Source organism: Uranotaenia lowii, chromosome 2 (genome assembly GCF_029784155.1).
Source record: "Uranotaenia lowii strain MFRU-FL chromosome 2, ASM2978415v1, whole genome shotgun sequence".
NCBI lineage: Eukaryota > Metazoa > Arthropoda > Insecta > Diptera > Culicidae > Uranotaenia > Uranotaenia lowii.
Window position 1 is genome coordinate 419732598 of NC_073692.1, and position 72089 is coordinate 419804686.

Sequence of the window (72089 nt, forward strand, 5' to 3'; positions counted from 1 at the left end):
TCGCCCGCAAGTACATGATTTGGCAGGGGATATGCAGTTGTGGACAGAAAACAAAAGTCTTTCTCACTGACAAGACAATGACATCAGAAGTCTACAAAAAAGAGTGCCTACAGAAACGGATTCTGCCGTTTATTCGTGCCCACGACCGTCCAGTAATGTTTTGGCCGGACCTCGCAAGCTGCCATTACAGCAAAACGGTTATGGAATGGTACGCAACGAACGGGGTCAGCGTAATACCGAAGGACCTCAACCCCCCAAACTGCCCCCAGTTCCGGCCGATAGAGAAATACTGGGCAATCACAAAGCGGAGGCTTAAGGCAAAGGGAGAACTTGTTAGGAACATGACTCAAATGAAGAACTGGTGGAATCAAATCGGCAAAACGGTGGACGAAAAGGGTGTGCGCCGCCTAATGTGCCGTATTACGGGAAAAGTACGAGAATTTCTTCGAAACAGCAATGAATAATTTTTTTTAATTTTTTTTTATGAAAGAGTAAAGAAAATGCTACATTTGTATGAAAAACAAATTATGAATTCGTTAATAAATGACTGAACTACACCCAATTGTTTGTGTTCCAATATTAAATGAAGCAGACTTTATTCATAAATAAATTTAAAAAAGCATTATAATCTTTCTGTGGAATATGATCAAGCCATTCAATCAAAAACATCCTATTCACGCCACTCAATTTGACTTTTGATAAGCTGTTGAAGGATGCATGAAGTACTTATCTGCAACACGTTGATAATACATTGGATTCCCTTACATTTGAATAATCGAAAATCAGAAGAAAGAAAGAAATTCCGTTAAAACCATCAATCAAGTGGTAATGGAAACAATCACACTTTGATAATGTCCCCTTCACAGTGCTGTCAGCTTTTAAGGCCAATTCAAAATGTTTTAAGATTGCCATTTTTCGAATGGATTTTGGCGTATAACTTTTCTGCGAGAACAATGCTATCATGTTTGTTGAGGAAAAAATCGAAGCCAAACCATCAAAACAACACAGTGTTTTTTTTCCTTCTGTGGGCTCATTCCCACAGAATTTTATCATCGGTAGTCTTATCACCATCAATCACTTTCGGTATTCTTTTATTTGATTCTGCTTTTTTTCGTGTCTTTGTTGGCTTGGCGAGTTGCAGAAGAAGAAGCTAATGCGATGTCGTCGAATTTCCGGACAGAATGCTCGGTGCGAGAAAAGTCGGAAAAAATATCGTAAGGATCTGCTGCCAAATAAACGATACATCATAAGCGATGTGATTCATTTCAGAGGCTCTTCTCGGTAAAACGCCCGCACTTTCTTCCAGTATCAGCAATAATATCAACACCAACAGCAGTAACAACAACAGGATATCCCTTCTGACTGACAGCGACAGGAAAGCTGAATGAGAAAATCTTCCGGCATTTTTTTTTTGTTACCTCTAATATTACGTTTATCGAGAGGAAATGCCATCAAAGCTGTTGTTAAGCAATGTTGCTTACCCATTTCTGGGTAATGCTTCTTGGCTGACAGCCAAGCAGCGGAATGAAAATGTCCAGGATTTTAAGAGGAGATTTGGACGGTGTTTGCTTTTGTACTTTTTTTTTGCTATCGCTTGTTCGGCTCAAAGGCTGAGCTTTACAAGGCAAACGTAATGAATTCATTGAGTGACTACACATTTTTGCATCAACTCAATTTATTTAATCGAAAGACCATCAGTAATTAATCAGTTTTGATACTCACACATTTTTGCCTTTCTTTCAGAAAGGTATAGTTATCGGTCGATTTGGGAGATCATTAATTATGGGTCTTAGATATACCTTTATAGGTACCTATCGAATCAGCTCGATGAGTTCTGATGATGTCTGTGTATTTGTGTGTATTTGTGTGAATTTTTGTAAACTTTGTTCTCGACGTTTTTGTGAAACTGAGCAGTACAATAAAAATGATTTTTATCTTGAAAAATTTGATTTTTTTTCTTCTTCAACCTATAAAAGAAAGAAAAAAAAACAAAATAGTTTGAAAATTAAATTTTCATAGTAAATATCAAAAATCATCGCTCCAAAAAACGTGTCAATTTGGATTGCTAGCCACAACCAGCAATCACTAAAATCAAGATTATCGTGTCTATGACGTCAAATTATACGTGGCGTCATAGATACGCGCTTGCTATCTAAAAGTATGGATCTGTCGATGTGTGGAAGGGAGAACAGACAGGCTTCACTCAGGTTCAATGTCATCGTGACAGACACCATGTGAGAGGAAGACGACAACTATAATTTTCCCGGGCAATCTTTAAATTTTTCCTATTAATGGTTCAGTTTGCAACCGAACCATTCCAAAAATTTCGGAGCCGTAGCTCCGAATTATTAAACTTAAAAATGGTTTGCACCAAGGGGTACAACCCCGAAATACTAGAGACTAGAAGTCGTTGATGAGTACGTCATGCCCACACTGCATGGTACGAAAGCGATAGTAACTTCGCCCAACATTATATTCAGGCACAGATTGCTCTGAGAAGGGGAAAACAACACGGGTACGCGGACGATGTATGCACATCCTCTCATCTTCTCACGTGCCGTTCGTGCTTATGAAGCTTTTTCTTAAGCAGCAACGACAGGAGAGTATTTCGCCCGTGGGAGCAAATTAAATCCAATAGGACAAATGCTACTGAATCCTCTCGAGCTTTAAGCTCTCGGGCTTGTTTTTTTGTTCCCTTTTCTCTTCCTCTCTTCAGATCTAACGTTGCGTTGTTGTTGTTGGGGTTGGTGTCTAGAGAAAAACGATGACGGCTTGGAGGTCAATCTGAACTTTCACTTGCTGAAGCCAATGGAAGATGACAACCAAACAGTAGCGCCACCAAGCCCTCCATAGTATAGTTTGAAGCATTTGGGTTTTTTTGGAAAGCTAATAATCATTATTGACAAAGTTGAAGAAACAGGAAAGAACTCCGAATTAACCATTTTCGCCAGGTTGACCAGATACAAAAATGACAAAATCGACAAAATTGACAAATTTGAAAAAAATTGACTAAATAGAACAATTTTACTAAATTGACAAACTTGACATAATTCATTGATTTGACAAAATTCACTTAGTTGAAAAAATCATAAAATTGATAAAATTTATAAAATTGACAAAATCGAAAAAATTGGCAGAATTGACCAAATTGACGATGACAAAATGGACAAAATTCACTGACTTGACAAAATTGACAAGATTGATAAAACTGACAAAATTAACAAAAATGAAAAAATGATAAAATTGACAAAATTGACAAAATTGACAAAAATAACAAAATTAACAAAAGAGATGACAAAATCGACAAAATTCATTAAATTGACAAAATTGACAAGATTGATAAAACTGACAAAATCGACAAAATTGAAAAAAAAATACTAAATTAACGATGACAAAATCGACAAAATTCACTAAATTGGCAAAATTGACAAGATTGATAAAACTGACAAAAATCGACAAAATAGACAAAATTGAAAAAAATTGACAAATTGACCAAATTGACGAAATTGACAAACTAGGCTTAATTCATTGATTTGACAAAATTCACTTAGCTGAAAAAATCATAAAAATTGATAATATTTATAAAATTGACAAAATCGAGAAAATTGGCAGAATTGACAAAATTGACTATGACAAAATCGACAAAATTCACTGAATTGACAAAATTGACAAGATTGATAAAACTGACAAAATTGAAAAAAATTACTAAATTAACGATGACAAAATCGACAAAACTCACTATATTGACAAAATTGACAAGATTGATAAAACTGACAAAAATCGACAAAATTGACCAAATTGTCAAAATTCACAAAATAAACAAAGACAAAATCGACAAAATTCACTATATTTACATAATTGACAAAACTGACAGTATCGACAAATTTGCAAAATTTACAAAAATGATAAAATTGACAAAATGAACGCAATTGTCCAAACAAACAAAACCGACAAAATTGATAAAATTGACAAAAACTATCAAAATCGACTAAATTGACAAAATTGACAGAATTTGAAAAATTGACAAGGAAGACAAAACCCACAAAATTGATTCAATTGACAAAACTGAACGAATAGATGAAATTGACAAAATTCTTAAAATTGGCAGAGTTGAAAAGATTGACAAAATTGGAAAAAACTGACAAATCGACAAACTTTTCAAGATTGACGAAATTAACAAGATTAACAAAACTGACCAAATTGACAAAAATGAAATTATTGACAAAATTCATAAAATTGACAACATTGACAATAACGACTAAGTTGACAAAAATAACAAAGTTGACAAAATTAACAAAATTCACAAAATTGACAAAACTGTCAAAATTGAAAAAAATGATGAAATTGACAAAAATGAAAAAAATAGCCAAAATTGACAAGGTTCACGAAATTGACAAAATTGAGAAAACGATGAGAAAATTGACGAAAATGATAAAAAAAGACAAAATTAAAAAAAATTTACAACAAAGACAAAACTGACAAAATTGACAAGAATGATAATAATGAAAAAAATTAACTTTATGAATGACAAAATTGACGATGTTGAAAAAATTTACTCAATCGACAAAATTGACCAAATTGACAGCAACTGACAAAACTGACAAGATTAAAATTGAGAGAACAGACAAAAGTTTAAAAATAGACAAAATTGGAAAAATTTACAAACATGACAAAAGCTTTAGCACCGATATAATTCATTTAATACACATCATTTATAAAACAAGACCATGACTAAAGTGCAAATATGGGCCATTCGTAGAAGATTGAATATTAACCGATCATTCATTTGTTATCCAGTTCAGCCATTAGCCGAACTGTAAACTAAGACCGAATTCCTCGGAATCATGATCATGTTATCTGAATTATAGAATCAAGCATAGGGCCTAGACCCTCACGTCGCATATTTCTATAGTGATATTAAGTCCATCCTTCGCCCAACGATAGATTCTCAAGCACAGATTGCTCTGAGAAGGGGAAAACGACATGGGGATGCGGACGATGTATGCACACCATCTCATCTTCTCACGTGCCGTTCGTGCTCAGTCAGGAAGCTAAGCACGAACGACAGGAGAGAATTTCGCCCGTGGAAGCAAATTGAATCTTATTAGACAAATGCTACTGAATCCTCTCGAGCTTTAAGCTTTCGGGTTAGTTTTTTCGTTCCCTTTTCTCTTCCTCTCTTCAGATCTAACGTTGCGCGATGAAAGCTTTTCGTTCGCATAGAAAAACCTGTGCAATTGTTGCGTATTGTTGTTGGAGTTGGTGTCTGACGATAACGGCTTGGGAGTCAATCCAAACACTAGCGCCACCAAGTTCTCAATAGTAGAGTTTGAAGCATTTGGGATTTTTCTGAAACATGCACATAAATACGAATTAACTATTTTGGCAAGGTTGACCAGAAAAAAATTTAACTAAATTGACAAAATTCACAAAACTGACAAAATTGACCTAATTGACAAGATTGACAAGATTGACAAAACTCACAAAATTGAGAAGATTGACAAAATTGACAAAATAGCCTAACTGAGAAAATTGACCCAATTGACTAAACTGACAAAATTGACCAAATTGTCAAAATTTACAAGAATTACAAAATTCACAAAATTGACAAAATTGACGATTTTGACAAGATTGACAAATTTGACAAGATTAACAATTTCGACAAAATCGACAATATTGACACAATTAACAAAATTGCCGAAATTGACAGAATAGACAAAAATGACAAGGTTAACAAAATTGCCAAAATTGACAAGATTGACATAATTGACAAAATTGACCAAATTGACAAAATTGACAAATCTGAACAAAATTGACGAAATTGTTTAAATTGACAAAATTAATTAAATCGACAAAATGGTCAAAATTCACAACATTCCCAAAATTCATAAAATTGACAGTATTGATTTAATCTCCAAATTTGAAAAATTTGACCAAATTGACAAAATTGACAAAATTGTCAAAATTGACAAAATTGCCAAGATTGACAAAGTTGATGATATTGTCAAAATTAACAAAATTGACAAGATTGACAAAAATGACCAAATTGACAAAACTGAATTAAATTGACAAAAGTGACAAAATTTATAAAATCGACAAAATTAACAAAATTCATAAAATTGACAACATTGATTAAATCGGCAAAATTGACAAATGTAACATATTTGACATATTTGATATATTTGACATATTTGACAAATTTGGCAAATTTGACAGATTTGACAAAATCGAAAAAATTTACAAAATTGACAAAATTTACAATAGTCACAAAATTTACAAAATTTGAAAATTTAAAAAAAAAGACCAAATTGACATAATTGACCAAATGGACAAGATTGAAAAAAAATTGCGGAATCAACAAAAGTAACAAAATTTGGCAAAATGACATAATTGAAAATATTGACATTTCAAAATTATCAATATCGTTATCTTTTAATTTAATTCTACCGATTATGATACCCTACGTTGCAGCATTGTAGTAAAATCTAGCAATTGTAATTTTATCCAATAATTTTATCAATGTATTTGTTTCGTTTACTTGAGAGGATGAATTATTTTAAATACATGGTCAGGTTTTTTTTAGATTGTATTCTTAATTTTTACCCCTTCCATTTTAAAGTTACCTATAACTCCAAAAGGAGTAAATTGAGTGAGATTATAATGTCATAGAAACGGGATCATACAAGATATTCCAGAATCCAGATTCCAGTCATTCTAAAATCTTTAATAAGTTGCAAATAATGTTATTTATATGAAAGTAATGATTAAATCACAATACTTTGATCCTATAAAAAATTTTGAATCTTCATTTCTTAAATTCATTTTGGATTGACTATGCGTTTGAAATCCTTCAATCATAAATCAGAATTTATAAATCTATTATTTGTTTATTATTTTGTATCATATGTATCCAAATATAATTGACAGGCTGTAAGAAAGGCTACAATCCACTGTCAAGTGTATTAAATCGGGTTTTTTATTCAAAAAATGAACGACCGAATAACGAGTTCCCTGATTGACTACTGTAGATACAAACTTATTTTCTCATCAACAAGTCATGCTGATGATGATGATGAATCTTCATTTTGCCGGTTTTTTCCATCACCTAGATGATAATCTTGGATCCAATTTATGTTTGCTATTTATGCTAGGTAAACAATCAGATTTTTCGGTTCAAAGTACAAAACTCGTTAAATAAACAATGACAGTGATGGAAGCAAGTTTTTGGAATGTAAATATTGACCCAATCTGGAAAGCCATAAATTCAAATTTTATAAGCACTTCCTCCCTCGAAATTCTCAAAGCCCGGTTGTGGTGTCTACTTCTGAGAAAGCGTTCCAATTGAAGCTTTCAACCTTTTTCCCAGGCAAGCGATTATTCCGTTCTGCTCCCCGAAAAATTTTCCCGGTACTAAATTAGTTAAACCGTAAAGAGACACAAACAAGCTATGAATGAGAGTTCCTGAATGGGGCCAGCTTTTTATCTAAATCCACCGAACAATACGGTCCGCATAATAATGGGGAGGAGGTCCTGACAAGTGGAATGATTTAATGTCAACAATCTGAGCGTATTGTCAGCGGAGGATTCCTGGGGCTTGTCTTGTCGGGGGTGTTAAGATTTGCTTTCTTAATGCGTCAATCACTTGGAAAAGCAGCAGCTCTGTTTGGCCTTCAGAGCGTTTTCACGGCATATTGGCTGAAGATGATGCTGATGATGATGCTGCTGGATGCTGTTGAGTTGTCTTGTAGAGCAGAAAAATGATGAAGACGATGATTATATGACAGAGCTGTGCAAGGCGGATTGTTTGTTTTATGCTGAGAAGAGAAAAAAAAAAGTTATGGACAAACAGCCTAGCGAAGAAAGTGAGAAAAATGCTCGTGTTAACGCTTCGCCTGTCTGTTGATGACAAAATAAGCCTTGTGTTTTGATGAGTATTTTTTACGTAGAAAAAACTTGAGAGATTTATACATTTTCTCGCTGTAGTGCCAAGTCGTACATACCTCTCTATAACCTTGAGTATAAGCGAATCCTTTCCGACTTCATAAAAATTATTACAAAAATAGATGCTACTGGCGAGATTATTAACTGTTTTTTTTAGCGTTTTCATAGAATTGTAAAACTTATAAAAGTGAGTTGTGTATTAATAGATATTTTTTTAGGAAGCTTGAAGAGATTGGCCTTCTATTTTTCATCTTCAAATGATAACGATGTTTTTTTTAACATTGCCAACCACAACCCATCCTTGTTAAAGACTTACGTTGCCGGTTATCAATTGTATGGGTGCTTTTTCCGCCGTTGAATTGCATACTGATCGATGATAAGTTTTTTTTAATGTTAAAAGTTCCACTAACAGTTTTTTTAGTTATCAAAATCACACCATCATCGAAACCAAAATTGCCTTTGTTATAATGTGAGGAAGATGAGGGCATAACGAGCACCCAGGGCATAATGAGCTCTCCTGTTTTCTACATTAGTACGTATTTTCTTAAAAAAAAATTTCATAAGGACTTGTTTCGTACTACCCATTGTATTAATTATTCACCAAAAAAGAAATATCCTTTTCATCTTTACAGAAATATTAAATAATAACCAGGTAGGTTCTCAAGTGACGAAAATATTATAATTTTTGAGCACCACCAAATAAGCTTTTATGACCTTTAAATCATCTTGATCTGAAATGTACGCACTGCAACATGATCTACACATTGTTTCTCAATTTTCAACATCATCAAATTTTTGATTTTTTACTTTAATCAATTTTAAAACGCTTTTTTACTTCAATTTGTTCACTAGAGGCGAAAAGAGCACTATCAATGAAGGCATAATGAGCATTTTCTGCCAGGGAATCTAGCAGCGAATTCAACTCGATGAAGTCAACTGAATAATAGAGCTACAGTTTGGCTTGTTTCGTCTGTCGATTTGGCCTATTGGTAAGGTGTCGGAGAGGTAATCAGTGGACTCGAGTTCGGTTCCTGGTCGAGGGGATTTTTTTTTTGCACATACCATTTATGATTGATTTTTTTTTTGTTGTTACATTATACGGCTGATAACATCAAAGCTTATTCGTCAAACAAAACACCAGAAACATAATGTATGAGCATGTGTTAAATCTTTGAATTCTACAAACAGACCTAGATTATTTTGTTATGGCTTTGTTTGATGAATCTACGCCTCACCGTTTAGTGCAATCATGATCATGAATGATAAATGAAAAAAAAATCACCTCGACCAGGAATCGAACTCGAGCCTACTGATTACCTCTCCGACATCTTACCAATAGGCCAAATCGTCAGACGATACAAGTCAAGCTCTATTACTCAGTGGACTTCATCGAGTCGAATTTGCTGCTAGAATCTCTGGCAAAAAACGCTCATTATGCCTTCATTAATGGTGCTCATACTGCCTCGGGGGGTTTCTCATTATGCCTCTACTGTGACAGGTTTTCAGCTTTCGGCAAAATTTTCAAAATGCATTTTTAAACGTTTTAATCTACTTGTTCAAGTTTTACCCAATTAGGCAATAGACTATTTGAGTGTCTGAACAAGAAACAATGATGTAACTCACATATTACAGATGTTCTCTATGGTTAAATAAGCGTTTTCCTTAAGGTGGCCATTATGCCCCCATCTCCCCTAATGTATATTAAAATTAAGTGCTATTTCAATTTTTCTACTCTTTGGCATTCACTGAGACGAAAAACTGCCCTAAAATCTCTAACACTAGATGGGGAAGTGCTAAACTTCGAATCACAGGTAAAATATCTAGGAATCATACTAGACTCAAAACTATCATGGAACCCACAGTTGGAGCATGTAATAGCCAAGGCTACAACGGCTCTATGGGTTTGCCTCAAAGGAGTAGGGAAAAAATGGGGACTAAGGCCGAAAATCGTCCAATGGATATTTACAGCTATAATAAGACCCAAAATCTTCTATGCCTCCTTAGTATGGTGGACCAAAACTGTGCAAGCTACGGCCCGGAAGAAACTAGCGAAGCTTCAAAGAATAGCAACGCTATCTATAACTGGCGCTATGCGAAGCACATCAAGCGAGGCTCTGAATGCACTCCCAGACAACCAGAAGTCGTATTTTCTTTTACAGATTACATCGTATAGAATGTTATTTATATTCATTTTCGTATATCTGCACCTACAATGTGCGGTCCATGCATATTCTTTATCGTATTTAAAAGCATTGCATGATTTCATTACGACAAGAAGAGAGACTCATATTTATGTACATATGAACTCGACCTTTGTGTACGACAATTCGCAAAAAATCCGTGAAACAACCGATATACGGTGATCAGCCGTGACTGAGAAATTTTGTCGTGCTATGCATAAAATAATTCGAAATAATAAACGTATATAACTGCATTGATTCGTATTAATGTGCATGCAATCGTATACCTTTGCATATTAATTCTCATGTCTGATTTTCGTAAAACGTATTTGCTGTTAATCATAAAAGAATATAAAAAAGTTCAATAAAATCGTTTATGACAATGGGACATCGATGATTGGAATTGTATTAAAGGAGGCTTCAAAATGTTGGTCTATTTTTAGATCATCGATGACGTGTTCTACGATTTAAAAGATTTAAGTTATAGAAATATATGATTTGCTTTTGGTTTAATGCCTTTGAAGCAAATCCCCTTGAATTTATATATTCCAGATAGCGTCGAGGAACCATCATGAGCTGCAGATCTTATGGTCAGGGGATCAAGTCCAGGTACTAACAATAACATCATAAACGTTAAAAAACTTGAATTTGACAGCAAAAAACGCAGTTCTTTGAAATAATCTTATTTTTATTATTTTTGGGGATAAATAAACTAATTGGTTTAAAGTACAAAAAATAATAATCTTATTTTTATTTAACTGACGGAAAATGAGAGCCCTGCACTCAAGTCGCAAAAGACGACCAAATAAATCGTCAAACTTTCCATATTGTTACGAAAAATGTCGTATATTACAACCTCAATCATCTATATGATGATGTAAATTGTCATAGTATATTCCAAAAAGAATCAGGGTAGTCGTAAATGATGCGCATGACAAGTCGTGCAAATCGTAATTTAATACAATCCAAATCAAGAATATGTTTGCCACTGTACCTATATGGCCTCCAAAATGATACGTACATATATAGTGGTTTCGCTACATTATATACGATATGTTTACACGTATATTTGCACGTATATTTGCGTTGCAAATTCGAAATACCCACCAAATGGTTGTCTGGGCTACTAAATATTCTGCCACTACATCAATTTATTGAGTTAGAGGCAGAACGTAGTGCCTTGAGACTCTCAAAAATCAAAACTCTCTATGAGGGGGATCTTACAGGACATCTAAAAATCCTAAATAAATTTTAAATAAACTCACTTATTGTAAAGAATGATGACTGGATGGAGCCCGTTTTCAACCTAGACATACCATACAATGTAACTATCAACGATAGGGACGTGTGGGAGTCAGGTGGTTCTTTACTGATGGGTCAAAAATGGATAATAGAACTGGGGCAGGGGTGTTCGGACCTAGACTCAGGATCTCAATTCCTATGGGAAACTGGCCAACAGTATTCCAAGCAGAAGTTCAAGCAATTCTAGAATGCACTTTAGCCTGTTTGAAAAGAGGATACAGGTACACAAGTATATATATATATTTTCTGACAGCCAGGCCGCTCTCCGGGCACTTAGTACGTTCACAAGTTACTCCAAGCTTGTATGGGAGTGTATTGTTGCACTAAGAAACCTGGCCATACGGAACAGAGTATTTTTTATTCTGGGTTCAAGGCCACTGCGGTATCCTAGGGAACGAAGAAGCAGACCAGCTAGCTAGGGAAGGATCTCAGGGCCTGTTAATTGGACCAGAACCCTTCTGCGGAGTATCGAGGAGTGCCTTAAATATGGAACTCAAGAACTGGGAAAGCACCACTATTGGCTCCAACTGGAGAACAGCAGAGGGAGCAGCTCAGGCGAAAAGATTCATCGAACCAAGCGCACGACTCTCCAAAAACATGTTGAGCACGAGTTGAGTACTTACACAGGTCTCTTGACCGGATTGTCCAACAAAACAACATCTCAAACGGATAAACATTATTCAAAACGACGACTGTCGGTTCTGCGGGTTTGAAAAAGAAACTGCAGAGCATCTTCTATGCAACTGCTGCGCCCTCCTTAATAGGAGAGAGCGTGCTCTTGGGGCAAAGTTAATAAGCGCACAAGACATATGGTTGCATATCAGCCCTAAGAAGGTTATATCATACATCTTTGATATCATACCCGATTGGGATAAAATGCTTAGTCAGCAATCAACTGTCACTTCAACCCATAGTGCAGGTGAGCCTGATAGCATACAGTAACGCGGGGTAATTACCACAATAGATCAACTACTGGTCGCAGTGGGCTCTCCCCTACAAGAAAAAAAAAACCATATAGCCGATTATTGTGAAGGGTGATCATTAATCAATGCAAAAATCCTTAGATTTCATTTGTTTGGAATGGTAGGGACCAATTTTGAAAAATCTGTTCTAATCAATACATTTCTAACAGGCGAGTAGTTTTTATTCTGAAAGTTTGCTCATGATTTCATCCAAGAATCTCGTGGGAAAAGTTGGTGAAAACGGACACTTCAAGAGTTTCGAAAATTACTATGTTTACTATTACTATTATTTTTTTTTCTACTAAGAAAATAGTCCATAGCTCGCAACATTTCCGGCAAATTCAACCGTTTTTAACGGTGGAATCTTTATAGGCTTCTTATTGACCACCTAGAAGAAAACCACTGAATTGGTCGCAGGTTTGAGCAACGTTTTAAAAAAATAGTTGCTATGTCGGGTAAGACAGACACTTCAAAGTCAATAAAATGGTCAAATTTTTTTCCAGATATTCCATATTTTAATCGGTTTGATCCTCCATATGAAGGGTTGTCAGATTGCTCGGTTTTATCCAGGTTTGCACGGACATTTTGTACAAAATTTGGGAACAGTCCGGCCCGGCCCGATTTCCCGGATTTTATTAAAAAATGCCCGGATTTTGCCCGGATTTTTTGTCTTTATTTGGAAAATCATACAAAAAAAAAACAACAAACGCCTTCAAAATTAAATTTGTTGAACAAGTTTTTTTTTAAATAATCATGAAAGGTTTTTTGGAACCAAAAAATGCAATTTGAAGTCCATCGATGAGTTTAAATGAAAAAAAAATAGATTTTTTTCTTGATTTAATTCGAGTAATTTCAAGATTTGGAGAAAATTTGCAAAGATATTGCTCGGATTTATGGTCGTCACTTATGATATCAAATGCCCGGATTTGTCTGGTTTTTTCCAAAAAATTGCCCGGTTTGTCCGGCCCCGATAAGGGCTGAAAAAATTCTAGCAACCTTATCCATATGCCTTCAGACGATTCAGACATTGAAAAAAATTCCCGGAAAATGCGGAATCATTTCGCTATTGGATCCGGAACGGTTGGTTCCCTTTTGGTATAAAAACATACTGAAAAGCATAATTCACAAAAAAAAATGTAGACAAGTACAGCATTTTTTTACGGAAATATCTACTTTTGCTACGCCGTGTCCGTTTTACCCGATCATTCTTAAAAACTCTAATGCGTAAGCATGTTTTAAATTTCTATACAAACAGTCTTCTTGAGAGAAATTTTCGAATGCTAATGGTCAAGGACGTACTAACGGTGAGGGAGGAGGAGTTTGGGGTTCAACCCCCCCCCCCCCCCCATTTCCCCCATCCTAGCTTTTTCCCATTCAAATTTTCGGTTCATGAAATAAAACTATCACAGTAGTAGGATCCAGAAAGTTGTTTTTAAAAAAAGATCATTTCAAATTTGTCTGAAAAATTTGTTCTGTAATTTGCTTGAAATTTTATTCCATATTACTCTAATATAAATCTAAAATAAAAAAGTATGTAATGAAACATTTTCTGCAGTTACAAAACATTCTTGAAATAATCAATTCCAGTCACAACTTTTTACTTTTACTTTTCCTAATTAGGCCGGAACAAATTTCAAATCCTTCTTTTGTCACTCGGAGTTGGAACATCGCGAGGGGGGGGGGGGGGACATTGAAAAATAATGCGAAAAACAAATAAATTGGAATAAATTGCACGAAAGCTTGTATGCAACACAGTTGCATAGAATATCATTGCACAAAACCCAAAAAACATGTTATTTTTTATCGAATAATTCAATAAAATCAAGAATAAAAAAGGTGGAATAACTTCTATCTTCCAAAATTTGATTTTTTCGTCTTGTAATCTTTTTGATTCTTGAATTTTTTTTCGAAATTTACATTAAATACTTCGAACTTTATTTATTTCCCCCTTCGGGTTTTTGAAAATTTCGAAGGGGGGGGAGACAAAAGAAGAAATTGGTATTTGTTCCAGCCTTATCTGTTAAAAGCTTATCTTTTTTATTCATAACTAGCATTGATTTTCAATTTTATTTACAAAATTTTGAAGTCTGCTTTGCAATTCTAAACTTTGAAGTTTTTAAAATGACACTTTTGTTTTTGAATATTTAGATACATATAAATTTTGTCAGGTTAAAATAAGAATTATGTGATAAAAAATGTAAATGTGTTTAGGTACATATTTTAGTTTTTTTTTATCACCGATTTCGAAACGATCATGATTTAGGAATTTATTTATGAAAAATGCGAAAAATGATTCGAAGTAACAACTTTATGCTTAATTGAGAGTTGTTTTGTTTTCTAAATTAGTGTTGTCTTTGTACTTTCAATGTTTAGAACCAAGATTATTCTTTTATCGGTTTCTCATTGCTAATTAGATTTCAAATAAAATTTCTAAATATAAATTTTTTCGATGTAGTTGAGTTTTCAAAGATGATTTGAACAAGTATGACTTATTTAAAAAAAATGTATTTATCTTGAATTCCTAGAATAAATTTCACTGGCCCTTTATAATGATATCTGGAAGAATTTAATAAAAAAAAAAAATTACTATGAATTGAATCAACACAATGAATATAGAATAACCTTCTTGCATCCATCTAAATTCGATTTCACTAGGTATCATATGTAATTCAATTTTTGCAAAAGATTTAAAAACTAACTGTAAATAACTTCAGAGTATTTATTCTAAACATACAATTAGTTTTTTTTTCAGTCCAATCATGTTTTCGAGATAGCTTTCGAAATATGTAAAAATTCATTGACGAAATTATAAAGTATATTTGCTTAATACAATTTTCTTAAGTGAAAAATAGTTAAAATTTGTTGATTTATTAATCCGTTTACATTTGAACACATGAGTAAATCTTTTTCCAAATTCAAGACATCGCAATGTTTGTGCCGTTTCAAAAAAGAACTTACAAAAAAAAAGACACCACAATTTCAAGATTAATCAACTCTTCATTTGAAAAAAAAAACAAATAAATTTAAATTGAAATCTATTGTTATTGAGATATGATCCGAAATTATTATTATTCTGATGTTTTTGAACGATTCTGATTGTCTTTTTTGAATTGTTGATTGTTTATCTGATTTTTTGGTACTCAAAATTTGGACCAAATCTGAGGAAATTTTTTACTGAATAAAAATTTTTCTATATTCACTTTTTTAACTTCGATTATTTGAGGAACTTTAGGCCATTCGTGTAACCAAAACTTCGATGAAAGTTATATAATGTATAGCATATCTGTGCACTGCATTTTATGGTTTAAGCTTCAATTCTGGTTTGTTCAAAATATTTATTTTGATTATAATTTTGTATTCATTCTCTGGCGTTCCTAAGGTATTTGAGTTAGTGCAGTCTTTATCGAATTTTCAAACCATTTTATAGCTTCAAATAAAGAATGTTATGTTGAGCGTTTCTGGTATAGTTCTTATTGCTAAGAGCAACTGGTGTTGGAAAAAAGTGCTAGGAATTTCGTCACTTTTTGCACATTTTGAAAATTTTGCCAATCATTTTCAAGATCTGTGGCCTTCAAGTTTTTTAACAACACATGTTGTAGTTTCGCATGCTGTGATACAAAAATAGCAATATTTCTATTAATACGGCTGAAATAGAAACAGTGCTTTCAAAAAAATACAACGCCCAAAGTTCTTGCCAACATTTATGCTTGGTAAAATTTACAAAATATCCAAATTTCTACCACTTTTCCCCAACACCAGTGAACTTGCTCTTCCTAAATATGAATTTCAAACAAACCAATTTAGAGCTTCTAAGTGGTGATCCAAAATTGAAAACCAGATTCTGATTCATCATTCGAAATTTACATTTAAAATCAGATTCACAAAACAGATTAAAAATGAATAATTGAAATATCTAATGAATTAGGATTAAACCAACACTACAGAATTCAAATAATAGATTCATGAGTGAGGGCTCTTAGATTTGGCTCATGAAATTCTGAACTGGAATTAAGATTTGGAAAATCGTATTTTTTGTACATTTCAGAAAATGTATGGAAATTCGGAAACATATTCGAAGTTCAATGTTTGAATTAAGGTTAAGAATTGAGAAAAAGATTAAGCTTATGAATGAGTTTTTCAATCAACATAAAATTGTTAAGAAATTCAAATGAACATAAACATAAAAATTTGCTTGTCAATTAAATTTCTAGATTTCGAAGATTTTAATTATAATAAGTTTGTACACACAATTCAGCTGACAATCACAAATTTGAGTTAATTTTCTAAGTTTTGATTCATGTAAAATATCCCAAATTATATTTAAAAATACATCATTCACAGGATTTTTAGTGTGGAATTGATTTTCTGTGAAAAATATTGCCTTTCTAAGAAACATCTACCTGATCTTCACCTAAAAAATCTGCACAAATTTTCAATTTTTTTCGGTGTATTGTTTAACATTATTAATATTGCAGCTTTTTCTTAAAAACAAATTTCAAACTAAAATCTTGGAATTTGCTAGAGAGTTAAGAAGATTGGGCTTGTTTGATTTGAGTATAGAATAAGTGATTTTTTAAGAAACTGAAGGCTACCCTAAAATGAATTTATTTTATGCTAAAATCAAATAACTTTGATCTACCAGACTTTTAAACAAATTCAAAAATTTTAAGTATCGATGAAAGCAAATTCCATATTTTGTTTCTAAAGGTTTCATTTAAAAAAGTTTAGCTCACCCTTTAGGCTAAGGACCACTTTTCTGAAGTTTCTTTTTTAAGGTTTTAGTAATGACACTTTACAATCCTTGTGGCATTCGTGTCTTCTCTTAAGTTACAATTTCATACGAAAACTATTAATGAGTACTTAAAAATGAATAATCATATAGTTACAATCATAATTTGTTCTTTTTTTTTCGTGTGTTTTTAGACAAAAAATTATAGGTAAAAATTAGTCACCAAAATACCCTCCCCCCATGAGTCGGTTCTTCCTACGGCCCTGTTATACGCTATTTGAGTAAGTTTGAGTTCAAATGATTTAAAATCAGGTGTTATCCCTCAATTTTGGTTGTAGTCAAAAATCAACTTTCTGGGAGCGACTTCCAGAGAGCCAGATATCGACGTTTCATGCATTTTTTTTTTTTCATTTGTCATCAAAATTCAAATTTCGATTTTTCCGATTTCCTTTGGTCCTCCCCTTGAGAGGATTTTAAGGGACTTTGAGGCACACCTAAATCAAGTTCTATCGAGCCTTAAATCTTGCACAGGTCAGTTTTTTGAGACAATCTACAAAAATTATATGAACGGTTTTCAAAATGACCCATTGGGCTGCCACCCTAATGTATATTCTAAAAAGTGAATAGGCGGAGAATTCGTTAAGATGCACCATGTTGTTTTTCGTAGCACAGTTTCACTTCTAAGAAAGCGTTAAAACAATTCGCTATATTGGGTCCGTGGTCTTGAATGTCCTGATTTGCCTGGTACTCACTGTTGGCGATTAATGCATATTTCTGTGGCAAAAATTTGCTAAGGTAGATTTTATTTGTGGATGCTTAAATTAAGTTAAGTTTATTTTTCATGATAATCCATACAGGTTTTTAATCCATTTAGAAATCATAAATAGTTTAGCCAATTTGAAGAAAAAATAATTATTTTATTGGTACATATTGAAGAAATGAAATTTTTTACCTGAATCTAGTGATTTTTCCCCAAACATTTGAACGAGTTCATCATTGACTCCAATATTCGACAATCCTTTAATCTGTGCCCGCTTTAATGAAAATATGCAACTACCGATGCATGTTGTGACGTTCGACGGGGGAATAAAAAATCACTGAGTCCGAGCTATTTTCGTTTTTGGGAAACATACAAATAAATCCAATTCTGGCTTTTGCCCACCCTTTCATTCCATCGAACGCGTCCATGTTATCCCGGAACGTGCACCGGTGAACAAAATGAAGTGTCGTGAGATTAACACGTCACCGGGCCACACTCGGATGAACAGCTACTAGCTACGTTTAACATTTTACCAGGTTTTTTTATCATATTTTCCTGGAATTCTGCCTGGGAGGAGACACGTGTCTGCTACGTGCAAAAGTTTAATCGTTGCCGTTCAAATATTCATAACTTAATTTAAAATGACTTGCTATCCTTGTGTGTGTCGTCCCATTGAATGGTTTCCATTCTGAACATTGGCTAACGAGAAAGAGAGTAATTATGAGCTTTACGCAGCTTTTTCTTTTCAGCTGTGACTTTTCATGGAAAAATTCTACAGAAACGGTTGCGATGTGTTGCCGCATTAAGAGGCGTATTTATTTAAACCGATTGGGAGTTATGATAAGCTTGTGTTTTCTGAGAATCGTATGTGATTTAATTCCGTTCTGCATAACGAGTCTTGATTCGAATTAAAATGAGAAGCTTTTCGCTACGCTGAGCTCCGTGTTTTGTATTTAGCAGGAATTGGTGTTCTTTATATAAGTTTCTTATTTTTTGTCAATATGTTTATGTGATTTTCTTTAATTTTTTTTTGTCATTTCTTGACTTTTTCAATTCATCTTATTAGATAGAACAAGCTGTTGATACAAAACGATAAAAACACTTTAATAACTTTATGTTACCTCCTGAACGGTGAACATCACTTAACTAAAAAGCGATCTCGCATCGGCAGCTACATATCCCGTCAGTTATTTTCCCCGTAATGGGTGACAGTTTTTTCATTAATTTTAATGGCATAAATAATGAATCAATTTATATGTATGAGTGTCTGTCTTGTGTCCTTGTCATCGTTGCTAGTGGGTAGGATCCGATTCTTTTGCCGCGCCGGGTCGCGCCGGTAGGATTAATGATTCATTGTTGTGACCGTTGTGGTGCCCGGGAAACATCCGCTGCTTCTGTCTGTTAATTTATGTGATCCTTCCCAGCACACCTGGTCTGCACTCAGTCTGACCAACCTTGAGAAGATACTATTATTTGTTGATTATCCTTTTCACGTTTTCGTTGGTCGTGTGTGGTTTGAGAGATGGAGACCGTCGTAGGTCAGTTATCCAATGAATCTTCAACTTTTATAGCAAACGTAACTTCAAACACCAAAAACAAACATTAGTTTAAAGATTTAAACATATAGGAGGGGCGTAAGTCAAACAAGCTAAGCTAAGCTAAGCTTAAACATATAGGAGGGGCGTTATAACAACTCAAGCCAAACAATAAACAGACCCCGTTTGATTTTGGCAACAAGCCAGAACATTTTGTTGTGCCGAAATCTAATATTTTTTTCAATATTTTTTTCTTATTTCTACAAAAACAACTATAATTATTATCATTAACATAAGTTTTTTTCAATTTTTGACCACTTTAAGTCATTTATTTATTTTTTCTTGTCATAATTCGGCTGACGAATGGTGGATGAGCTGCAACACGAGACCCCAAGAAAGAAAGAAATGACCGACCTGGATCTTTGGCGCCAACTTTTAGCATGAAAACCCTTGCACAACATGGCAGGCTGGCTTAACTTGCTATGGAAGCTAGCCGCCTCAAGCTAGAAATTCTGGGACTGAACGAAGTCCGTTGGCCGAACACTGGAGAACACAAGACACAATCCAGGCAAGTCCAGCTCTGACATACGAAGAGAACACGCTACTCGGGAACGAGGAGTAGGTTTCCTGTTGAGTCCGCACGCCCATGCGGCCCTGATAAGATGGTAAGCGATAAACGAAAGAATAATCATAGCCAGATTTAGAACATATGGGTTAGAAACCTTACAATGGTCCAGTCTCATTCACTAACTGACGTTGCCAATTTGCAGGAGAAAGAGAAGCGCAGACATTGCATCTGAGCATCACCTCGTCCTTGGTGAGATTCGACTGAGAGTCGCGCGTGTTCAGCGGCAAGAGGAGAAAGTTGGATGTCGATACGATGTCCGCCGGTTGGAGAATCCAGAGGTGAAAAGGGCATACGTTGAACAGCTAGAATCCCGATCCTCGGAATTGCCGACAGATTGAACAGTCGAAGAATAGTGGTGTGGAATCAAGAATGCCTTTATTAAGACTAGCCATAGTGCTCTCGGTAAAGTTTGTGGAAGAAGAAGTGAATGGATGTCGGATGAAACTTGGAGGATGGTCGATGATCGGAGAAAGGCGAAAGTCGGAATTGAGCAGGCATGTACCGGGTCAGCCAAAGTAGCCGCCCGCTTACGATATGCGGAGCTGGAAAGGGCAGTTAAACGAGCTTGTAGACGAGACAAGAGAGCCTGGACAAACTCCCTAGCCGAAGAGGGAGAAAGAGTCGCCGCCAATGGAGATATCCGATTAAATACTTTATGACATTTCTCGCCGACCTGCAGCTCGAAGCGCCAACAGTAAGTCGCATTAATGGCATCAACTCGGAGGCGCCATCGCTGGCTGAAATAGAAGCGGAAATCAAAGCGATGAAATCCAACAAAGCGACTGGGATCGATTGCATCCCTGCTGAAATGCTAAAAGCTGACCCTGCTTTGTCAGCTTTTAAAGTGATCCTGAACAGCATCCACGAGAAAATCTTCGCTACACTCCAACGGCAACATGCAGGATTCCGATCCGAACGATCATGTGTGGACCACATCACAACGCTACGAATCATACTGGAACAAATTAATGAATTCCAGGACTCTCTTCAGCTGTTGTTCGTTGATTTTGAAAAAGCCTTTGACAACAAGGAGTCCCAGAGAATCTAGTCCATCTCATCGAAGCACAGTGCGAGGCATTTTCGGGCAAGGTCTTGCACGACAGTGTCTTGTCAGACCCAATCCTGGTAATTGCTGTAGTGAGACTAGGATGTATTTTATCACCGCTGCTTTTTCTCATCGTAATCGATGAGATATTGACTGAATCAATTGACTGTAGACATTGTTTTGCTCGTCCAAACACAACAAGACATACAGAGACAACTCGACGATTACACCGAAAGCTCCAAGGCAGCAGGTCTCAAAATCAATGTCAGAAAGACCAAGTTGATGGAAATCAACACAGTAAATCCTTCCAATTTCGTGGTAGCTGTGCAACATGTTGAGACAGTGGAGTGCTTCCAGTATCTTGGAAGCCAGATAACGCCTGATGGTGATACCAGAAGACATATCTAAACCCGGATCAGAAAGACCCCGAACGAAAATCCGAATCTTCAACTCAAACGTCAAATCCGTATTGTTGTACGGGTGTGAAACTTGCTGCACATATGCTGTGACGATGCGAAAACTGCAAGTATTCTTAAACCGCTGCCTGCGGAATATCATCCGCGCTTGGTGGTTTTGCAACTGATTCTCAAATGAGGAACTACATCACCGGTGTCATCAAAGGGCGCCAGAAAACGAGATTTGGGAAGGTCAGTGGAGATGGATTGGGCACACGCTGCGAAGAGATGAAAACGAGATTTGCAGAGAGGCGCTTTATTGGAATCCAGATTGGCATCGAAGAAGACAGGCCCAAAAGCTCGTGACGACGTAGTCAAGCCGCTGAAATCCGCACAGTTGACGAGAACTTTGGCTGGCAGCAAGTGAAGACGCTGGCTCCGAATTGCCAGCAGTGGAGATCTTTTATCATCAGTTGACATGATCTACACTTCAGCTCTATAGTGAGATTTTCTTTTTACGAACCGGTCAAAGGAAGGAAGGGAAAGATCGGATAGAATTTCAATCGTCAATCATTTATTGTAAATCAGTTCACTCAAATCGTAAATGTCGAATTAACATATTCCCAACTTTTGGGAGACATACTGACGAATCGACTAAACTGCTATCTGACTCAACTATTTTTGGACAAAGCTTGTCGTAAACGAATGATAGAAAATCACTCAATACCAACCTGTTTACGATGGTTATTGAAAATGACTAAATAATCGGAATTTGGATTATCATTTCTATTACGATTTCGTGTTAGCTGGGTAGTTTTCGTAACTTTCATTTGATATTCTTCCTATTTTTTTTCTACTTAATCATTTAATTTACAATTAATCATCTTAAAGACCCATCTTATTGCTAATTATACAATTCTACTAATCATTATGTGCTGGGGTGACATACATTTTGTTTATACATTAGTTATATCATTTCAAAAACAGATCTTAACAGATATTTAAGTTTATACCAAAGAATTGTCTGAATACCAAACTATCATCCGATTATTCGCCTATTTCTTAACTCAAACCAATAAAATTCTTGATAACATTTTTCACCCAGTTCCGTAAAAGACGTGAAAAATTTCGCAAAAAATACTATCTACTGCCGAGGAGTTATGACATCTTTATTCCTTTTGGATAGACATTATTAAATAATTCGTAAAGAACTGATCTAGCGTTTGTAGTCAAATATTTTTTACAAAGGTAAATTCACAACTTTTGCCATGGTAAAGAAGGATACTTCTGTTCGATTTTTACTTCTTCTACTCTTTTCTGTATGATAAAATTATATATTTGTCTATTGGAAATCAATTATTTTTCTTTTTGTATATCTTTAGCCATAGTCAAACATTTCTTCAATATATAGTTACGTTTTTAAGGGCAGGTTTCCTTGAAAAGAAATGCTGGATTGATAGATTATTCTTAGAAAGAATGTTTTTAATGAAAAGCGCTTCTCTTTTGTCTCGGGATCCAACAAGCTTTGACCACCTTGGTGGTTTGCTGAGTATAACTGATTTCGCATACGTATTGGATATTTATACTTTTTCAATTAAATTCAATTTTCTTCAATAATACAGAGATAGAGCCAACTTTATTTTTACTATGATTTGATCTAAGTTTGTTTAAAATTTGTTTAAAAAAAAGGGATAATATTTTCAACATTTCCATTTCCTTTAAACGTTGAGGACCTTTTTTGTTTTTTTGTTTCGATTATAGTCGTTTTACCAACTTTACGGCATTCGCGACTTTATCAACGTTGCAGTTGGCGGATCGTTATTGAAAAACTATCCGGTACAACTGTGTTCGATTTTTGCTCTTGGGCTCGAACTCGCGGACATCGGCTCAGAAGACAACAGACTTGCCAACTGAGCTATATAACAAGCCCTAAAAAAAACGTTGAGGACCGATCTTAACATTATTCATTCAGAGGTAACCCGATTGTTTTTAAATTAAGTTTTACACCAGCATCTTTTGAAAACATTTCGTATACTTCTAAGACTTTATCGAACTTTTCATCACTTCTTATTATAATTGTAAGGTCATCAGCAGAAGCTAATATTTGCACAAAATTATTTACTACAAGCATTCCTTAAACTTCTTCTTCTTCTTCTGACATCAACATGGCCAAAACTTGTATGCATCCTTGAAAATGAAAAAAAAATTGCGTTTCTAATTTTTCTTTTCAACATAGTGTCTGATACATAGAACATGCATTGCAGATACTACTACGGCCAGGCCAACCATGTGATGATAAACACAAAAGATACAGGAACAAGGAAGGAATGGAACGTGGAATTCCCTGCCAAGCGCTTCATATGGTTGTAAAGAGCTTTGGTTATAAATTTAAAATAGAATATAAATAAATAAATTAACAGATTAAAAATTATACGAATCGGGCTCACCAAATCAAAGGAAAACTATAATTACGGATGATTCAGGACGCAATAAAGGTTTAACTGCGGCCAAAATTTCTGGAAACTTGGTTTGACTGGATCAGGGGATGTTGGGAAAACTGCTTACTTTGCTTCTTCGCAAGAACCGAGGCTAACCAGTAGGTCGGTCCGGTCGGTTCCATTTCTCGGACTTAAGCCACCAAATAGCTTCCAATTCCGAATATTTTACATGTATCACAATTTGCAGCAAATTCTCCTGTCTAAAAATAAACTCGTCCGCTTTCATCGCCCACAACCTACTCCTTTACTACAAGTATTCCTTTAACATTAGCTTAAATTGCTCCTATCAAAGGTTCAACAAAAACAGAAGAAAGTATCATCAACAATGGACAGCCCAGTCATACTGAACAAGTAATTTGAAACGAGTCTGTTAGATATCCATTCACAATTATACGTAAAGATTAGACTGCCCCAAATTTGTATGAGAAATCTAAAACCTGTGAAATGTTATGCGCTGCAGGCCAATATTGATCCTTGAACTAGTAAAATATCTCATACCAAATTTGGGCCAGATCGGATCACGGGATGGGGTCGCTCAACGAGCCTGAAATTTGTATTGGATTTTGAGACATTTTGTTCGGGAGAAACTTGAAAAAACAGTTTATCATCAATAACTTTGATTTTTTTTCGACCGATTTCTTTTGAAAAGGGTGTTTCTTAAAGCCCAAACTATGAAAAATATTTTATTCCAAGACTGCATTTCGATTGGAGTGAAGACAAAGAAGTTACTAGGCTTCAAAAATGGACTGAGGCGTCTATATGTGATGAATAACACCCTTAAGAAAGTGAGCCCATTTTTTAAGCTAGATAACTTTTTTTTATCTAAATTCGCATCGAAATGCAGTCTTCGGATAAATATTTGTCATAGTTAAGGCAGCATAGAAAAACTGTATTCAAAAGAAATCAGCCGAAGGAAATCAAAATTATTGATGAAAAACTGGTTTTTTCATGTTTTTTCTCGAACAAAATGTCTCAAAATCCCATAAAAACTTCAGGCTCGTTGAGGCACCTCTTCTTGTAGTCCGATCCTGCCGAAATTTGTCATGAGATCTTGTACTAGGCCTAGGATCAATTTTAACCTGAAGCGCATAACTGTTTTAAAAATCGGGTCATTTGGGGAACTCTAGTGAAGATGCTTTACTGTAGAAGTTTTTTAGACATTCGATTAGATCGTGCGGTAATCGAATTTTATTCAATACTTGCCAAAGTTTTCCATGATCGACTTTATCAAAGGATTTTTTCCAAACAGCTCAAAACAGTGCTATTTTTAAACGTTTCGATTAGTGAGCTTTAACTAAAAGGGTTCTAAGAATATCTAGATCGTGCATACATGAACTGCCTTTGTTTCCAGCTGATTGCTCCGGTCCAATAATCTCATGAATATGTCCTGAAACTCTCTCAGCAAGAATTTTTGCGAAGAGCTTGTGATCTGAATTAAGAAGATTGCAACCTATTTTTAGAAAAAGTGTTATAATTCCGTCAACAAAATTCTGGAAAGATTGCAAGGTACATTTTTTTAATCGATTAAAAAGTTTCAGTTATTCATACTTTATAATGTCAAACATTGAATTATAAAATTCATAAATTATTTCATCAGGTCCCAGAGCCGTCATTTTCACTAAATTTTGAACCGCTGTTGATAGTTCTACTTCTGTTATAGGTTCCAAAAGTTTATTGAAAACTCCGTTACTGAACCTCTTATTTTTATGTTATGTTATGTTATGTTATGTTATGTTATGTTATGTTATGTTATGTTATGTTATGTTATGTTATGTTATGTTATGTTATGTTATGTTATGTTATGTTATGTTATGTTATGTTATGTTATGTTATGTTATGTTATGTTATGTTATGTTATGTTATGTTATGTTATGTTATGTTATGTTATGTTATGTTATGTTATGTTATGTTATGTTATGTTATGTTATGCCATGTTATGTTACGTTATGTTTTGTTATGTTATGTTTTGTTAGAAATCCGTAAAAAATCATACACTTTTTTCATCAATAAAGTTAGAAGCTTTTTTATTTTCAATTTTCTCGAATCTAGATGAGCGATTGCTAAAGTAAATCACATTGAAAAAAATAAAGACAACTGAAAACTTTTTCCCAGAGCTGCTTCATCGGATCGTCATCGTCTTCCTCTCTGATAGAATCACCCAGATCAACATTAACGTACTGACGATTTGCAACACGAGCGTTATACATTGGCCAATCCAAATCATTTGCAATAGTTGAAGGGGTTGGATTTCTGAAAAAAAAAAAAACAATAATGTAACTTCATATAAAACTATGGTTGATCACAAATCTCACCCATGTTTGACAAAATTCGCCAAGTACCGGGACATCCTTCCATAAACAGCCCACTCGTCTTCAAACTGAGTGCGATTGCGCAAAGCTTCCTGCATATTATAAGGCGTAAAGAAGTATCCCAGCTCATCGCCATGAACTGCTCCATAGCTTTCGTCATCCAAATAAACCTTATTGAAGTTATTTTTGTACGCACCAAATCTGCCATCAAACTCGAATCTCAATTTATACATCGGAGAACGGCGATCTTCCCTGGATGCCAACATTGCTCCAAACATATCGAGAGGGCTGTGCATGTAAGCAAGATTTGCGAATTTCCTTAAAAATTTGGGGTCGCTGGAACGTTTCATTTCTTGGTTGATTTTGTCTTCTATGGACTGTAGCCGCTTTTTATCATTGAAATTGGGAAATACTTCACCCATTTTGAATTTCTGTGCTGGCGGGAAGTATAAACCGAATTCCATTGAAGTGCGACCAATAAGCAATGGAACGTCGGAAATTGGTTTGGTTGTAACTAGTTGAACTGGTGTTCTGGAGAGAAAATGATTTCCATTGATGCCATTCTCCATGACTGGTACAAAATGTGGTAAATTAAAAAGAGCAAACTTTCTACTGCGTTGCGTTGCTTTGCGGTTGAACAGTTTCTGGTAGTTAATACTTTGAAGCTCCCTTAAGGAAGAAACGCCTAAAGAATGTACGTATTCGTTGTGAAACAGATTATTTGAGTAGTGGAATGCCCAAGGAGCAAGCATCGATCCTGCCTCTACCACGGCTTGCTGAAAGAGACCTCTGGAACCTGTTGAATACATATGATATGTGACAGATGCAGCTCCTGCACTATGGCCCATGAGCGTAATTTTCGTAGGATCTCCACCATAGTTTTCGATGAATTGATTCACCCAATGCAGTGCCACCTGTTGATCTTTGAGTCCAAAATTTCCGGAAACATTGAAAGGTGGGTACGACAGGAATCCTTGAACTGACAAACGGTAATTCATGGTCACTACAACGATTCCCTTGAAACACAACAATAAGTACGTAAAAATGAAATAAAAAAGGGTAAACACTAACTGAATCGATCATTGCATCCACTCCAGGGAGATCACTTGTCGAAGATCCCACATTGAAGCCACCTCCGTGAATGAATACGAGAACAGGAAACTTGGTTCCGTTCAGGTTAGGGATGCTCGGAGTGTAGATGTTCAGAAACAAACAATCTTCATCGGTCGGTTGACCCCAAGTCAATGGGTAGTGATCATCTATCTGAGGGCAAATCGGTCCATAGACAGTGTGATCCTGATGTCCGCTTGGGTGTAGTCCTATAGGATCCTGAAAGTTATTAAATTTATTAATCCAACTGGTTTCTAGCCATTTATCTTACCTTACCTGGAATCGGTTTTCTCCAACAGGAGGTTGAGCGTACCGAAAGCCGAGGTATTTACAAAAAGGAGTATCATTGAAGGTTACATCGTAAGTCCCAGTACTGGAAACAGCTTCATTGAAGAAAACCTTACAAACGCTGAACGCTAAAGTTCTATCGTTAGCCAGGAAAGCGCATAAGATTACGAGAATAAATGCGTCCATTTCTATCAGGGCAGCTGCGAACGACTAAGCTTGATATGGATTGGCTCAACTATCAGATGCATCTAGCCACGCAATCAGCAACTTCGATAGATTCAATGCCAAAGGGTGGATTAACCTTTGAATTAATAAAACAAGTTCTCAATTCGACTGCCTACTTGTTATGAATGTTTCTGAGAAAAAGCCTAAATTAATAAATAAGTTTATTATTCCAATCTACACACTCAAACAACACAGAAAATTCAGCGCTGTTTTATTTGAAAATAAAAAAATCAATAATTGCTGCATTATTGAGTTCAGTTTTTGAAAGAGCAATTTTTTTTGGTTGCAAAAAAGTCAATTCGCTGGCATAAAGCAGCATTATCTTTAAGTCTGATGACATATAAAGATTAATTAAATTTTAAATTTGATGTTCTTGTTTGTGGTGAAGCAAATTTAAAATACTAAAATAAACAGCGCCATTTTCTTTGGTATTTTTTTTTAATAATTGCTGCATTTTTGATTTCAGTTTTTTTAAGAACAATTTTTTTTGTTAAAACAAAGTCAATTCGACAGCTTAAATAAAGGAGGATTATCTATCAGCCTGATGATATTTTAAAGATTAATTATGTCCATTTCATTCGATGTTTTTTTTTCTTTGTGGCGTTGTCTGTTTAAGGATTCAATTGTATCGATCGGTTTCATTATAAAAAAAATGAATTCACTCTGATTCGAAGCAATCGAAAAACTTCCTTCAATTCAACCACGGTACAAGAAAAATTCAGATACCGGTATTTCAATAGCAACAGCAAATACCGGTATCTGAACTTTTTTTTTAAAGCGTGGTTGAATTAAAGGGAATCTTTGGATTGCTTTGATTCAATAGAAATATTCTACCAAGTAGGCTCACAACCCATAATGGAGTCAAATTACTCGTTTATTTTCAAAATCTGCTGAGTATAAGTTTGAAACTTCTTTTTTTTTTCAACGAACGGGATTAAATATTCCAAAATATGGGATATAGGTAGTGCTGGAAACTTTCTTAAGCGTAGACTAAGAACAAAACTTGTTTTTATGTTTAAAGTTTGTGCCATTCAAAGTTTGTGTAATTCATTTAGAATTACCACGTATGTATAGGTTTTTTTGACAAGCAAATTAAGTCCACCCCTTTAAAGATTTCGATACAAAAATGATTTCTTTCTTATTTAAGTTCAAAACATTCATTTTTTTAAATTAAATATCTACCTAATTTAATTTGTACTTTTGAGTGCATCTTAACGAAAAAAAAATACATCCTTCAGGAAAGATAATAAAAGAAATAGAAAAATCCAGGAAATATGTGGTCGTCATCTGCGTTTCGCTTCGGCCTGTCGTAGTCGGTTGACAGCGTGGTCCCTTCTTGGTTCAAATTTTCACGTTCACTTGATGCCTCGTTTGAAGAATCCGAATCTGTTGAAATGAAGAAAATTAATAACCTATCCGAGAATTGATATTTCAAATAGCGTTTATAACTTACCGGATAAATCGATGTCCCATGGCGCGGAAATGCTCCGAGCGCTTGTCGGTGAAGTGTTGATCAAAAGAATGACCATAAAAACTGCCAAAATGGAATATTGAATTCGAAACTTCATCTTTAAAACTATTGTTTGACGTTAGATGTCTTTCACTGAAGTGAATGGGTAAATCTGAACATGCTCTTATATATGTATCTTTGAATCCGATGAGGTTTTCCTCTGAGCTGAGCTAAGCGTAACACAAGTTTGAAAAATTTTACGGAAAGAATTTTTCTAGATGCAATTAATTTTTAAATTGATAAAATTAAAATGTCTTGAAAAATTTAAAAAAAATTACGAAAATTGTTGGCAGTTGTGACAGTAATAAATATGAATGTGATTTTCTCGAAATCATTGACACACAATAATTTTTGTTGATCAGTGTATGCTAGAGAAATAGAACTTTTTCAAGGAAGTGCATCATGAACAGAAAACGTTTTGTAATTCGGATGGAAATAAATATTTATTTGTTTTGGTTCTAGAAAACGAGGCAATAAATTAAATATAATACCAAGAATATGATATTGTGTTCTAGGAACTCTATACAAGCTTATTCGGATAGGAGACACTCAATTTCACGAGTTCTAAATAGTGTTTACTTGTTGTGATTCTGGAAATTTTGGCATTATTGAAATACAATACCAAGAAAAGGTTGTTTGGCAAATAAATAGGTATGTAATTATAAATTAATCGATTCCAGGGTATTTGATTTAAGCAAAATTAAGGCATTTAAATATGGAAGTATTGATTTTGAAAACATTTCGAAATACATCACACCAAAGTCACAAATCCTCAGCCGAAGGCCGAAAGGTTAAAATTTCATCAGAATTCACGGTTTAAAAACGATTGCCAGAATGAGCTGATAGATTGTCCGATTGAAGTTATTCAGGTCGACAAACATCATATCAAAAAAAATATTTTTGGACTAGAGGACTCAGCTTGAATTTTTATGTAACTAGCCAATACAGAATTAATTACGATTCACTTGCTTTCAAAAAAACGTGATAATCTCTAGCAGCAAATAAAAGCAGATGATTAGAAACTATTTGTTATTTTTTAATTTTTTTGGATGCCGCTATCATGATTGGCTCATTGCATTACACAAAAAAGCACCAAATCTATAAAAAATAATGGAAAAACTTAAAGGAAAAATACCATAAATACATCAGAAAACTAAGAATGAAAAATGAAGATGACGAAATAAGTTTTTTATCTACCGACAAACAGGTCATTGAAATTCTTCACGACAAAAACGTGTTATTTATCAGTAGGTATGGCAGAGAAGGGTATCATGGACCACTTTTTTTCTTTTCTTCATTACTTCTTTACTATAAAAGTTAAAAAAAAAATGGGAAAGTTATTAACATTTTTAAAGTATTATTATGCAATTTTTTTTATTTTTTAAATACATTAAATACCCAAGCTCTGACTGTTAAAAAAAATATTATTTTTGGAATTTGAAAAACTGTGGTGAAACTTGGGCCACCAAATCCAAATTGACTTGATAATGTGCAAAGTTAATGAGTTGACCCAAAACTGAAATTTCATAATTCATTCAGTTATTTTAAAGCAGTTTCAGATGAGGAAATATTAAAAAAAAAAAGTTATGTATGATCGAATAGTTCGTAATTCCTGTCTCGCGAACGTTTCGGCAAAATTTCATACCTATATATGATTTATGTTCGTCTCTTTCGCATTGAAAAAAATGGACAAAATATGTTTCACAAATCCTTATTTGGCATAAGAGAACTATGTAGATAGGAAAAACGTATTTGAAGCTCTGAATGTGTATAAAAACACCAAAATATAAGGTGTCCAAGATATCCCACAAAATGTGGCTCACTTTTTTTTTGTTTCGATTATAGTCGTTTAACCATTTTTATGGCATTCGCAAATTTATCAACGTTGCAGTTGGCGAATCGTTATTGAAAAACTCATCCGGTACAACTGTGTTCGATGTTTACTCTTGGGCTCGAACTCGTGAACATCGGCTCAGAAGACAACAGACTTGCCAAATGAGCTATATCACAAGCCCTGAAAAAAATGTGGCCCACGATTCAAGCAATGATTTAAAAATTGGTTGCGTTTGTGTGACTTTTTGATGTTTCATCAAAAATTCCTTTTCCACATGAAAGAACAAGACAAAACTAAGATCATAAGCGTATGAGAATATTTTTTGTTATAATATTAAATAATATAAATAAAATTAAATAGTATAAATAATATAATATTTTATGTTATGTAGGTTTCCAACGAATGCAATTTGCGGGTGCTTGTTTAATTATGTAAGTACATTTTTTCAACGCTAGATAAACAAAAGAAGCATATGATACGTAAATAAGTCAACAACATATAGAAAAACATGATTAAACAAAGCGATGACAATGACAGTTGGTTTGAGATTTTTATCTCAACACACAGCTGAGATATTTAGAGTGGCCCACGTTACCCCACTCTCCCCTATTTAATTTGCTTTGAACTGATTACCATAATATATGAATTTCTCTACTCAGCTTATACTTATAACTCATATCTATGTGGACTTAATGAGTAATCATTACACACATTTTCCAATGAAATCAACATTTTTTGGAGATGGAAAACATTTACGACATAACTGTGAATCATTTGGGGCGCTGATTCCAGATATGATAATAATTTTTTATTCTGATCAAATCTTGTTAAGTTCAACTTTTTCTGCACAGCTATAGTTAATTACAAAAATTTTCAAAATAACGGTTCACATTAAATGATTAACTCTCCTGAAGATCACGAGAAATTTTTTGCTTCTGAGAAAAAAAGTAATAGCAGGGTTCCTTTTCTCAATTTTTAATAACTTTGCGAAAACGAAAATTTTGCCGAAATTTTAAACAATTTTTTTTTCTAGAGATGAGCCAAATACTGATCGAAAATCGTCAACAGAATATTTGGCTCGCCAAATGGTATGCTCACCGACTTTCTAACGATGTAGGATTATTTATAAAATATCGAAAAGTTATATTTAATCAACCAACCAAAAACTTGCATTTTTCTCAAGTAAGCCTCGGTAAAATGGCTAAAAACATGAGTGTTTCTAAAAAACTGATATAATTACTGATATATTATTACCTATAGGATCGTTTGTAAACTTCTATAATCTTCTTTTTCTGAAATTTTTATTCTGTGTCATGACAATCAATACATTGCAAAATTAAATAAATTTACCACCTTTGATTATGCTTGATTTTTGACGACAAAGGTTAAAGACTCTTAAGTAAAGAATCAAGTCTATTTTCACTTTAAAAAATAAACTTAATTTTTCGCCAGAAAAGGAACGACATTATGTTAACAAGAAAATTGTATAAAGTCTCTCTTTTCTTCTCTTTTTTTTACTGTTTAGTTGTGAGAATCGTACGTTTTTGTTTTTTTTTTTAAATTTTGGTTTGCGACGCAAAAGTAGTGATGTGGTGTATTCTTTTGATAATTTGTTGTATTGTTTTGATAAGTATACGATTGTGCTATTTAATCAGCAGAAACTATGGCGATACCATTTGTATTTAAAAAAAAACCAAAAGTCATGATTTTCGGAAAAATTAAGTTTCAGACATTTAACTGATAAATTTGATAAATTCTTTGAAAATCCAAACAAAAGAAAGAACGATAGTCAAACAGTTACAAGTGGAGATTGTGTCACATTTCGATTTTGAAAATGTATCGATCGAAAACATCTCGGTTTTTCAATTTTGTACAATGTAGATTGAATAAGGGATGCAAGCAAGATTTTGCTAAAAATGTTTTGTTAAAATGTTAATTTATTGAAAATCTGGCTTATTTTTTACAAAGAAACAAAACTATTCATTGACTTAAACATCTCAAAACAAAAATTTCTTTAAATCGCCAAATGAATCAATTAAAAAAATTGAGAAATATTTCAATTAAGTACGTGGCGTGAAGGTCTTCAGGTCTTCTAAACCAACGGTCATGGTTGGGGTTTCAGCATTTGTAAGATGCCAGCCATCATATCCCCGGAAGATGTAAGTACGCTTAGTAACATCAAGTTTCATTGAGATCCTGTACGTGTTAGTGTTCGTCTTTTTCTATAACAGAAATAAGTTACTACCAGAAAGTTTTCATTCATTAATATTTATTTATTTTTCATTTTGTAGAATTCTTTTCTAGCTTTTGCGAGCATCGACAATCGCAAAAAAATACACAAAAAAGATTGAAATAACATTTTTATGTGGTTGATTTTGCGAAAACATAGATCTTTATCATTTCATATTCTGTTATTTAATATCAATTTTTGCACTATTTAAAGTAGAATTTACTATACGTTTGTTATCAGGAAATAAATTAAAATAAAACACCGTCTCCATCCTCAATTTTCTTCTGGCCAGTTACGTTCGTTTCCCTGCTTGGTTCCAATTTTAAAACGGACATGAATCCCAAACTCCACAACCTGTTGATAAAAGAATTCGAAAAAAATCAGCCAAAATAAAATTGCACAAGATAACTACTTACCAACTATATTCTCCTCTGAAGCAGGAACACTTCGAGCACCAGTCGGTAAGGTGTTGACTAAAACGATAATCAACATGACTGCCAAAGCAGCGTACTTCATTTGAAATATCATTTCTTTGATTGTAGTTTAACGTGAGATGAACCAAACTCTAGTGATTTGGTTGGCCCGGAGAAGCCTTTATATATTTGCGGAATTGACAACAGACATGTTTTTATTCATATTCGTTTGTGGTTAGGTAATATTGAAGCAAAATACCGAGAACATGTTGTTTGATAATAAAATAAATTGTATACTTCTCTGAATGGAAGCATGAATTATTTCAGTTTTCAAACACACGAAAGAATTGACGAGAATCGCAATGCTAAACATAGAAAGGTTATAATCAACGGACTTTGGCGGCCTTTAGATCAAAAAGTTGTTTTATGTATTGAAGTTGCCGGAATTTTGTCAGCACGTTTGGTCAAAACTCAAAAATTACTTAACAAAAAACAGATTGGAAACAAAAAGTTTTCATCGAAACTCATCGTATTTCAGGCTTTAAAAATCCATTCATCATTATTTAAATTACACTTGCTAAAAATTTTCGTTTTGAGGCATAAATAAAATAAATAACAACACAATTTGCATTTTTTTGTTTGATTTGCCAAATAAAGTGAATAAATCCAGTCAAATTCCAGGCATTTTTCTATAAAATCCGGGCAACATGGCTGGGCCGGACTGTTCCCAAATTTTTTAATTCAATATCCGGACAAACCCGGAAAAAACTGGGCAATCTGATTACCTAATGTTACATCAAAGTTCTCTCTCAAAGATCTCCTGGTCATCAGATTGTCAGATTTTCAGGTCAAATGGATATTTTTTCTTTAATTTGATCTATCATGAACCAGTGCATTAAGTTGAATAGCTATTATGACGTGGAAATTCAATATTCGAAATTTAACTTATGACTCCAATTTTCTAAAAAAACTTCTTTTCAAGATTTCAGAATTGAAATTTATAATCAGTTTTAAAATGAAGGTTATTATGCAAATCAGTGCTAAAAAGATAAAATTTTGACCCGGAAAACCGGATTTAAAAGTGCTTTTTTACACTGTTTTTTTCACGGCCTGCATGATAAGAAAATCTCAATACATAAGATCAGTTAAGTGAATTGATCAATTTTTAAGAGAATGTTTTGAATTTACATTAAATTGTGCAATCAACTCGATGCGAAACTTGTTTTTACAGCATTCTTCGTAATTATTGAACTCGGCAACTTCTAACGTTCTGTGCTGAAGAACTTTACTTTATTTATGTAAATCTGGTTTATTAAGTTCAGAAGCTAAAACTGGATTTAAATATCGATTTGAGCGTTTGATATTTTTAATTTTACTTCTGTTGTTGCATTTTGCCAAAGATGAAATTTCTTTGTTAAAAAAAAACACTTCTAGAATGAATATCCATTTTTTATATCAATTTATTATTGTTTCAAGATTTGGATTATCAAATAAGAGACCTCCTAATAAGACATTCATAAATATCTTTAGTTTGGAGCAAAACATACTGAAAAGCCAAACGAACGGTTATCTTTTTTTTTCGAAAAGGAGTGAGATCAAGGCCGTTTTAAGGGGGACAAAAAAAAGTTTAATATTACTTCAATCATACTGCTTTTGTTCAAGGAATCTGGGAAAGAAAATAAAAACAAAAAATTTCTTAAACTAGCTAAAATGAAAAAAGTTGGAATTTAAGCGAAAATTTCACCAGCTAAGGGAGCGTCCATGAAATAACATCTCGAATATTTTCACTTAAATACAAGGAGGGGCCCTTAGAGTACGAATTGTAAAATTGTCCCGCATTTATGTAGGCTAAGCAAATCAGGATAAATCTCTCAAAACCTGGCTATATCTTGAAATTTGAAATTTTTCAACTCAAAATCTGAGCAAAGTAATATCCTATGATTATTTGAAAAAAAGAAAAGTGAAAAAAACACCTGACTTTTTTACCGAAACACATCAGGAACATTCAAATCGATTTTCAAACTCTCAAAACACCATTTATCTAAAGCTAGCTAAAAAAAATGTGACCAATTATGATTCACTTGTTTTTTTTTTTCAAATTATGTAAATGAATCCAGCAGAATATGGAATTGATTTTAAAATATATTCTTATTATGGACACAGGCTAGAACGTAGTTTGCTTAACTTATCCACTTTACTTTGAAAACCCGGACTAGTACGAATAAATCCGGGGAATCTGGATTTTTTTTCGATTATAGTCGTTTTACCATTTTTATGGCATTCGCGACTTTTAATCAACGTTGCAGTTGGTGGACTGTTATTAAAAAACTTATCCGATAAAACAGTGTTTGATGTTTACTCTTGGGCTCGAACTCGTGGACATTGGCTCTGTAGGCAACTGACATGCCAATTGAGCTATATCACCAGCCCGTAATCTGGAAAGCTTAACTTGCAATATACAATATATCATTTTCTCCTAACTTTTCAATAAAGAACATATTTTATGAAGTCCCAGGGAATCAAACGTTTTGTTTTGAATAAGATAAACTTTTTCACTTTCAAATAAAAACGTTATGGCTTCTTACTGACGGCTAGAATAACTTTTCTCGGCTTTTTGAAAATATGAATTATTATCAGTAATTATTAATTCTTGAAAGATCGTTTGCGGGCTATATGCGCCCATTAAACAGAATACTGATTTAATCAACTGTTACATCGAATATGTTTACAAAAACTAAACACACATAAGCAGGCATCTGTTTTCCATACATATGAGTAATTTTTATGTTGAAATCTCCTTTGTCTAAAATGCCGAACCTCAAACCATGCGGGCTAAATGCGCATATTTATGTTAAGGCCAAAATTTCTGTTTTTCTGGCAATATTTCCGTATAATTTCATTGAAAACACTAAAAGCTGATAACCTTCATACGACAAAGCTGAAGTTTTACAAAAATCTGCGTTTCTTTATATTTTTATGGAACAAAGCAAAAGTTAAGGTTGCTATATTATGCTATATGCTATATCCATAAGAAAAACTTTATCAATTTTTTTTAGATCTTTAATACTCTATCAAGTTGTTTAAAAAAGATTAAATTCAAAATTTAAATGACAAAGTTCATAAATTTATTCTATTCAACGTGTTATTTTATGATAGAGGCATTTTACAATCATGATGGGCACAAACAACAACACTCTCTTATTCTGTTTTCTAATCATTGTGAAACCTTCATTTAAGCTTCAATTTTATTAATTTTCAAGTTCATTTGAATAAGATACAAAAACCACCCAAGTTTTTGTTTTAAATTTCTCATCATATAACTTTTTAAAGTCAGAATATTTCATCATAAGGTGTCAAAACTTTGTATAATATTTTAAGTTTTTTTTTGAGTTGGTAGATTCATTAAATTCTCACTTGCCTTATACATATTCAAACAGTATCACCCCAAAATGCATTGATTAGGTATGTTGTGTTGTCAGCCATTTCGTCAAACGGCCGTAGGCACATTTAACCTGCTAAGCGCATTTAGGAACACATTCTCCTATAAGGGTATATATGATCGATGGTATTGATGGCTGGTTGGCCACAGCCATAACCTTGAAACTTTATTTGAATTTGGCCTCATCAGAGTTGCCAGATTGTTCTGACAAAAATGAATATTTATTCGTTTTTTATTTGTTGAATATTAAACTCAATTTTCAACTAGCAACAAGTTAATGTTAAATTTCTAAGCTTTATATTGTTGAAAATTTTGGGTGTTTGGCAGTAATGAGTGATAGAGAAGCTGAACATGTTTCATATTACGGTGACTACAAATTACAAGAAGTATGTGTATATTTCAAATTAAAGACTGCAGGTTGTTTACAAACAAGTAATTATTACAAATCTAAACAAATTGAATACGGAAATGATTTGACCTGGATCCACTGGGTAGCATTCAAAATCAAAACATTGAAAACTCAACCGATTTCTCGAAAGGGCGAAACTGTAATTTTGTCGTATCGGGTACGTCCTTTTGATAAAATTAATCGTTTCATTCTGGTTTAGAGGTTAGGGCTGAGACCTTTCGGTAAGGTAGTGTTTGTAAAGAACTTTGAATATATCGTAGTAGAATAGGTGAAATCGAAAAAAAACATCTTCAACATTCATTAAGCACAAATTTCTCGCATTAAGTACAAAGATATATCGTTTTTACTACATTATTGGTGAGGAATTTTTTAAATATGTTATTCATGGGTAGATTCATGTTTCAGTAAATTAACTTATAAGTAACTTTACAGTAACATTCCAGAAATTTTATTCCAGGCAATATTCGGGAATTATTGAAATAAAAAATGGCTATCTAGAATAAACTTTTCAATCATGAATGAAATTTGCCTTAGTTTTAACATTCTTCACCCATTTTCCGAAAATCATCTTTAAAAAGTTAAAGAGGTTGTTTTAAAGAGACGGCCGCAAAGTTAACATAAAATTACGACAGACGGTTTTGTACCTTTATATTTTTGAGAAATTTTTTAGTATAATGCTCAAAACAAATGCATGAATGAAGGGAAAAAATCGCGAGATGTCGAGCAGGACACAACTCTTTCGATCAACATGCGCATCTAGTTGTTGGAAACATCGGGTCCCAGTGTGTTTAAATTCGTTCTTAGTGCCCAAAAATAAGTTCTCGCCAGTGTTTTCTCAAATGCGATTCAAAAACTCGCAAAGTGTCAGGGGTTTTGTGGTCAAATTCTTTATTTTAATCTTGGGAAAAAAATCATTTTCATTTGGTACAGTTTTGAAGTAGTCCTGAGATGTGCAGGTGTGAGTGTGTCAAGCCGACGTTCTCTTGTGTATCATCGCACATACACAACACTTTTAAATGAGTCCACAAATACAGACGTACGTGTGCCTGTTTCGTAGTGTTTCAGCTTCTATCACAACGTTTATCAAAATGTACCCAAAATAAATGAGGAGCAAAATCAGTTTTATTCTGAGTTTTCTATCGGCCAACGTTCCAAATTAGCGTGCCAATCATAATTGTATCTGAGGAACCGTAGAAAATCTTCGATAACATGACGTATAAATTTATCATCATTATTTTTATCTTAAAATGAGTTCTACTAGTTCAGTGTGAGTGCTATAAGTTAATCGAAATATATTCTTCGACATACATACTACGCCCAAGTGTTTCAAGCCCATCAAATTGTGTGCTATGTAGATACATAAATTTAAACGGGAATGTATACAATGGATCAGCCAAAAATTCGTTTACTTACATGAATATCATAAAATTTCGTTCAAGACTCAATTCGTTTGTACACTACCTTAGTCGATAGAGTTATCGAATTCGGAATGCAAGGGCATAAGTAATATGATGGATACAAAGTTGCCTGGGAAAATATTCGTGCTTTTCTAAATTCCGTAAATATTTTACATGTCGTTATTATTCTTTAAATTTCCAGCAAGTCAAAGCAACAAAATATCACTTGTTCCAATGGCTAAGTCCCTTTTTCAAAATCCGTCGAAGTTCCCAAGACTCTGAATGCCATCAAAGTACCCGATCTAACGCTATGCCGGCATTTTGTATATCATCAAGAATTTACCCTTTGAAATCCGATTAGAGTACCTGAAGCAGCTTTCCTGAGCGTCGATCCCATCTTCCTTACGCGAAGGGAACCGTGAAAACCATCAGATCAGATCAGATATCAGAATTCTGTTTACCACTGCCGATCTATCAACAACTAGCATTGGGCGAGAAAAGATTAAATCTTAAATTACTTAGTGTTTCCTTTCAGTTTTGATATCCGAATAGCCGACCCTGAGACAACAATTGGAGGAATCCTAACAGTGCTGGGTAGTGACTCAATCAAAGAATATAAAAAACAAGTCGTTTAATGCTCTAGTAAGCGGCTCATTGAGTCTTTTTGTCTGCAAGGCGTGGTAAAAAATCAAGTAGTTCAGGACCTCAGGTAAACAAGCCAGATCATGAGGTGATGAAGTTCTCAGATCATGCGGTAATCAGGTTGCCAAGTGATAAGGAATTAGAAAGACGTTCGATCTTAAGATGGTAAGGTACGGTAAGGTGGTAAGCATGTTAAAATGTTAAAGACCGCGATATTAGGTCCATAGGTCTTTTAAATATCTAGCAGACTATCAGAGCTTTAGGTCGTTTTGCTATTAAATTGTTCTAAAAATCTTGTTTGGGTATCGGGGCATCTGGGGGCATTCATGAATAAATACAAAAAGATAACACATAATTTCAAATATGAACTTTATCTTTGTCTAATTCAATGAAAAAAATTCTAGTTGTTCAAACTGATATCGAAATGATTTAGCAAAAAGTGAAACAATATAAAACAATCGAAGCAAATCTCTTAACGAAACATATGGCAGTAGGATTTTAAAACCACATAGCTACACTCGGTATGACAACAATCTGCGACTACTCCTCTGCGAAAACGTGCATGCTCGGAATCAATAAACCCGTGATCCTCCGCCGATTTTACTGAATTCTGTTCGAAACTTGGCTCTGGCGCATCATTCGGTGGCATCTCAATTTCTTCGTTGTTATCTGCCAATAAAAAATTTGAAATTTTTTAATTTTGTGTTTCTGAAATGACGACATTTGAACTTACATGAGCAAACTAATGCCAGATCCGTTATCAATCTTCGTCCGCAATCATGGAACGCAGGTGTTGACGTCGTTGGGGTAGCCCACACTATGCATATGGCCGAGATCACCAAAACTAATTTGGTAACCATTGTAAAATATTCTAAGGAACGCCCTTTGAAATGGTTAAATTCAATGGAACTTATTAGATGAAACGGGAGCTCAATCGAGGAACAAAACTGTTTTTCGTAACAATGATCTTCATACTGATAAGTTGATTAAAATAATTCCTAGTTCTCTTGAGTGAGTTGAACTGTTTGATTGTATGCAGTCGTATAGAGTGTTGATAATGAATGCCAGCTAGTGAAATAATGAAAACAAATCTAACGAATTCGTCGCAGTTGTTATGACTCACTCAATTATTATTCATCCCTTTGTGTGACGACTACCCGAATAAAACCCTTCATTTCATTCAACTAAGCCAAGAAATGTTGAAACAATAAATTTCAACCCCAATCAATGATGAAAATCATCAGGAAAAACGCATCCGGTTCAATACTTAAAGCCGTTGACAGTAGTGAAATAATCTGCCAATCATCAATAAACTCAATTGCGATTCGGTTCAAAAGTATCTGGGCGCCAATTCGCAATTTCTCTTCCCATTCACCTATATACAAGCATTTCTCAGCAAGTGGACAACTGCTGCACATTTCGTCTGCCATTCAAGCCATTCTAAAGAATGAATCCTTCCCAGGCGAACTTATGAAATCTGTGGAACTTGTCGTTGATACTGGATTGCATTTCCTTTTTTTTTCATTCCACTAACTGTATCAAACCCCAGGCCAATAGCCAAGTTGAGATTTTTCTTTTTTGATTTTTTTGGCTCATTCAATGTGCTTGCGAATCTTAACAAATTTAAGCAGTTCAAGATACATCAAACTGACCTTTAAAATAGCTGTTTAGTTAAGTAAGGCGCCATACTTTGCAATTTGAATTGTTTAAAATAAACGCACCAAAAACAAAAAATAAGCCACAAAAATTGCAAAAAAAACATGATCAATACTCAGAACATAAAAAAAAGGACATTCTTCAATTTTAAAGCAACCATGACACCAATTCTAAAATAAATTTAAAGGACAAGAAAAAGAAATTTTGAAGTCAAAGATTAAAAAAATAAATTAAAAAAGGCAGAAAAAATGTCAAATATACATTTTGAACGAATATTCATAATCGTAATAATGTAAAATAATTAAAATTACAAATTAGATAAAAAACCAAATCACAAACAGACTAGAATGCCAAAAATAACAAAATTGTCAAAAATGTCAAAAATGTATAAAATGTCAAAAATGTCAAAAATGTCAAAATTGACAGAAAAGTCAAAAATGTCAAAAATGTCAAAAATGTCAAAAATGTCAAAATTGACAGAAAAGTCAAAAATGTCAAAAATGTCAAAAATGTCAAAAATGTCAAAAATGTCAAAAATGTCAAAAATGTCAAAAATGTCAAAAATGTCAAAAATGTCAAAAATGTCAAAAATTTCAAAAATGTCAAAAATGTCAAAAATGTCAAAAATGTCAAAAATGTCAAAAATGTCAAAAATGTCAAAAATGTCAAAAATGTCAAAAATGTCAAAAATGTCAAAAATGTCAAAAATGTCAAAAATGTCAAAAATGTCAAAAATGTCAAAAATGTCAAAAATGTCAAAAATGTCAAAAATGTCAAAAATGTCAAAAATGTCAAAAATGTCAAAAATGTCAAAAATGTCAAAAATGTCAAAAATGTCAAAAATGTCAAAAATGTCAAAAATGTCAAAAATGTCAAAAATGTCAAAAATGTCAAAAATGTCAAAAATGTCAAAAATGTCAAAAATGTCAAAAATGTCAAAAATGACAAAAATGTCAAAAATTTCAAAAATGTCAAAAATGTCAAAAATGTCAAAAATGTCAAAAATGTCAAAAATGTCAAAAATGTCAAAAATGTCAAAAATGTCAAAAATGTCAAAAATGTCAAAAATGTCAAAAATGTCAAAAATGTCAAAAATGTCAAAAATGTCAAAAATGTCAAAAATGTCAAAAATGTCAAAAATGTCAAAAATGTCAAAAATGTCAAAAATGTCAAAAATGTCAAAAATGTCAAAAATGTCAAAAATGTCAAAAATGTCAAAAATGTCAAAAATGTCAAAAATGTCAAAAATGTCAAAAATGTCATAAATGACAAAAATGACAAAAATGACAAAAATGACAAAAATGACAAAAATGACAAAAATGACAAAAATGACAAAAATGACAAAAATGACAAAAATGACAAAAATGACAAAAATGACAAAAATGACAAAAATGACAAAAATGACAAAAATGACAAAAATGACAAAAATGACAAAAATGACAAAATGTATGTATGTTGGTAATCCACCATGGGTGCACGGATTCACCGCAGTTTCTGCCAAAGTATGGGTTCACATACATTCCTTAGATTATTAGGTTCGACAAATCTCCAATGCAGCGCGCCACCATACCCGGACCCCATGGCTTCGTATGAACTGTTATGTGGTGAATGTATTGCGTGTGTTGATGTAGGTATATTTTGGAAGAACGAATCAATCAGGTGGGCTAGTTTACTTACAGGTATTCCGGCATCCGTGTATATACCTGGCCAGCTGGCAACTGATTGAACATTCCAATTATATAGTCAGTTATATAATGAAACACATCTTACCTGTCGGCCCGCTTATGGGATTCGAACCCAAAAGTTTTTCTTGCCGATACCGGGAATCGAACCCAGTACGCCTGGCGTACTAATACCAAACTCGCGCCAGCCTATCCACTAGACCACATCGGCGCTCAAATGACAAAAATGACAAAAATGACAAAAATGACAAAAATGACAAAAATGACAAAAATGACAAAAATGACAAAAATGACAAAAATGACAAAAATGACAAAAATGACAAAAATGACAAAAATGACAAAAATGACAAAAATGACAAAAATGACAAAAATGACAAAAATGACAAAAATGACAAAAATGACAAAAATGACAAAAATGACAAAAATGACAAAAATGACAAAAATGACAAAAATGACAAAAATGACAAAAATGACAAAAATGACAAAAATGACAAAAATGACAAAAATGACAAAAATGACAAAAATGACAAAAATGACAAAAATGACAAAAATGACAAAAATGACAAAAATGACAAAAATGACAAAAATGACAAAAATGACAAAAATGACAAAAATGACAAAAATGACAAAAATGACAAAAATGACAAAAATGACAAAAATGACAAAAATGACAAAAATGACAAAAATGACAAAAATGACAAAAATGACAAAAATGACAAAAATGACAAAAATGACAAAAATGACAAAAATGACAAAAATGACAAAAATGACAAAAATGACAAAAATGACAAAAATGACAAAAATGACAAAAATGACAAAAATGACAAAAATGACAAAAATGACAAAAATGACAAAAATGACAAAAATGACAAAAATGACAAAAATGACAAAAATGACAAAAATGACAAAAATGACAAAAATGACAAAAATGACAAAAATGACAAAAATGACAAAAATGACAAAAATGACAAAAATGACAAAAATGACAAAAATGACAAAAATGACAAAAATGACAAAAATGACAAAAATGACAAAAATGACAAAAATGACAAAAATGACAAAAATGACAAAAATGACAAAAATGACAAAAATGACAAAAATGACAAAAATGACAAAAATGACAAAAATGACAAAAATGACAAAAATGACAAAAATACCAAAAAATTTAAAAACGACAAAAATGCCAAAAATGTCAAAAATGTCTAATGTGTTGTTTTTTTTTCTAATGTATTTCAGAAATCGCAAATAGATCAAGTGGAACAACATAAACAAAGTGAGTTCTTAGAAAGTTCAATCTTCTATGAGTGAGTATAGCACTTGTTTGGCAAGTCAGACGCATCATGATTGCACTTAAAGATGACTATAACCGATAATGTTTCGCAGCAGCCATTATCACATGCCTTGACACGTTTTAACGTGCCGTACACTGAAACAAAAAAAAATTATCGTCGTTCTTTATATTTACGACAATTCTACTACTTCATCTAACGAAAAATCGATCTTAACTCTCATGTTTCTGTAGTTATAGTTAGGAATGTTTAGCAGTCAAAAGAGGATCAAACTTAGTTTATGTTCTCCATAATTGAAGTTTTGCATTACTTTTCTGATGTAAAAACTTATTTTTGCAGTGTCGGTTGCGTTTGAGTTTAAACCACTATCAAAGTGGGGGTAAGGAAGGTCGAGGATGCTGCAGCTCTTAAAATAGACATTCTTGACAGCTTATAAAAATTATAATAAAAAATTCGGGAAACATTATTTTTCCCTACTATTTGATGAAATTTTTTTGATTGAGACCTAGATGATGCCCTGAGTACCCGCATAATGTTTCGCACATACCCTCGAAGAGAGAGCGCGTGGCTTATCAGCTGCAGAGTAATAAAAAAGCAATTCTTTTTACGACCGCGTAGCTCGAGATTCTCATCCGTCTTGCTGCTGTGTGCATGATGCTTATTCAGCTAAACGTTTCTACTAAAGATGGAGCCAGAACACTCGACCTGACCTGCATTTTCTGGTACAGTAGCAAGGTAAAAGAACTAGGAGGAATGTATGTTGTACGTACCGAGAACGAAAAATCTCCGCCGAACATGACACAGCGATTAGTCATACTCGTGTCACATTTGCTGAATTATCGTCGATCCATGTTTTTTCCCTCCTTCGTCCATTTAGCGCTTTTTTCTCGGAAGGATAATGATGGTCGCCAAATAGGAGAAGAAGCAAAAAAAACGGTAGCAGACGAGCGTGTAAACATTCCTCCATATGAGGGCGGATCGGAATTGACGTTTGCACACCTATCGAACTTGTAATTGAAACAAGTGACCCTTCTTATGCTACTTCTTCCCACAGCACGAGATAGAATTTCCGGCTGGATTGTCCCTCGGAATCAGCCAATTTGGGCCAAACGTTTGGAATGCAATCTCAATTAAATTTAAACGTGCTGTCGAGCTTCAATCGAAATGTTAGATCTGTTCTCATAAAAATGTTAAGGAACGGACTCAACCTTGCAGATTTGAATTCTTCAACGAAATAGTAATCTTGATATATTTATCTTGATTGTGAAATCTTCTGAAAATCTGAACTTGAATTATAAATATTAATTCTACATGCATTTTTTTTATTCTAATGTTGAATATATTTCCGAATTTTCTTACTATTTTTGAATCTAAATTCCAGAACTGAATGTTCAATTATGAAAGAGGAATCAAAATTTTGATGTTTTGTTTTGGATGATTTCAAATAAATTGTTCAAAACTGAATTTCAATCAAGAAGTGAGAAAATTAATGGGAGAGAATTCTTCATCTGGGGTTAGTTTTTGAGGTTTTAGTATCAGTTCTGAGCGTAGGTTGTAGAACCTTACTGAATTATCAAAATTTTATCGAGAATTTTATTTTTTTTCCTGTAGAAATTATTTGCAAATATTGATCTTCCGTACAGAATCGTGTGGACTGCCCCTACAGGAGATATCCAAAATTCATCCCCGGCAATTGAGAAATGTTCATCAGGTGGTGGAAATGTCTTGCCTTACATTTCAATAATGAATGGTTGTGAATTTCAACACTCCCGAACCTATAATCAATTTCTCTCTACCAACCAATTGCAAACCCATATTTCACGAAACACCACTAGGCGTTCAGTTTTTATTCCCAAAATCGAACAACCACTCTTTGTAATGTAGAGTAAAGATCCTTTATGGGCTTTGAAAGATAAAAACACATATTTCATTCCAAAATATGCTATTTTGAATTTGAAATTGTTATTTTTATTCAAATAAAATTTTCTATTTTTTATGTTCAACACACAAACAATTTTAAAGACCTTCACCCTTTAAGCTTGCTACTACTATTTTACACCCGAATTTGGAGTTCATATCCGCTTCCCTACCAATCGATAGTTCTGGTCCAAATCGATTCGAACGTACAAAACGTACAACTTCATCATACACACGAACTACTACTCTTCACCTCGTTGTACCCCGTTTTTTGGCACATGGGATATGACTCTGGATCGAAGGTGGTTCTGGCAGGTTTTGGTTAACCGCAACAAACGCTTTCCAGCTAGCCAGTCCGTACCAGTAAGAAGGATCAGATGTATGGGAGCTTTCGGTTGCAATTTTCCATTCACAAATATCGAATGGAGTCAGGTGGCTGCTCGGTGTTTTCGACACTTGCAATTTGTTTGTTTTCTGTTGGTCGTACCAGTTTGTGGCAGCATTTTTGATGAACTGGCCCGTCTCGTTGGGTTAAAGCCAGTAGTTTTGTTTTGTTTAAATTTAACAAAAATATTTTGTAAATATTCAGACCATTGAATGTTTATTAGAATCGTTCTATTTCCGATAATTCAGTGTTTTGCTTTGTTTGATTAACATAATACCTGTATTTTTTAAAAGAATCAGATAAAAATTTAAATTTTGATAAGACGGTAAAAATGTAGATTTGACACTTAAATGCTTGCAGAATCAGTTGAACGTAAGTTGCACACATGCTACTCCATAAGGGAAGAACAAAAACAGAAAACTTGACAACCGACCAAATTGCTTTTTCTCAGAATCTTATTTGAGGTTTGTTTCTATTTATTGCATGGTAAAATTTCGTTTTTTGAAGAGTGTTTGTCACTGTCGAGGTTAATTTGCCATAAAATCGAAAAATGTCTGGAAAGAATGTTCATCATCGCTATGACATTTCCCATTCAAAGAAAGCCATATCTCATCAAAGAAATTCAAAGTACTCAAAGGTTTGGTCATAAACATTAATGACGTTTTTGTGGTTGAATTGCTTCTGCTTAGTATTTACTTACTGATGCTGGTTATACCTATTAAAATGTTAGTTTTTATCATTTTTTAATGTTTAATTTGATCTACTTTATGTTTGATTTGGTTACCTGGAGGCAAAATCTGTGAAATCTGGATTATGTCCAAAATGCTGTGTTCTGTGAACTGATTCTATGGTGATTATTCATCCTAAATTATACGAAATTACAGACTGTTCTGTGATTTCGAAAACCTTGCATGAGACCTGTGAAATAAGACATGATACTAAGATTTGAGACCTGAGATTTGAGACCTGAGATTTGAGATCTGAGGTTTGAAATTTGACACAGACTTAGACCTGAGACATGAGCCCTCAAACATAAAAATGGGATCATAGACCTGAAACATGAGAACTGCGATCTGTGACTTGAGACCTGAGACTTTAAGACCTTAAGACCATAGCCTTGAGACATGAGAAATGAAACAACGGCAATGAGACATGCAACCTGAAACATGGTACCCTCGTTCGTTTTTGGCAACATGCGATTTTGGCAACATTCGATTTTGGCAACATTCGATTTTGGCAACATCCTTTTTGGCACATGTGCCAAAATCGAACGATTTTCAAACAAAACAAACATTTAGTTTTAGCTATAACAGGACCAATATAATTGAGACAACACCGAAAAAAAACGTTTCTACGTTCAGAAATGGTGATAGAAAACAACAAAAAAGCAAAAGTTTTTAAAAAAGTTATGTAGTACTCAAAAATCACAAAAAGATTAAAAAAATAAAAACAAACACAAACAAAAGACTAAAAATGACAAAAATCATCTTAAAAATTATGAAGAATGACAAAAACAGCAAAAATGACAGAAAAAAACAAAGTTGATGAACAAAAAAAAAAACTAAAAATTGCATCAAAAACATGACAAAAAAAAATTAAAATTTTCAATGTGGTCAGAAATTGACTTAAAATAACGATAACGATAAGAATAATATTATACAAGTCATTTTGTAAAAATAAGAGAAAAAATCGATTGATTTTAGCAACTCAAAATGTACGGCCATGTTGCAAAAACGAACGGGGTCTGTATATGGAAAATTGGAAAAGTAAGAAAAGAGAAGTGAGAAGTGAGCAGTGGCAAGTGAGAAGGAAGAAGTGAAAAGTAAGAAGTGAGAAATTAGAAGTGAAAAGTGAAAAATTAGGAAATGAGAAATGAGAAATGAGAAATGAGAAATGAGAAATGAGAAATGAGAAATGAGAAATGAGAAATGAGAAATGAGAAATGAGAAATGAGAAATGAGAAATGAGAAATGAGAAATGAGAAATGAGAAATGAGAAATGAGAAATGAGAAATGAGAAATGAGAAATGAGAAATGAGAAATGAGAAATGAGAAATGAGAAATGAGAAATGAGAAATGAGAAATGAGAAATGAGAAATGAGAAATGAGAAATGAGAAATGAGAAATGAGAAATGAAAAATGAAAAGTGAAAAGTAAAAGTGAGAAGTGAAGAGTGAGAAGATAGGAATGAGAAGAGAGAAGTGAGAAGTGAGAAGTGAGAAGTGAGAAGTGAGAAGTGAGAAGTGAGAAGTGAGAAGTGAATAATAAGAAGTGAGAAGTGAGAAGTGAAAAGTGAGAAATGAGAAGTTAGAAGTGAGAAGTGAGAAATGAGAAGTGAGAAGTGAGAAGTAAGATGTAAGATTTGAAAAGTGAGAAGTGAGAAATGAAAAATGAGAAGTAAGATGTTAGAAATGAAAGGAGAGAAGTTAGAAGTGAGAAGTGAGAATCAAGAAGTGAGGATCGCTAAGTGAGAAGTGAGATGTGAGAAGTGAAAAGTTTGAAGTTTCAAGTGAGATGTGAGAAGTGTGAAGTGAGAAGTGAGAAGTGAGAAATTAGAAGTGAGAAGTTAGAAGTTAGAAGTTCGAAGTTAGAAGTTAGAAGTTAGAAGTTAGAAGTTAGAAGTTAGAAGTTAGAAGTTAGAAGTTAGAAGTTAGAAGTTAGAAGTTAGAAGTTAGAAGTTAGAAGTTAGAAGTTAGAAGTTAGAAGTTAGAAGTTAGAAGTTAGAAGTTAGAAGTTAGAAGTTAGAAGTAAGAAGTAAGAAGTTAGAAGTTAGAAGTTAGAAGTTGGAAGTTAGAAGTTAGAAGTTAGAAGTTAGTAGTTAGAAGTTAGAAGTTAGTAGTTAGAAGTTAGAAGTTAGAAGTTAGAAGTTAGGAGTTAGAAGTTAGAAGTTAGAAGTTTTTTTTTTAACGAATAGTCACCGTTGATTGTTATTATATGATAGTTTAATGGCATTGCGGTGAACTTTTTACTACGAAAATTCTTGATAGAAGAATTACAGATTGAAATTAAATGACGGATAGACAAAGCAGATGCTTAATAGAAGAAAATTGAAAGATGTTGAAAATGAGCCAAGAGCATATTTTTATGGAAAGCTTCGGGTTGGATGTATGGGTGAACGTAATTGCGCCTCTCGCTATTACTTCTCTCAGCCATTCAATTGATGCGGGACAAAGGGTCTAGAATGCACCTTTGAAGCTTTCCATAAAAATATGCTCTTGGCTCATTTTCAACTTCTTTCAATTTTCTTCTATTAAGCATCTGCTTTGTCTATCCGTCATTTAATTTTAATCTGTAATTCTTCTATCAAGAATTTTCGTAGTTAAAAGTTCACCGCAATGCCATTAAACTATCATATAATAAGTTAGAAGTTAGAAGTTAGAAGGTAGGAGTTGGAAATTGGAAATTAGAAGTGAAAAAAAGCATGAGAAATTAGGAGTGAGAAGTGAGACGTGAGAATTGAAAAATGAGATGTCGGAAGGGATTGACAGCTATGAATGAAGAATGTTTATTTTAAAAATGCAATTAAAATACACTTAGGTATCTGCTAACAAAAAAACGTTCAAAATTTAATTAAAAAATCATCAAAACACTTAACAAAAAGTTTTAAAACATTAAAAACTTTCGTTAGCAGTACGTTTAACTCAAAAAGTCAATAGCAGCAGTATTCTCGAATCGAAGTATTATAATGTATTTCTTTTACATACCCACCATGATTCAATTTTTCAGTTAAATTTCAACCGAAAACAGTCCATAAAAAATGCTATCGAAAACAAATAAGTTTAAAATATTTTTAGTTAAATGAATTGCTCGATTAAAATTCAAAGAAATTTAAACTAGTTTTATTTTTCTGTTCATTCCAAAACTATTCAAAAAATAAAGTCTCATCGTTTTAGCTCTGGAAATAAGAAATGAATCGATTGCTTTGTTTTAAATAAATTCCAATCCTTCAATTAAACACTTTTTAGGCTGATTTCTGGAAACATTTTTTTTTTTCAAAGTCAATGGACCAGCATTTAGTTTAGTTTAATCAAATATAAACTTTTCATTAAATGGGGTATTAAAATTATGCTACTTTGTTGAATAGCTCCTGGTAGCTGGCGTCTACCTCTTCACACTCGTAGTAAAAAAGACACCGATAGATCATGTTCCAAAACTGATAAAGCTCCGAAATTTGATCTGCATCGTCTCTAACCTCGATCGTATCATCAAAGTTTAAATACTTTGCGTCAGTCGAACTTCCGATGTATGGTGGCCAGATGACTTCATATTGCTCAGCGATGTTAGGTGGAGTTGGCTCCCTGAAAGATAAAGCATTTTTCAAAAAAATTGTTCAGAAATGGAAGGGTATAACAATTTAAACAAACCCATATTTTACGAAGTTTGAAACCATTCCAACCATCTTCCTGTGCATTTTCCATTCTCGTTCATAATTTTCTGGATTAGCCAAGGCTTCTTGAACATTGTAAGGAGAAAAAATATAACCCAAATCATCCCCATGAACAGCTCCGTAACGTTTTTCGAAGTCTCGATCCTTGAAGTGCTGGTTCTTGTAGAACCCAAACTTTCCATCGAACTCGAATCGGTAGGAGAAAACGGGAGCTTTGTTCAGGTTTTTGGCCAATGCTTTGGTAAGTTGTTTGATTGGGTAGTAAATATTGGCCATATTGGCCAACTTTCGAAAGAAAAACGGATCCCGAGAGGATTCGTTTTTGTTGTAGATTAAGACACGGATCATCTCATGAAGGGACATATTTTTGCTGTTGGGGTAATTGAAACCCATTTGAATGTCATTGGCATATACCAACACCAGCTCGAATTCGGTAGAAGTTTGACCAACCATGACGGGGACTTCGTTAAAAGGGGTTTCGAGAATTAGCTCACGGGGTAATGCTTTTAAGAAATTTTTCGTTTGTGTTGAAGTATCAAACGTGGGTATAAAGCTTGGATGATACATACTGAAAGATTCAAAAACGTTGAAATCATGCATAAAAAAGCTTTTGACATCAACATTTTGAAGATCCCTTAGAGATGAAATGTTCAGTTTTTTTATGAGATTATCTGTGAAGTAAGATTGACCATACAGAAATGCCCATGGGCTAAGCATCGAGCCACTAAGCAAGATGACACCATGGAAGAGACCACGTGATGCCTCCATGTACAGGTGATAGGACACGGATGCTGAACCAGCACTCTGACCCATCAGGGTAACCCTTTGAGGATCTCCTCCGAAAGCATGAATATGCATCTGAATCCACCGCAAAGCTGTCGTTTGATCCTTGAGACCGAAATTTCCTTTTACATTGAACTCCGGGTAATACAAAAATCCAAGTGCAGAGAGACGATAGTTTATGCTCACTATTAGGAGACCCTAAAAAAATATTTGTTAGGGGTTTATGTTTTTTCAAGTATTGAATAACAATACCTGTTCAATAAGCAAATCAACACCATAACCAACGTTTGCAGAAGAAGAACCTGTCATGAATGATCCTCCGTGAATGAATACTATTACGTGATACTTGTTATTGGTGCTTCCAATGCTGTTTGGTGACATGGGAGAGTAAATATTCATAACAAGACAATCTTCATCTCCCAAAACGTCTTTGGGCTCTCGATAATTATCTTCCTGGGGACATATCGATCCGAGAGAAGTGTAGTTCTGATCCAAACTTGGTTGAAATAATACTGCATCCTGTAAAAAAGAATAACTTTTTTATTATTTTACAACTCTTTCACTAAAAATGTATAACACAACCTTGAATCGCAAAGCTCCCACCGGTGGTTCCGCATATCGGACACCCAAAAAAGCACAAAAAGGCACCTCGTTGAATGTGTGGTTCAATATTCCAAATCCGGCGCTACGATCGTTCAACTTTACCGTGCAAAGAGGCTCCGCAGAACTTTCCCTGGAATGGAAAACAACACTTACTAAAAATGCAGCAGCAACGAGATGCAGCAGCTTTGCTGTCGTCATGATCAACTTCCGAAGTGAAGAGTAACGATCATCGAACTACTGTTATCGATAATAAGTAATTGAAGCTCACGGTTTTGACTAATCAGCAATGAGAATGGTGAGCGTAAAGTAGCTCATGCTAATGTTTTTGCCAACAAGTTCAATGCAACGGGAATATAATTGATGGTTGATTTCAATCTTTAAAGCGCAGTATCTTTTTGACTATTTAAACTGAAAAGAAAGTTAGGGGATACATAATTCTTTTAAATTTCAGATAGCTTAAAGGTAAATTTAAATCCTAAAAACTCCCTGAAGCTATGGTGCATAAAAAAAACCCATTCTAAGCAGCAACTGCCTCCCTCTCCAAAGCACCATTCATTACTTTTTGGAGAGGATAATTTACGCCCAGCAAGCATTCAAGCTTCGAGCTTGTTCACCTTTGAATTGACTTGCATTGCAACCTTCGCCCGTCTCCATAAGATGATAGAAATGTGAGCAGTTCAAATATATGATCTTACCAACTTCCTAATGATAGTCAAACCAAACTCAACCATCTATCTTCACCTCTAATAGAGGGGGAGCCGAAAATTCATCGCTTCAAACTGATGTGTCTACACAGGCATAGTCAACCACCTACAGAGTAAGAGATCGGAAATGTTCCGCACTGATGTGACTGACTTGCAACACATTTCGAAGCTATGTGAGAAGCTGCATTTTGGGCAAGATGGGATTATATCATTTAAATTGGTGCCAATGGGTGCCGGAGGCTGCAAACATTTTGGCATTGGGTACATTTGCTGACGTTTCGGAAGTAAAGTTCAGCTCATATTAAATTCATCATGCTTGAAGAACGTGATTCTAGAAAAATAAACGATTTCGAGAGGTGAATCTTTCCGATTCAAAATATTCCTGTTTTTGTACAGTTGAATACTGGCAGCAGTTTTTGGAGTTTTGGGTAGGTTTGGTTTTGGAAACTTGTGTGCATTATCGTAACATGAGTTGTGAATTGTTCACATGTTTATAGAATGGTAGTTTATGTATAATGAAAAGTTGTAAATTAAACTATGAATAATAATAATTATGGAATCCTCTTTATCATAGAAAGGGTTTAAATGCAGTACAAAATATCTGTTAGGATTAGGCTGTTCACAACAAATAGCTAAAATTTAAGTAAATTGAGTTCATTGTAATGTAAAAGAATAAATTATGTATCGCTTCGGCTATAAAAATTTTAATTTAGCGATTGAATAAAACGAAAAATTTTCAATATATGAGGCTGGGTCATTTGGCCGTTGGACGTCAGGCCGAATGGATTATTAGGCTGACGGTCATCCAGCCGAAGGCTGTTATACCGAAAGATTGTTAGGCCGAATGATCATTAGACCGCCGAAATGGTCATTAGGTTGTTTGGCCGAATGAGTGCTAGGCCGAATGGTCGTAAGGTTAAATGGGAGCTAGGCCGATTAGACATATTAATTCCTGTTAGCATGTTATGCCGAATGGTCGCTAAGCCGAATTGATGCTAGGCCGACCTCTTTAACGCCTGTCTTCGTGCTAACGACTATCCGGCCTAATATGCATTCGACCGTATATCAGCCTAACATGCGAGCAAGCGTGAAATGTGTTCTATCGGTCTATCATCCATTCATCCTAGTGACCGTTAGGCACAACGACCATTTGGCCTTATGACTATTCGGCCTATAGTGACCATTCGACTTTATCTCATCCTAACGATCATTCGGCCTAACAGCCATAGGCCTGATGTTCATTCGGCCTAATGTTCATTCGGCCTAATGGTCATTCGGCCTGATATCCATTCGGCCTAGTGACTATTAGACGCAACGGTCATTTAGCTTAACGACTATTCGGCCTTTGAAAATGCTGTGCAATCACGGCTTTCCATTACGTCATCATGCGATGTTTTCTTCGGCGTCGTCTACATGAGCCCTGACACTGCTGGCGTTCAATCAGTAATGGAATCGTACATGGACTTGGCTTCCGAGATCCGTGACAAAATCCGTTACCGCGACTATTGCTTGCTATTCGGAGATTTTAATCAACCGAATTTAAATTGGGTGCCGCATTCAAACGGTGATTCTTATCCTGATCTTAGAACATCTTCTCTATCTGCTTCTAGCTCGTTAATGATAGATCGAATGGCAATGATGAACTTGAAGCAAATTAATTCGGCCAGAAATTCAAACAATCGAACATTGGACCTCCTTTTTGTGAACGATGCGGCTTCTCACCATTGCGTGGTTGGATCGGCGCCTGAGGCACTGACCCCTATTGACGCCCACCATCCTGTCATAACAGTTGACTTAACGTTCGATTTAGCGATGGAATTTTGCGATCCTACTCTCGAACAATCTTTGAATCTGAAGAAAATCGATTTTGCAGCTCTTAATGCTGCTTTGCGTGATATCAACTGGCAATGCATTGATCAAACTGAATCTCTTGACGAGGCAGTATCTATTTTTACGACAAAAATTAACCTGCTACTTGCGTTAATCACCCCACCTCAGCATGCAAAACGTAAACCCCCCTGGTCTAACCGAACTTTAGCAATACTGAAGCGTACAAGAGCTGCTGCTCTCAGATATTATAGCCTTCATAAGAATGCCTACTCGAAATCGGCATTTATAAAAGCTAGTAACAATTACAAAAAATACAACCGAACTCTTTACAAAAGATACTCGATCCGCAGGCAAATTTGAAGCGAAACCCAAAACAATTTTGGTCGTTTATGAACGAGAAAAGAAAGGAAACCGGTTTGCCCACAAGAATGCACTTGAATGACGAAGTTTGTGATTCGATTGATGGCCAGTGTGAACTTTTTGCGAAACATTTTTCCAGTGTTTTCACACATAATGCGCTATTTGACGATGTAAGTCTTGAGCAAGCCTTAACTTTTGTGCCAGTGAACGCTTTGGATATACAATTACCGAGATATTCTGCTGACCAAATTCTTGCCGCCATTACCAAACTGAAACATTCATCATCGCCAGGTCCCGACGGAATACCAGCCACACTTTACAAAAACTGTGCTCTACAACTTTGCTCGCCCCTGATGTCGATTATAAACCGATCATTGATCTCATCCACGTTTCCAGCACAATGGAAAAAATCATCCATGTTTCCAGTTCACAAGAAAGGTAACAAACAGAATGTTCAAAATTACAGAGGAATCACATCTCTCTGTGTTGGGTCAAAACTGTTTGAAATCTTGATATCCAAAACCATTATGCGCGAAGCCAAAGCTTATATCTCCAGCGACCAACACGGATTTTTCCCAGGTAGATCAATTAGCACAAATCTGACCCAGTTTTCTTCATACTGCATCAAATCTATTGAAAAAGGATTCCAAGTAGATACTATTTACACGGATCTCAAAGCTGCTTTCGACCGTGTCAGCCACAACCTGCTCCTTGCCAAGCTGAACAGATTGGGCTTTTCGGAAACGTTTGTTTCGTGGATGGCATCATATCTGAAAAACAGACAACTGTCTGTAAAACTAGGAACCCAAACTTCTTCTGCATTCCTCAATGAGTCAGGCGTGCCACAAGGCAGCAATCTCGGCCCTCTTCTTTTCTCACTTTTTTTCAATGATGTGTTGCTGATGCTTCCTGCCGAATGCCGATTAGGTTACGCGGACGACCTGAAACTATTTCATGTGGTAAAAAATGAAGCTGACGGTCTAAGACTACAAGAATACATTGATTTGTTCGCCAAATGGTGTTCTAACAACCATCTGACCATCAGCATCCCGAAGTGCGCCATCATCTCCTTTACTCGTAAATCTAACCTTATTGCATGGTCTTATAAAATTACGAATACTCCGCTGGATAGGGTCTCATCTTTCAAGAATCTTGGCGTCATCCTTGACGAGAAAATGACTTTCCATGAGCATTACGCCAGTATCATAGCTAAAACCAATAGAAATCTCGGATTCATCACAAGGATTTCCAAAGAATTCAAAGATCCCTACTGCCTACGATCTCTGTACTATTCTCTTGTACGATCCAACTTGGAAACTGCATCGGTTGTATGGAGTCCTTACACAGCATACTGGGCTAAGCGTATCGAAGCAGTCCAATCGAGATTCGTCAAATTCGCCCTCCGATTTCTACCCTGGAACAATTCTGATACTCTTCCTGATTATAAACACCGATGTTTATTGATCGGAATGGAAACGCTCTCCGAAAGGCGCATAATTGCACGAGCTGTCTTCATTAAAAAACTCATTGACTACGAAATTGACTGTCCTGGATTATTACATCAAATCAACATCAACATCAGACCACGGATCCTAAGAGGTAGAGAATTTCTGCGCTTCGATTTCCAGTGAACCAACTACGGACAGCAGGAACCACTTCGAGCTATGTTTAAAGTGTTCAATCATTTTCTCGACCTGTATGATTTTCATATTTCAACTGATGTTTTTATGACTAAAGTTAGGAATAGTAATCAGTTAGCAAGTATCACTATGTAAGTTTAGTTAGATTCTTTTTCTCGTTTTCTATTCAAGTAGACAATGCTGTCAGATGAAATTTCTAATTCAAATACAAATTACCAGTGGCATTTGGTAGTAACCACAATACAGGTCAATTGAAATAACACACTTCCCCCGGCAAGTCGATTCAGACAATCCTCGATATCTGGCATAAGAAAACGATCTTTGATTGTTTTTAAGTTCAATTGCCTGTAATCAGCTGCCATCCGGAATTGATTGTCTTTCTTTGGCACTAGCACTACCGGACTGTTAAATGGGGATTCACTTTATTCTATTATTTTAGCACTTTTGAACTCTTCGACAATGTCGTTCAGCGCAGCTTCTCTCGTATACTCCAACTTTCTCGGTTTCACGTACACTGGTTCGTTATTTTTAGCATTTTTTTTTCCCCACTCTTCTCACCTCTCCGAGTTCCATCTTGGATTTGGCAAATCACTTTCTGTATTTGTTCATAATTTCTAACAAATACTCCTGCATCTCGAATCGCCCATTACACTGGATATCCGACGCCGTAATTGGATTTTTTTTTTCAACTATATCGATTTTGAAGAGCCTCGCCGTATCTAGATTCTCGGTACCGAATTGATCTCCAGCTTCAATTTTTCCAAAGGGTGTATTTGGGACGTTTACATCCCACTGGAATCGCACTTCATTCTCCCTTTTCATCATAACCAGGCCATCTCGATCAATAACATCTTCACCTTATATCAAAGGCATCTCTTGCACACAATCACGGATCACAAAGAACTTAACGACCAATTCCAGCTGATCGATATTGTTCAAGCCAATGGACTTGAATAATCTCTGGTTATTTCCAGCATAAAAGAACTTATTCGAAAGAACAAAAACATTCTGAAATGATCCAGAAAAATACGTTATCGTTTAATTTTATTAGATTTCATTTGGAAGGTTCTAGAAATTTTAGCCGTTTATTCCATGCGCGTGCACAGAAGATTCCAGAACAAGCCTGGTGTGTAAACCATCGTCTGTATGAAGCCGTTCCAGAATATTCGAACTGATTTAAAAAAAAGCGCGTCGTGATGTGAGTTAGTTTTGAATCGAATCCGCGTGTTTAAGCATCATTATCCTTTATTACCTATCAAGTGAAATTTTTGAATATACTTGTAACCTTAAGAGAAAAATAAAGAGAAATAGTTATCAAGTGTTATCCTTGCGTTCTTCCTTTAAAGTGTAATATGGAATTTTGAAGTGATTGATCCGACCCTTCTAAATATACAGTCCACATCTCTGCCAGATATGGATGGTAGCTTCGCAGAAAGCCTCGACCGACACTTGATTTTTTTTCCGCAACCTTGCAAAATCTTTTTACACGGTTCCAACGCTCCCACACGAAGAGCACAACTGTGTTGAATCGTTGACACTTTTGCGCCCGTATCCACCAACGCATCAACCGGAATGCTGTGCAACATGACAGGCTTTATAAACACACTCTTTCTTTGGATAATTTGGATCTCAGCGTCGTTGAATGTGCTTGTGAGCAATGGGCAATCACGCTTCCAATGGCCGTCACCACCACACTTGAAGCATTATCTAGCTCTCTCATTTCCCTGGTGATCCACGAATACCTGGACAGGTGCTGCTCCTGAGGCTGGCTTCTCTCTACGGAACTCAGTATTGTCAGTTGCCAGTGATTGAAGGTGTTCTATCCACTTGAGCTCGGCTAATAGATTTTGCACTGTATCAGACCGACTCACACTAACCTTGGAACGCGAAAGGAATTGAGTGAGTCCGTTTACTATGTATGTTATGATCGTAGGTTCGTTGAACCCACCACGTCTACCCATCGCTTCCATCCCGTACACATACTCCTCCACAATTTCACTATGCATCTTTTTCCAGTTTTGCATTAAGTTGTGGTAGTAAATGGGCCCCTTTGCAGACGGAAAACCTTCTATAAACAACTTCGTGGGAAGTCATCAGGCCGGCTTCAAGGAGAGACGGTCAACGACGGACCAGACATTCACATTACGGCAAATCCTCCAAAAATGCCGGGAACACCAAGTCCCTACGCACCATCTATTCATCGACTTCAAAGCCGCATACGACACGATCGACCGTAACGAGCTATGGACAATCATGGACGAGAACGGCTTTTCCGGGAAGCTGATCAGACTGATCAAGGCTACGATGGATGGAACGCAGTGCTGTGTGCGGATCTCGGGTGAATTGTCGAGTTCATTCGAATCGCGCAGGGGGCTTCGACAAGGTGATGGTCTATCCTGCATGATGTTCAACGTGGCGCTAGAAGATGTTAAGGCGGCCGCACAATAGCCCGTCGAGCGTCGCGTCGGGTCAGCGTTGCGTTGACGTTTAATTTTGGGAATATTACTCTTCTTTAGAGCCCCCATAATGATGCGTGGCGTCAGCGTTGGCATTGTACTAAAACGTAAAACTTGTTCTAAACAGCAACGTTTACCAACGTCAACGTTCTGTTTTTAAAAATTTAAAAATTGTAGCGCGTCAACGATAATTTATAGGAAGTGTTTGTTCGAATTTCAACCACAAATCTTCAATATTATACAATGTTTATTGTTAAATCACAAGTTGATATAAATAAAAGCAGAGCGTCTAAAATAAATTAAATCGTGATTTACGGGGAGCAAAAAAAAAAGAGAACATCAATTGTATTTTCCATTACTACATTCCATTTTATTTTTGAAATTCAAAAACGTTTAAAATTTTCGTAACAAAAACACACTATCAAATTGACACTTTTGGTACTATGATAATTGTCGATTCACTATCGGCGGGAGTTAAGTTAATGGCTGACCATCGAGATGCATTTCCAGCTCCATTGATGTCCCTTGCGTTGGTAGATACTGGTTGCAATGGTTGCAATTAATTTGTTTTCTTCCCTGGGAGGGTATTCCTTCTCTGCAATATGAATTCCAAAATTGTTCTGGAGTGGCTGTTGGCATTGGCTGGCCTATCAACTTCCGGTTTTAGGATTGAGTTGCTGGTTGGCTCCTAGGCTGGGAGGTATCTGTTCCGCAGGCGTGTACCATTCCAAAAAAAATGCCGCCAACGGAACTATCTGGAATGGATTGGCTTCTAATCGGCTGGCAGACAATCCAACGAATTCCTTCTCTGCAAAAAAAAAAACTCCACACTGCTGATCAAAAGCAACAAATCAAAACAAACTTTTGGTTGCTATGATTCTTGACGCTGTATTGTGATGCAAAAAACTTCGGTTGCGTCGCGTCAGCTTTTTAGTACTCGACGACGGCGTTGACAGCTGACGCGACGCGACGTTCGACGCTGTATTGTGTTTCTGCCTTTATTCGACGAGCGGTGGGCGAAATGCGGGGCACGATTTTCAACAGATCCAGTCAACTTATCTGCTTTGCCGATGACATTGACATAGTCGGCAGATCATCTGCGGCGGTGGAGGAGATCTACCGCAAACTGAAACGCGAAGTAGGAAGGATTGGGTTGATGATTAATACGTCCAAGACGAAGTACATGCTGGCGTGCGGATCCGAGGCCGACCGAACCCGCTTGTCCAGTAATAACAAGGTCACGATCGACGGCGACGAGCTGGAGATAGTCGAAGACTTTGTCTATCTCGGCTCACTGGTGACCGCAGACAATGACACCAGCCGTGAGATCCGGAGGCGAATTATCAGCGGAAGTCGTGCCTACTATGGACTCCACAAGCAACTGCGGTCGAGAAGACTTAGCCCTCGCACGAAGTGTAACCTGTATATGACGCTCATTAGACCGGTTGTTCTCTACGGGCACGAGACATGGATATTGCTCGAGGAGGACCTGCGTACACTCGGAGCATTCGAGCGACGAGTGTTAAGAACCATCTTTGGCGGCGTACAGGAGAACGGAGTGTGGAGGCGAAGGATGAATCACGAGCTCGCGCGACTCTACGGCGAACCCAGTATCCAGAAGGTGGTGAAGGCTGGCCGGATACGCTGGGCGGGACATGTTGCGAGAATGCCGGACGACTGTCCAGCAAAACAGGTGTTCGCTACGAATCCGGTAGGAACAAGACGAGCGGGGGCGCAACGAGCGAGGTGGTTAGACCAAGTGGAGCGTGATCTGGCGAACGTGGGGTGCCCAAGAAATTGGAGAACGGTTGCTATGAACCGAGTGAATTTTAGGAATTATGTTCGTCAAGTTATGTCGTGAGACGGAATACTATGTAAATAAATAAATAAATAAATAAATCTATAAACAACTCACTAAAGGTCTCCCAATCAGCAACTTCGTCACGTACACTATCGAGCCATAGTCGAGCAGCCCCTTGTAGCTGTAAACGCGCACAATATAGTTTACCATCCACTATCCATTTGTAAGCTTTCGCGGCACTATCAATCGATTCTATCCACTCTTCTGCATCCATGCTTGTTGGATCTTTCAGATCAAATTTAGATATGAGATCCTGCATTTCACTTAGATCTGGCATTTTTTCCGCTCCCTTCAATCTGTTGAGAGCTGATTGAATATGTTGCTGGGTTCTTAGCAATTCAATATGTGCCTTCAACCGTTTATTTTCTCGTTCCAATGCCTCATTGTTGGAATTAATAGGCCCAGTCGAACCGCACGGTACATTTGTACTACCGTAATTGTCTCCGGATTTTTCAGGATGACTCATGATCACCTATCGCTACCAACTACTCCGGTATTCAACGAACTAATCGCGAAATTACTTCGGCACAGCGAAAATCACTGATCCTGTGTACAGATTTGTAAACCAATGGTCAAGATTGTACCAACAACGTGGGGGATTTTCTCAGAAAGACGACTGTTCTCAACCTAACTTTATTTCCTCTTCATTTTATGCATGTATTGGTCTCCACATTTCACACATTTGTGCTGACAGGGCAAGGTCAGCTTTCAGCATTTCAGCAGGGATGCAATCGATTCCAGGTGCTTTGTTGGATTTCATGTCTTTGATTGCCGCTTCTATTTCAGCTAGCAAAGGCGCTTTTGAGTTGATGCCATTTATGCTGCCTACTGTTGGCGCTTCGAGCTGCGGGTTCTGTTGGCCATCGCTATTAGTTACTCGAAAGAGTTGTTCGAAAAGCTCAGTACATTAATTGAGCTGATCTGTTCGATCGGTCAATAACTGACCTGCTCGGTCTTTTATTGGCATTCAAGCATCAGTCCTTGCATCTTTAAGGTGGCGAGAAATGTCATAAAGTTATCGGATATCTCCATTGGCGGCGGCTCTTTCTCCCTCTTCGGCTAGGGAGTTTGTCCAGGCTCTCTTGTCTCGTCTACAAGCTCGTTTAACTGCCTTTTCCAGCTCCGCATATCGTAAGCAGGCGGCTGCTTTTGCTGACCCGGTACATGCCTGCTCAATTCCGACTTTCGTTTTTCTCCGATCCTCGACCATCCTCCAAGTTTCATCCGAAATTTATTCACTTCTTCTTCCACAAACTTTACCGAGAGTACCATGGCTCGTCGTGATAAAGGCATTCTTGATTCCACACCACTGTTCTTCGACTGTTCCGTCTGTCGGCAATTCCGAGGCTCGAGCATCGATGCCACATTTTTATCGGTATTATCAGTGTATCTCTTTCTGTTATATTGAGACTTTTATGGGTGAGAATAAGATACACTGATAATACCGATCAAAATGTGGCATCGATGGGCTCGAGTTTCTAGCTGTTCAACGTATGCCCTTTTCACCTCTGGATTCTCCAACCGGCGGACGTTGTTTCGACACACGACTTTCTCCTCGCGTCGTTTGACACGCGCAACTCTCAGTCGTATCTCGCCAAGGACGAGGTGATGGTCAGATGCAATGTCTGCGCTTCGTTTGTTGCGGACATCAAGAGGGCTCCTTCTCCATTTTCGGCTGATGCAGATGTGGTCAATTTGATTTTCTGTTCGGCCATCTCGGGATACCCAAGCGACCTTATGTGCTGGTCGATGGGGGAAGAACTATCCACCGATCACCATGTTGTTGTTGCCATAAAATTCTACAAACAGCTCTCCGTTTCCGCTCATCGTTCCTAGGCCATGGCGCCCCATGAAGCGCTCAAGGTCTTGATTGTCGGAGCCAATCTTTGCGTTGAAGTCGCCCAATGGATTTGAATGTCACCCTTCGGAATTTTCTCTACCACGCTGTTCAGTTGACTGTTAAACTACTCTTTCTCCTGCAAATCGGCAACGTCAGTCAGCTCATAACACTGGACCATTCTAAGGTTCCTAAACCGTGTTCTAAATCTGGCTACGATTATTCTTTCACCCCGGTTCCTGGCCCCGATTCGCGGATACGATTGACTCACGGCGGGCAGAGCTGATGTGAGTATCTCCAGACACGAGGAGATGTGAGTTGTTCTCGTCTTGAATTGGGTCAAGAGACGGCTCGAAAGACGGCTCGAAAGACGGCCCTTAAGACACGAAGAGAGGCGCCGGCCCTTGTGCCTCAAAATAATCTAAAGAATGCATATGAGCACATACCTTAGGCAGAAACTGCGGTGAATCCTTGCACCCATGGTGGATAAAAAATACTATACAAAAAATACTATAAATTTTCTCATTTTGCCGCACAACTGAACACAATTTAATTCTTTTCAATCGTTGTCTGAAAAATTTGCGTGATCATTGGCGTATCTTCTCTCTTTATCGCAGTTCCCCAAATATATCCACTTTATTAAAGTTTATATAGAAGCATAGGTAAGATTATGACAAAAACTGATCCATAGTGGAAGCAATAAATTTGAGTAGAGTTACTAAAGAATCTTATCTTTTTAGAAAACTAGTAAATAAACATAAGCTAAATAGCTAGTAAAAAAAAAAGGATAAGCATTTTTCTTTTATTTTAAGTGTAACATCCTGATGGAAGTATTTTCAAATTGTTTGTTTGAGGTTTGAAGATTATTAATGAAAAAATAAATAAAAATTTTAGTGCTTTTTTTCCGAGAACTGCTTTTAAAACATCTAAACAGACCGGCTTCCATAATAAACTTACAATGTTGAGCAAATTGAAAGGTTTGATTATTGAACAATAAAAAAATATTTTCCTGACTACGAATAATGTTATCAGTTAATCAGTTATTATTGACTTTCAGCATTCGCATTTCCGGGGAATAAAATTCATGTCTGACATCGATAGAATCAACGTTTGGACTCCCGAGACCAATTGATGGATCAAATTATTACCCATGACAAATATGCCGCCACCACCATCTTTTTCCAATGTCTACAGAACTAATCAGTCTGAATCGAACTGCGTAGCGAAACGCAGACGCCACCTTCATTATGCGTTTTCGGGTTGTGATTTTGTTTTTATTATTTGGAGATTCTATTTCGGGGGATGCTACCGATGAAACTTGCGTTGTACGGTTCCTCGACACGGGAAGCATAGGGATCGGAATACCAAGTGAAACCTTCAACCGAGTGCCCTACTGTCAGTACTTGGGAGTACGCTATGCTGAACCTCCTGTGGGATCATTGAGGTTTAAGGTATATTCTCAAGTCTTGGTTCATTAATGAATCGAAATAACGGAAGGTTCTTTTTCAGAACTCAGTGATCTCTAACCCTAGAGGAGTTGAAAATTACACTGTGCTGGGAAATATCTGCCCCCAGGATGATGATTTTCGAAACCCCCAGGAAATAATCGGCGATGAGGATTGCTTATTCATGAACATCTTTTCTCCGAGGCGCGAAAATAATGGGACGAATTTAGCCAGGCGAAAGTTTCCGGTGCTAGTCTTCATCCATGGAGGATCTTTTATGGTTGGCTCAGCCGTTGTGGATATGAAGAATGGTGCAGATTTGTTAGTTGATAGCGTGAGTAGTTTATCAACTAGTAAGTGGATTTATTTTAATTACATTTTTCCAGGGCATAATGGTCGTGAGCATCAACTATCGATTAACCAGATTGGGATTTCTCCGATATCCTGAGTTCAACGTGTCAGGAAATTTTGGTTTAAAAGATCAACGAACAGCTCTACAGTGGGTTCAGAATAATATCGAATACTTTGGAGGTGATCCACAGCGCGTTACACTCATGGGTCAAAGTGCTGGAGCAGGATCTATCTGTTATCATATGTACTCGGAGCAAAGTCGAGGCCTATTTCAACAACTTTTTCCCTTGGGAGGTTCATTTTTAGGTTCATGGGCTTTGAACTTCAATCAACACGAGTCGGCAGAGCGATTGATAACAGCACTCAACGTGACAAGCCTGGAAGAACTACAGAGCATTGATTTCAAACAACTATTTGTGCGAGATAACTACGAAATATTTGGCTTTTTTACGATGTTTTATCCATCTTTTATACCAACTGTTGAAGACGTGAGCGATGAGGAACCTTTCATAACGCAGACGCCTTTTGACATCATCAAAACGGAACTTGCAAATCCCATTCCAGTACTTATAGGACATTCCGAAACGGAGTTTGAACTGTTGCTGGGTTACGCAAAGTTTTTGTATATGGGAGAAAATTTCCCCAACAAAAACAGGTCGGTCATCGAAAACGTACCGTGGCTTATTGACTATTACAACGCATCATCTGGAGATGAAAATTTCTATAGAAAAATGGCCAACATGGCGAATCTTTACTATCCCATCAAACGGCTGATAAAAACTTGGTCCCGGCAAGATTCTCCAATTTATTATTTCAAATTTGGCTTCGATGGAAAGTTTGGTTACTACAAGAATGAATTCTACAAATCCAGAACGAATGGAAGTCGTTACGGGGCCGTTCATGGTGATGATTTGGGATACATCTTTACACCTTATAATGTGAAAGAAGCACTTGCCAACCGAAGTCAGTTCAACCGGGAGTGGAAGGTCCATGAGCAGATGGTTGAGTTGGTGGCAAATTTTGTGAAATATGGGTATGGATGGGCTTTCTTAATCAAAGGGAAACTTTAAGCAATGACTGATTTTTTTCAGGAATCCAACACCAAAACCGTTGAAAAAACTGAACTTGACCTGGATTCCTTACAATGACAAGGCATCAGGAGGCAGATACTTGAGCATCGACAAAACACTCGAATTACGCATGGATGATGATTCCGACAATGAACTTTTCAAACTTTGGGATGACATTTTTCCGTGTATTTACTATTTCGAGTGTGAGAATCTTCAAAAGCGATTAGACAATACAGATTCGAGTGATGAGAAATCCCAGGAAGATGTTGATGAAGAAAACGAAATTTAATAAATTTTACGAATGATTTGAGTTTCGAACTTTTACTGATAGTTCATAAGGTATTTCAAATGCTTTTAGTTTAAAAACGATAGAAGTAAGTGTTATACATCAAATTTAAATCACAGTTTTATGCCCCGTAAGTTAGGCAACAGTTTGTTTTTCGTTTCAATCCTATACAATTCGGTTAAACCGCGTATGACGTGAATCAATTTTCTGTTTACAGATCAACCATCAAAATAAAACAAACTGAATATGATATTCGTTCTCAGAAAATTATTATCAATTTTGAATTATTCATCAAATTTGAGTTTATTGTCTGTCTTCACAATTTTTGTAAACAAGTATAAAACAGTAATAATGTTCACTTCCTTCAATAAAACCGACTCCAGAGATCAATTGGGGAATTGAAATAGCTCATTCGGAATGGCACCAGTATCTTGAACCAATTAAGAATCGATTAGTCTGAATCGAACGGCGTTGGGAAACGCTTCCTATATTTGTTCCATCATGTGCAATCGAATCGTAGTTTTGTTTTTATTTCTTTTTGAATTAATACGCTGCAATGAAACTGATAAAACATGCGTTGTACGGTTTCGTGGCTCCAACAACATAGGAATTGGAATACCAAGTGAAATTTTCAACCTTGTACCCTACTGTCAATATTTGGGAGTTCGATATGCGGAACCTCCTTTGAGATTTAAGGTTTACCTTCGAGTCTTCAAACTTATTAATTCATGTACAAATATAACTGACTTTATTTTCTAGAACCCAGTGATTCATAACCCCAAAGGAGTTGAAAATTACACATCGTTGGGTAATATCTGTGCCCAAGAAGATAATTTTCTTAGTCCTCAAGGAGCTATCGGTCAAGAGGATTGTTTATTTTTGAATATCTACTCCCCATGGCGCGACAAAAATGGATCGAACTCAGCTCATCGCAAATTTCCTGTACTGGTTTTCATTCATGGTGGATCGTTTTCGATTGGTTCATCAACATTTGATATTCATGGAGCAGATTTGCTAGTTGAAAGTGTAAGTTGCTTATTTTTAACCAATCGGCCTGTTAAACATTTTCCATTTTAGGGCGTTTTAGTTGTCAGCATAAACTACCGACTTTCGATGTTGGGCTTTCTGCGATATCCCCGGTTTAACGTTTCAGGGAACTTTGGCTTGAAAGATCAACGAACAGCTTTGCAGTGGGTTCAGAAACACATCAAATACTTTGGAGGTGATTCAAAGCGCGTTACACTAATGGGCCAAAGTGCTGGAGCTGCGTCTATCTGTTACCATCTGTATTCGGAGCAAAGTCGAGGACTTTTCCAACAACTTTTCCCCTTGGGAGGTTCATTTCTTTCTCCATGGGCTTTAATTTATAATCCACAGAAGTCAGCAGATGATTTGATCGAGGATCTCGACATTTCTAGCATAAAAGAACTGCAGGAAGTTGATTTCGAACAGTTCTTTCTGGGAAATACCCGTGGAAGTTACAAATTTCTATCGATGTACAACCCATCTTTCATTCCAACCATTGAAAGCATTAGTGAAGACGAACCTTTCATCACGAAATCACCTTTGGAAACCATTGAATCACACCTTCCATATCAGATTCCCATTCTTATTGGACATACCCAAACAGAATTGGAGCTAGTGTTTCGGTTGACGAAGTTTTTGTTTGTCGGTGATAATTTTCCCAATACAAATGATTCAGTCACCGCTAACGTAATGCGACTAGTAAAACAACGTCAAAAATCTACTAGTGATTCCGATTTCCTGGGAAAATTTGTCAATATGGCTGATATGCACTATCCGATCAAACGACTGATACGGATCTGGTCCGATCAACTATCCCAATCACCCTTGTACTATTTTAAATTTAGTTTCGATGGGAAATTCGGTTCTTATAAAAATGAATTCTACAAATTCAGAACGAATGGAAGTCGTTACGGGGCCGTTCATGGTGATGATTTAGGGTACATATTTACACCTTATAATGTTGAAGAGGCCCTTGCCAATCGAAGCCAGTTCATTCGAGAGTGGAAGGTTCACGAACAAATGGTTGAGCTGGTGGCAAATTTTGTCAAATACGGGTACTGATTGGTCATTGATTGTTGATGGTAAAAATCTTATATAACCATGTTTATTTTACAGAAATCCAACACTGACACAGCTTAAAACGTCCAACTTGACGTGGATTCCTTACAATGACAACACAACACAAGAAAGATATTTGAACATTGGCGAAACGCTGGAACTGGGTACAGATAATGATTCAATAGATGAGCTGTTCCAATTTTGGCATGATATATATCAATGTCTATACTTGTTTGACTGTAAGGCAGTTGATAATCGATTGGAAGATGGTGGATTTAGCATAGAGGAATTAACGGAAGATGCCAATGAAGAACATGAAATTGAATGAAGACTTATTTCAGAAAAATTTAAACTAAGCTCAATGCAGTCTATTGAGCATCTTTAAGCCAAATAATTTAAGTTACAATTACTATGTCTATTAATTTGAAGTCATTTAGTCACTTAACCCTTCAAAACCCATTTTTTTGTCACTGAAAAATTAACAGAAGGCAAATTTTATAGATAAGGAAAAATTTTTGAGACAGTTTTTCAAAAATTGCATAACCACAGGGACACAAGAACTTGATTTTCAGTACTTTTTCGGTTGTAGTGTTTGTAGTGAGTGAGGCATGGAAGCGTAAAAATGATTTATTGAAGAGTATTTAAAAGGTTAGATTCGTCAATGTTATGATTTTGTTTTGTATAATCTGATATGGCTTCCAAAGTTCCAAAAGCTCACCAACACGAAAACTAGTAGATTTAAATAAAATTTATCTCTGTGCATGAGGACTTTTTAATGATTGTTTGATGATTGGTATTGTGATGAATACATGAAAACTGATCGTTGATGTCTGTCTCGGAATGGTTATTCTATATTACAATCTTAGAGAAGATGGTCGCGTGTTGTGAGTGGTTAGTCGTCGCGTTTACCACAGTTTTTACACACTTCAACCACTTTTCCTAAATTTTGAAACATAGCAATAATTTATATAATTTTTATTAAAATTTTTCTACATATCACTTAGATATTCCAATTAATATGAGAAGTTAGGTAATGTTGTACAATTTTTCTCGAATTGCTTTTGTTGTTTCCCACCCCCGCCTTTTGACGGGGCTTATGTTTCATCGCTTCAACCTAACTTAGGATAATTTTTTTTCTCAACAACTGCTTGTCAAACAGTTTTCATCCGTAGGGGTTGTGAGGTTTTCATATTAAGTAAAAAGTAAAGTAAGTAAAAATAATGATTGACTTTAGTTTTAAGCTGATTTTAGCGTCAATAGGAATACAAAAATAACAACCTGATAAGCACGACACTGAAATAAATAGCTTCCCTACAAACATAAAATTGCATTGGAAATGATAACTCAAGTCGTTCACAATGTTACTATGAATCACAATTCGAACCAAATAATAAAACGATTGTAAAACTGGTTACTGGAAGTCGGTTTAGATCGGATATGATGAAAAGTTCGCCATGTTAACATATTCTGAAGAAAATTTCGTTCAATTTCTTCACCCGGCCAGGCTTCAAGTCAGAAAACAACTTTTATCTCTCTTTGCATCCAGAGCGGTGCAACCAGAGATGCCACACGTTCCGATTTTCTGGTTTTTATACCGATTTTAGACAAAATTTTTAATCAAGAATCTGTTTACACTGAATACCGATATTTGACAAAACGTACCGATTTAATTCCAATTTTTGAAAAATTCTTTCAGAGAGGAAAATTATTTCCAAAATATGATTATAAATATCCGAACCATTATTAACCAGCAAGTCTCAGCGTCTTTGTCTTTTATGTCAACTGCCTTGAGATCAAATCGTGATCAGCAAATAATATGGTGAATTAGAGATTATAGTAGATAAGACGTTAAAAGCAGTGTTCCGAAAATCAATCAAAATAAACACTCAGAATACGTTTAATTTGAAACATTTTGACTTTATAATAAGAAAGCACCTCTCGCAACTTCTTCGCCCGACTGATAGCAATCTCGATCAGCGTTCACTCAGCAATGCCAACCGAGTCGCATCATTCAGAATCATAATAGATTTTGATAACTTTTGCAGCAGTTTTCTATGAATTCTTCAGATCAGGCATGCAAATTTTCATTCAGTCACGTTGACGGCGAAATTTATTTTGGATCACTATACCCAAGAAAATATGATCAGTCATGGGTCATGTCATGACAGAAATATTCCGAAAATGTGAATGTAAATACCATTCATATTCACGTGATGTAAATATATGTCACGTATGAGAGGAGGGGGCAATGAATGAAATTTTAGAACCAAATGGAAATAAAAAAAAGCGTCTAGGAAAGTAATTTTTTATACTTTTTATGCAGGTCTCCTACAATGGGGCATCGGGAGACCATGTGTATTGGGCCTAAATTCCTTCTTGTCCTCAATGTCCGACGGTACAACTCGACTGGCTGGTGGTGATGCTGTGCCTGCCGAATGTATAGCCGAAGGCCGAATGGGCGTCGTCTCACTTCGTGTAACCGAGGATTAATCTTCGGCCACACACTATGGTTAGTTAGAATTTGCCGTAGAATAACATTTGAAAATCTGCTTGGCAAACAAAGCTGCAAAAAAAACATTGGTGATATTTCTCATGACCCATTTTAACTATCATGTCATGACTGATATATTGGAGATTTCAATGATCAATGACAGAATGGAAAAATCTTTCTTTTCCTAAATAATCATTCATAGCATGCTTTCCTTTCAAAAAAATCTTAAACAAACGACATGTGAGAAAAGAATGGGTCACTAGTGGCAGTTTTTGTCTCATGACTATGACATTATCCCGTCCCTGCTTCAGATGTTTCATAAGACATATATTTTTTTTTTGTTTCGATTATAGTCGTTTTACCATCTTTATGGCATTCGCGACTTTATCAACGGTGCAGTTGGCAGATCATTATTGAAAAACTTATCCGGTACAACCCTGTTCGATGTTTGCTCTTGGGCTCGAACTCGCGGACATCGGCTCAGGAGACAACAGACTTGCCAACTGAGCTATATCACAAGCCCTTTACGACATAATGAAATCTCACGCGAACATTGGTTTTGCAAATATCGCATATCGGAGATGAATGAGATACAAACTGATCCATTCTAAATGTCACTCACTCAGTATCCGCCTGGCATATTTGAAATTGAAAACACGGCTAGTGTAAAAAAACGCTGTAAAATCAAATAAATTTATTAATTGGCTATGTTTAAAATCAATCAACATTTGCAAATGATCGGTTGCATGTATCACTCACTCACTGCCTGAACCATTCACTCCAGATCCTAGACAAACATGATTATACGGCATCGCTCATTGTCATTGGTGAGATTCCAATTTGGTGATGGTGCTTCACTGTTTTGACGACAAGCATCGTGCGAGGTGATCTATATTTTAGCGATAATAGTACGAACGATGATCGGAAAGGTCCAGTAACAATCAATAACAAAACCCGATCGCTGTACGTTCAGTTGCGAAGTGCAATCAGGAACATTCATTCATTAGTTGGGAAGAATGACAGCTTGCTGATAAATTCCTTGAAAAAAAAAGGAACATTCATTAAAAATGAGTGATTTTCGGAACTCTGGTTAATAGCTCTTACTTCGAAGATGTATGTATAAAACTCCAAATCCGCTCTTCTGTGTCAAAATGGCACTATTGGAAGTTTGGAGGCTTTTAACTTTATTCG

The 72089-nt window shown here is 35.5% G+C and overlaps 4 protein-coding genes and 2 long non-coding RNA genes across 6 annotated transcripts in view; 3 read left to right on the forward strand and 3 right to left on the reverse strand.

The window, feature by feature from the left end:
• The window catches only part of LOC129743456 (uncharacterized), a 19576-nt gene extending 18188 nt beyond the window's left edge, over positions 1–1388 (forward strand). The window contains exon 2 of the mRNA XM_055735492.1: positions 1270–1388. Within this exon, the coding sequence (XP_055591467.1) occupies positions 1270–1388 (119 nt within the window). The remainder of the gene's footprint in view (positions 1–1269) is intronic.
• A 24631-nt stretch (positions 1389–26019) lies between these two features.
• On the reverse strand, positions 26020–52701 carry LOC129743457 (uncharacterized). Its single transcript, XM_055735493.1, has 10 exons — positions 52462–52701; positions 52132–52398; positions 51074–52077; positions 50782–51007; positions 46589–46847; positions 40515–40625; positions 27671–27882; positions 27356–27613; positions 26288–27300; positions 26020–26225 (listed from the first exon to the last, which is right to left on the reverse strand). Exons 1-10 carry the CDS (start codon positions 52678–52680, stop codon positions 26036–26038), a joined length of 3759 nt encoding a protein of 1252 aa, XP_055591468.1. The 5' UTR covers positions 52681–52701; the 3' UTR covers positions 26020–26035.
• On the reverse strand, positions 33504–34035 carry LOC129745307 (uncharacterized). Its single transcript, XR_008737113.1, has 2 exons — positions 33898–34035; positions 33504–33835 (listed from the first exon to the last, which is right to left on the reverse strand). It is a non-coding gene; the product is annotated as an uncharacterized LOC129745307 (long non-coding RNA).
• LOC129745306 (uncharacterized) lies at positions 40134–41103 on the reverse strand. Its single transcript, XR_008737112.1, has 2 exons — positions 40515–41103; positions 40134–40450 (listed from the first exon to the last, which is right to left on the reverse strand). It is a non-coding gene; the product is annotated as an uncharacterized LOC129745306 (long non-coding RNA).
• Positions 52702–64275: 11574 nt separating the features above from the next.
• LOC129747053 (esterase E4-like) lies at positions 64276–66346 on the forward strand. The gene is made up of 4 exons (XM_055741068.1): positions 64276–64621; positions 64680–64949; positions 65002–65999; positions 66058–66346. Exons 1-4 carry the CDS (start codon positions 64418–64420, stop codon positions 66323–66325), a joined length of 1740 nt encoding a protein of 579 aa, XP_055597043.1. The 5' UTR covers positions 64276–64417; the 3' UTR covers positions 66326–66346.
• A 443-nt stretch (positions 66347–66789) lies between these two features.
• On the forward strand, positions 66790–70380 carry LOC129746723 (juvenile hormone esterase-like). The gene is made up of 4 exons (XM_055740577.1): positions 66790–67018; positions 67082–67348; positions 67400–68403; positions 68465–70380. Exons 1-4 carry the CDS (start codon positions 66824–66826, stop codon positions 68733–68735), a joined length of 1737 nt encoding a protein of 578 aa, XP_055596552.1. The 5' UTR covers positions 66790–66823; the 3' UTR covers positions 68736–70380.
• Positions 70381–72089: the final 1709 nt, after the last annotated feature.

Excerpts from the sequence above, each read along its gene's own strand:
- LOC129747053 (XM_055741068.1), top strand. The coding sequence starts at position 64,418 with ATGCGTTTTCGGGTTGTGATTTTGTTTTTATTATTTGGAGATTCTATT. Across the intron at positions 64,622-64,679 it reads TGGGATCATTGAGGTTTAAG|AACTCAGTGATCTCTAACCC; the intron begins GTATATTCTCAA and ends GTTCTTTTTCAG. Across the intron at positions 64,950-65,001 it reads CAGATTTGTTAGTTGATAGC|GGCATAATGGTCGTGAGCAT; the intron begins GTGAGTAGTTTA and ends ACATTTTTCCAG.
- LOC129743457 (XM_055735493.1), bottom strand. The coding sequence starts at position 52,680 with ATGACGACAGCAAAGCTGCTGCATCTCGTTGCTGCTGCATTTTTAGTA. Across the intron at positions 52,399-52,461 it reads TGGGAGCTTTGCGATTCAAG|GATGCAGTATTATTTCAACC; the intron begins GTTGTGTTATAC and ends TCTTTTTTACAG. Across the intron at positions 51,008-51,073 it reads TCAAACTTCGTAAAATATGG|GGAGCCAACTCCACCTAACA; the intron begins GTTTGTTTAAAT and ends TTTATCTTTCAG.
- LOC129746723 (XM_055740577.1), top strand. The coding sequence starts at position 66,824 with ATGTGCAATCGAATCGTAGTTTTGTTTTTATTTCTTTTTGAATTAATA. Across the intron at positions 67,349-67,399 it reads CAGATTTGCTAGTTGAAAGT|GGCGTTTTAGTTGTCAGCAT; the intron begins GTAAGTTGCTTA and ends TTTCCATTTTAG. Across the intron at positions 68,404-68,464 it reads GCAAATTTTGTCAAATACGG|AAATCCAACACTGACACAGC; the intron begins GTACTGATTGGT and ends TTTATTTTACAG.